Here is a 72,089-nt window from a genome sequence, read left to right as displayed (position 1 = left end):
AGGGGATGTGTGAATGTTTTATTAGGTGATGTCAGTCCTGCCTCAGGCGTGTGGGCTGTGGTGTCTTCAGAAGTGGTGTCTGGGTAGAATACAATCTTCACCCTTTAAATGTGGAACTAATGTGTCCTATATAGATGGCAGTATATCTGTCCGCACTCTTCCAGGTGACACAGAAAAAGAACAGATGTGTTTTTTCCAGACCTAACAAGTAATGCACACAGAAAAAAGAGAGCGAGAGAGAGAGAGCATCTGAAAAGCAATCTCTTCAATGACAAGAGGTCAGACGAGGAGATGCAAAGGGAAACAGAGCCTGCAGATAAACTAGGTTGTCTGCAAAGAGTTGACCTATAAACCGGAATGAAGTCAGATTGTCAAGAGAGTAATTCAGGACAAAAAACTTAAAAATAAATGAGTGTGCAACCAAACACCTGATCGTGCATGGAAAGGAATCTCCTCCTGTGCTTAAAGTGAGAGTGAGCCAAACAAAGATTCTGAGCAGTAGACGAGATGTTAACTCTTTTTCACTCACAGTCCACCAGGGGTCACACTACACTAGGTGGAAGGCTTTTATTTGTAGTTCATCAGGTTCAGATTTTAGAATCAGAAAAAATAAAAATAAACGTACTGGGTCAACCAAAGGTTAAAAAAAAACATATAGAAAGATGCATCTTTGTGATAAACCACCAATTAATGTGAATTATAACTTGAGCTGAGTTATGAATATATTGATTTCCAGTGTCTCCTCTGTCTGGTCGTCTGGGGACTCGACCTCCTGAAGTTTCACTACAGATCCAGGTGTAATAATGATCTGCTGCAGAGTCAATTCACTTGATAAAAGTTCAGGGTTGCTGCTGCTGTTCTCCTCTTAGAAAGAATAAATAACCACAGTGATAAATGACCGTCCTCGCTTTGTTTGAATACTGACCGGAGAGAAGAAGCAGCAGACTTTTTATTTCAACATTAATGCTGAGAAGTCACTCACTCTATGCATTCATATATTTACATATTTATACATTCTTTATCTCATTAATGCTATGACAATATTCCGTTCATCTCAGGTAACAGAACTTATATTACATATAGCTGTAGGCTAGAAACAATGCTCACTTGCACATCTTAATTCATCGAGACAAACAAAAACCAAACTTGAAAGTTGTCTAATGATACTTATTATATATTTGAATAAAACTTCAACTTAGTTTATCTTTCGGTATGAAAAAGAAAAAAGTGATTTCAGTCAGCAGAGTCTCTGGATTGTGATACACAAGACAACACCAGGTCAAATTTTATATTATCTTTATGTTTTTATATTTTCTGTTATTTCTGCTATGATCATGTTATTCCCCCAAAGGAATGAAACATTTTTTATTTGATATTACAAGTCAACTATGTGTGGATGTCCTGTTTGTGTCAGGCATTCCTTAAATGGCTTTACTTCTCCTTTAGGGGCCAAAAATTAATTCAAAAATCAAAAAAACAAAACCTTATTCAAGTTTTGCTGAAAATGCTGGACTTTAACCTTATTGCACCTTTACATTTATCAAATTCTAACGAGAAAAATGACTACAACGAACAACAAATGAATTTCTGCTGAACTTTTCTTTGCAAAATGAAACCTGTTGATTTTTTTTTCATAATTCTAGAGAGACCATTGTGGCTTACTTGAGATTAGTTTCTCTCATGACACTATAAAGTGTCTCTGATTCATGTTTTTCCATAATTGCACGATTATAGTGTGAATTTGTTTCAGTTCAAAAGTCTCGTCTGACTTTGGACAAACAGGCAAGTTGTTGATTTTACCCTCTATAAATAAAAGTCTCACAGCAGGGTTGTGACCCATTTTTGTTGCTGTGATGTCACACACTCAAAAGTGGATCAGTGAGAAAAAGGGCTCCTTTATAAAGTTTGTCTGGTATAAATATAGATATTGAGAGATTCACCTGAGAGCAGTGTCATTATGGAGATGATAAATAAGCTTCAGCAGAAGAAGAATACAGAAACAGGAGGGGTGATCCATCATACAGCCCCTTTAAGCCCTTCACTCTGTGTGCATTATTTAGGGGATTCAGAGAGACCCTGGGGGAAATGTGGTGGTAGAAACAGTGGCGGCAAGAAAAAAAGAAAAGAAGAAAGGAAAGAATAGGGTAAAGAATAATGCAGGAGTTAGACGTGTAATGCTGTACTTATGGAGCTGCGATGGGGTAATTAGACGCTGGTTAAAAAGGAGCTCCATCTCCTCGTCTTACCTGCTCAATGCTCTGCTGCTGATCACATGATTGTCTGTCCTGACGACATGTGTACCTCCATTGAATAAACCATCACGCTTGTTTTGACTTTACAATGCAGTCAAAACACACACGATAAAAATACTACCACTGTAACACTACTACTACTGCTGTACTGGAACGTCAGCTGTAATCAAAGAAAGTCTCCTCACATTGTGACATTAACATGTAACCTTAAGGCCTTTTTAAATTCAATTAATTAACTTTCATTCCATTACATTCAACCACAGATAATTACTTTTAACAAGGGTACCACCATCATATTCACAGCTCAGCTCTTCAGCTTCTTATTCTTTCTAAGATTTTTTTGTTTTCAGGCTTTTGCCTTTATTTGGATCGAGTATGGAATAGAGAGAGAGAGTTGGGGAATGAGATGTGAGAAATGAACTGAAGCTCAGATTTGAACCTGGTGTCAAGGATTGAGAACGAACTGGAACCAAGTACAGATGCTTAACAAAAACGATGTATTTGAACAAAAAGGCTTGAGGCAAAATGCAAAACAAAAACTTACAAAAATGGAAAACAAGGAAACACTGGAAACACTAGAAACTCTGACATTGATGGACAACTACTCTGAACTTACAACAATGATCTGACAACACAAGGGAAGGAACACAGAGACTAAATAGACACAGGGGTAATCAGACACAGGTGAGACAATGAGGGCAATCAACAGGCAGGAATACAATACAAGAAACACTGAGGACAACTACAAACTAAATCATGAAACACTAAAAACACACAGAACTCAAGAATGTAACAAAACACACTAGAACATAAAGAGACACAAGGATATGAAATTACAAAATAACACAGGAAACACTGAAGACTAAACTATGAAACACACAAGGGAAAAATCAGCAACACTAGGGAAGAATGAGAGCTAAAAGAAAAATACATCTAAACTGTGAAAAACAAAACTAAACAGACCAACTCATGACACCCGGGCCAGCCGCTTGGTGGACGATGGTATCTGTACCTTACCGCTAAGCACATGTGAAAAGTAGAACAAGCAGCTCTATATTGAACATTTCATTTAAATAATTGTTCAGTCTTGAAAAGATTGCTGCCCCACTGGTTCAATTATGAACAATCACCGTCATCAGAGTCATGGTATGTAATCATTTCAAAGGCAATGATCAAGCGGTTAAGACTTGAATGTATATCACAGCGTGCTTTTTCAGTGATTACATAATTGCTATTATATCTTAATTCATTGGCATAACTCTTCATGGGTGAAACATGGATCCTAAATGCTTATTTAAGGTTTAGTGAAATATATCTAAACACCATGTATGTAGCATGTTTTAGCCTCTACACAAAACAAAATAAAAACTTTAATTCAAACTCTTTATCCACTGCTGTTGTCCATCTCTGGTCAAAAGGAAACACTTTAATTAGAGCTTACTGAAATACGAGTATGTGGGATTTTTTAGATCAAAATTTATTTTAGAGGATAAAACAATCACAAACTACTGATATGGTGTCTGATACAAAGAATTTTTGATCTGCACTGAAAATACATAATCTCTACTTTGATTGTGAGCTGATGGTGCATTGGTTTGAAACGCATATTCAACATTACTAGTACTGAAAGTAATTAAAAGCAGTGAGGGCAAACTGCTGGAAAAACAATATAGTGTCACCATTTCTGAATAAGTCCAAGCATTGTTTTATGATCTGCTCATATCAGGAAGAATGAACACCAATACCGATGTGTAAATATGGAAAGGGCCAATATCAGCCCAATAATATTAGCCAACAAACATCAATCAGACAGAAAAAAATTATTTCATAAAAACAGTTGAAGTTGAAACAAAAAAATCTGTTGATGATTTTATATATTTTGTTTCAAGAGTTGAATTTAGAGTGTTACAAATTATGCAACAAAAGAATGAGGTGTTCCTCGATGACTCAGCGCTTTATTGCCTTTTCTCATCGCCGCAGACAGTTGTCTCATCTCCAGCTCTCTTCCTCACTCCGGTCCCACTCACCATTTGCAGTTCTCTTTGCTTTTGTTTGGACTATAGCTTTCACATTGTCTCAGCTCGGAGAGGAGCTACTCTGAGATCATGTGTGTGTGTGTGTGTGTGTGTGGGTTGAGTATAGGTTGGAGAGTATTGCTGGATGCCAGCAGTGTGGAGAGCATAGAGGAGTGCTGATTCATGCTTGGTTAAACTCTGTCCACTGGGACGCTACATGGAAAATGTGTGAAGTGTATGCAAGTGTGGTGCAGCCAAACGGAGGTCAGGGGTGATGGGTTGATGATTAGGTTATAAGGAAAAGAGAGTAATTAACGTTATTCTACATTTTACATATTTTTCCATAGAAACTTTCCATCCTTTCATCCATCACTTTATTTTTGTTTTGCAGCAGAACGTCTATAACTGAATGATTTGATGCAGCACAGTGAGGACCACTAGTTGCTGAGAGTCGGACACAAAGCGAGCACAGAGCCTGAGAGTGCTTTAGTTTGTTTGCCATGCAGAATCATGATGTGAGCCAACACTCTCGAGAGGTGTTTAACAATGACTGGATCTGCTGAGGTCTAACTCTAGTGTTGGGTCACAGGGTGACTGTTCCTGGGTAACTCGAAGAAGCCATCAAATATTTAGCTGGCCTTCTTTTCATGATCATGGTATGTAAACAAACATTATCTGTGTGATTGACACGCGATCCGTCGGGCTGGCACGGCAGTGAAAGCTTAGACGGCTCTTTGGTGTAAAAGGCAAAAGAGGCTCACATGTTAGATTAATTATCATATGAATTTATGCCAGATTTGATTAAAACATCGGGGAAGTTCATTTTACAACAGGCAAAATATAAAAGACATAATTTAGACTTTATAAAGTTAGAAACTTGAATACGGTTAGTGTCAGAAGATATGAGAGGATTTTGAAGACAGATCATTGTAAGGCAGCACCTGGTATTCTTATTTTAATCCTTTCTGCTTGGAATTAACTCTTAGTTTCTAGTTCAGATTCATTATTTAGATCCTCCTCACTCATTCATAGTGATAATTTGATAAAATAAAATAAAAGATATAAAGATATCAAACACAATTTTTCAATGAGATGTATGTAGTTGGATGGAAAACTCATTAAAGAGTGCAGATGAATAATGGAGGAGGTTGTGTTGGTGTTGAGCTAGCTTAGTTTACATCTTCGCTGGATGGGAGCTTCTTTGGGGAGGGCGAGGTGGGTTCTGGACAGGTGGGGCGGTTAGAGACAAAGCAAGACTACAGGAGGAGGAGGAGGGGAGGGGGAGGGTTAGCAGGGCAGAGAGCCAGTGTGTCTCAGCACTGGGCAGTGAAAGTGAGGAGATGGCTTCACTGAAAGAGCCGGCCAGCACCAGGCTCATCAGGTAAAAATGGAAAAAAGAGGTTAGCCAGTGGCAGCCATGACAGGAAACACAAGATAACTCATTGTAGTTGGTGGAAAAAAGAACTGTGGGTGCAAATTGCTTCTTGCAATGTGATAGGCTGCGTGATATGTCCGTGTAATGCACATTTTGATTGATAAATGTTTCCTGCTTACAGAGTTACAAAGTATTTTTCAAGTGCATATTACAAGCTGCATTTTCCCCTTTATACATAAAAACGATTGTGACCACCTGTGAAACAATTCAGTTTCTGTTATGCAGCAGTTATTGATGAGTCATCATCTGGCCCAGGAAGGTAAACCGTGCATTATACCTTTAGACAAAAGATGTTTAGTAGCGTGTACCATGGATCTATGTGCACAGCCGTGAAGTGAAAGTAACAAATGAGAATGACTGGTTGTAGGTGGCTGCAGGCGCAGGGTTTCAGGTGACCATTGTAGCATGGTCAGTGTGGTAACCAGAGCTGGAATCTCATTTAGAGAGAGAAAAAAAAAGAATCCATGCTTCATAAGAAACGGTCTGATATGTCCTGCATCTTATTCTGTATAAAAATATGGACCAAATAAAATCTTACAAAAAGTGAAGCCAAAATATACTGAGCCCCCCTGTTGAATGCTACTGGGTATAGCACCCTGATTGACAGCTCTGTTGACAAACGAGGCTCCTGTGGTGCTTTGTGTTCTGAATTAGCAGAGTAAAAGTTATCAGAGCATTCCTGCAAAATAAAGCAGAATTCTTAACACTTTTTTCCACAGGCTGTCAGGATCATTAATTAACAAACTGCGCCCCCCTCCCTTGTCACTAATCAGTATAAGATGTGCTACACTCACACTTTAGACACCACATTGAATGGCTGTGGTGCTGTCTGTTTTATTTCTTATCTGCTCTTTTTTATTTTATCTGAGATATTTTTATTGTATTTGGGTACCATACTTTTAGAAATGATTGTATTCCTAAATAGATTTTCAGGTATATTTATGTATCTATATGTTACATGTTTTCTCTCTGTCACACTGCTTGGAGCTGGGAGAACAGCATTTTGTCTTTTTTATTTATGCAGAGGAACAGCGAGATGAAACTTAACAAACACCGACTCGAGTCATTGAACTTGCCATAACCATGAGTGCATGCTTCAAGCCAACATGAATATCTGTTCTCCTAGGGTCCTGACGGCCAAGCGGTTAGGTTGTGCCCCATTTAAGAAGGCTATAGTCCTCCAAGCGAGGGGTACAGGTTCATATCCAACCTGCGGCTCCTTTCCAGTATGTCAAATAAAGGCAAAAAGCCCAAAAATAGTTCTAATATATATATATATACATGTTATATATATATAGATATATATATATATATATATACATGTTTTTTTATATATATTATATCTTTTATAAATATATATCTATTCTGCTGTGGACTGTGAACCTCAGGTCTCTTTGCCTTTTTATCAGTAAGTTAAATGTGTGTCTTGGTAAGTGGAAGGGGCGAGATGTCAACATGTAACAGTCTCTACTGCGCAACTCTGGCTCCATATGACATCACCAGAGCAACATGTCAGCCCCCATCACTTGGATGTTTTGAAATTCATTTTGTACAATGGGAGGAGAGAGATGTGTTCCCCAATCTTAAGATGCAGTCAATGTCCAGGATGCAGAATGGGAAATGAAAGGCAAAAAAACCTGCACGAATGCAGATGCAAAAAATGAATGTCAGCTGTTCTCTGTGCCCAGCTTCATCCTAACCGTTCATACTTCCCCCTCCAAGGTGTTAGCGAGCGTCTGGAAGTGAAAATGAATAATCACAGGTCTCAAAGTGTGATCTTCTGCACATCCTTTGCAGATGTCTTGTTACGAGGGATGAGGCAATGATGTGCTCTGCTAATTATAGAAAGTATCCAAATAGCGATTGGTAAATCCTTTGTCACATTAACATTTCAACACACCGGAATCAGGGGGAACGTTTGAGCATGTTCTGTGGATGGTACATGCTAAAGAGAATAAATGAACTCATTTTAGGGGATAGTGGAGAATACTTTTAACTGTGTGGAGGAAGCTTTGCATATTCATTAGTCATTCTCCTCAACACGAGTATACTCAAATCCATTGCTTTTTTCTCTATTGTGATGTTATACACAAAAAAAGCCTTTCAGTCTGTCATTGCCATGTTTCTGTGTGTTATCTGAAAGACACTGGAGTCTCATTTGTGGCTCTTTCCTTCTGTGTAGCGATCCATTTTGAAAGCGAGAGAAGAGCAGTGGGTGCACACTCAGAATGACGGAGGTCCAGTCCCAGAGTTTAGGATTGTACAGAACCGGTGCCAGTGCACTATCAGCTAACCTGGTGAGAATCAGAGCACTCGGAGCGGCAGATGATTCATTTTATGAGTGTGATTGCATCGCACTGAGAGCAGACAAAGAGAGCGTGGTTGAGAAAACACTTACCATGAGTAGGAAGACCAACGATTCACAGCTCCACATTTCAAACACAATCAGATTCATTATGATTTGTTACTATGTCTGTATTGTACAGGTTAACTGACCAGCCAAATAATGTATGTTTTACAAGCAGAGTCATGTTATGTATCCATATTATACACAGATTCTATTATATAATGTACAGGTTAAACAATGAATCAAATATCTTAAAGGATTAGGGAAGGTGGAGAGAAGAGAAAATATGGAAATATGGATCATGTAAATCACTTGATTGGCATTTTTTTCATGCTTTTGATTTTTGAGGATTCTTTGTTGTTATTGAAAATAAGTAAACAAAGAGTAGATTGTTTTTCTGAAATTGATGCAATAAAGTTGTCACTTTTGAGTTTTGGGTTATAGGAGAAAGTGATAAGCTATTTTTTCAACAACAAAAAATATATAGAGAAAACTTCAATGAATCGCCAGAGAAAACCGTCTCACCTGAACATTAACTACTTGTTTTGCAAATGAACATTAAAAAGTCTGCTGTATTTATTGTTGTAAAGATTAAGGTTTGGTGGTTTACAGTGGTCTTTTTTCTTTTCATGTGACACTTAGAGACTGATTTCTCGCTGGAGAGTTTCATGAACTGGCTGAGTTTTATGAACTCAGACGGCAGGTCAGCGATTCCTGTCGCCTCACATCTTTCTTCAGACCGCCTTTTAGATGTCAGTGAGGCCGTGTCCTCTGGAAGGTCACTGCTTTGTTTAAAAGGCTGAAAATGGTGCATATGACAAATAAAATGTGTTTTTTTATATACTTGAGCATTTCTTTTTTTTTATTATTGTAATTTGGGTTTTCCTCCATTCTAAATTGTATTTCTCTGTTGTGTTATTTCTGATCAAACCTCCTCACACACACCCACACACACCCACACACACATAAACAGACGGATCAGCTGTCAATCATTGTGGTCACATGTGCACCAGACAATTATAATATAATAAATAATGAATCACTAATATAGACGTATTAATTGTAACAAAGGCTTTCATATCAAAATAACAGATTATTTATTAGATTAAGAGTGTAAACACACACACACACACACACACACACAAAAACACTCAGGCCAGTCCACACAGGTCAGGGCTGACCTAGAAACTAAAAATAAAAGCGTCTGCAGTTAATTAGTGAAGTAATACGATTAGATAGCCAGACTGGAAAGAAATGTAGAGGAGCATGAGGAGAGGAAGACTAATCCTCTTCAGCAGCTGGGAGCCTTATCACAGATCCATAAACAGTATTAATGGAGTTTTGACTTGTTCAGGAGGAAAAAACTGTTTACACTGTGACATACAGGTTATTTTTTTTATTAGTATTGCAATATTAATAATTTTGGTAAAAATCAAAATACCAACAACTTTAGCTCAGTTTTCCCTCAGCACTTTGAGATCTGATTTCTTTAGCTAGAATTCAACCAAAGCACTGATCATATACCTGTCTGACATTTAACACATCATCAGTGTTAATGATAGTACCCAGAATAACATGAGTTTGGACGAGGTCTTTTCCAAAAGGCATTTAGCTGAGGGAACAAGTATCCATAAAAAGACAACAGGCGTCAAAAAAAGCAGATGGCAAACGTGGGCAATCTGCAGGCAACAGAAGAAGAAAGAACTGTGAGTGTTTACTACCTCTGCTTGCTTGGTTTGAGTTTATTGTGTATTCCATTACTGTAGGTGTAGATATAATTGACTTTTTAGCTAAGACTTGTATTCTCTGTTTGGACATAAAAAGGTTCAAATAAATGCTTCCTGGCTGGTTTAAACACTTGAGTCAAATGTGTTGACACTGAAATGGAGCATTCAGTAACTGTTAACGTCTGACCTCACTTTAATTTAACACGGGAGTGGCTGGAGAAGAAGACACAATCTGACCCTGAACACATAGAAAGTCCTGTTGTACTTTGGGACTCTCACTTCTTTGACGGTGCAGTAGTTACTTTGTCTGACAGCAGCGCACTCTGCAGTGCTGAGGTTTGTAAAATCACAGGGCACTTTGTCATTCCTCAGGGATGAGACAAGTACACACACAGAGTGAAGCCCTACTTTATTTATATAAAAAAAGAAGGAAACTGGAGATGCCACATCTGTCTGACACGGGGAAGTGAAACTGGTCGATTTCCCAACAGACACCCGGCTTGATGAAGGTGTTAAACGGATCAAAAAGCTCTGAAAATGATTTGTTCTATGAGTGTCAAAAGTCTGTGACGAGCTGTTTTACCCATTCTCAATGATTTCTACCAAGATTCTGGCAAAGAAACAGAACAATCTGTCAAAACAATGGTTAGACCTCCTTAAACAACAGATATCAATGGAACAACAATCAGCCACACTCAAAAACCAACTCACAGAATTCAACAAAATATACTCCACAATTCTCACCACCATGTTGATGCCGGTGAGTTGATGCCACAGCAGAACCAGGCAGGTAAACGATCATTGTATATAACCTCCAAACTAAACATATACAGGTTATATTAAAGTATATAGCTCAATTATACTCATGTTGGGAATAATAAATGGCCTGCAAACTGCTAGCTTGATATGTTCAGATATAGTGCATTGTGTATTTTGGATGATGCACCACAGAATGCTACAGGAAGTAACTCCTCCCTTTGAGGTTCAGACACGTGGGGCCTTTTTCAAACCGCCTCTTCCACACTTCCACTACGACAGAGAGAGAACGCCGTCTGATGTCACGCCCACTGCTGAATGAAGTTCCCTGGGAAGGGCAGCAAGCTTTGGGATGAACTCCCCTCACTCCCACAGAAACAGGAACTTTATATAACTATGATTTTATGTCACTCAATGAATAGGTTGTCTAAATAAATACCGTTATGTAGACCCTTTAAAATCACTCTACAATATGAGATAAAAACCCAACATAATTGGTGCACCCCCCCCATTTTTTTTTTTTTTTTTAATCTTACCGTTCAATCTGATGTTAAAGTCTGGCTCACACTGTGCGATTTTTCCCCAATTGTATAAAAGTCGGGGTGGCATGTCAGCTCACACTGTACGAGCGAAATCGGCACAGAGCGTTGACAGTTGTTAATAAAGTTTCATTTGAAAAAAACAACGGACGGCGATTGGTGAAAGAGAAGGAAGTGGAAGTTGTTGTAGGATAGAGGAAAGTTGATACAATCATAGATATATGGATACAAGTTTCAGAGTGCTGCACTGATGATCTGTACAGAAAAGTTAAAAAAAAACTAAAAACGGTTGCGTCCTGCCGCTGGTCGTCATGACTACAGTCCTCCCTTGTCTCTCCTGATTATATTGTAGTCACACACAACTTCTGCCGGACCCTTTCATGACGTAATCGTCAAGATTTTAAATTCTAAATATCAAACATGTTTGAAATAAATCGGGGCATCCCCCGACGATCGCCGGGCAGATCGGGGACGTTAAGATTGGATCTTTGTACCGCCACACTACAAGATAATCTGAGCAGATAATCAGGTCTGAGCAGCCTTGAGTCGGGAGCGACCCTGCGATTGTCGGGAAGGAAGAACCAGAGCTCAAATCGGCCCGATTATCCTGCAGTGTGATAAATACACATACTGTTTTCAAGACACTAAAAAATGATGAATTAATGTGGGACCAAATTTCACTCAGAATTGTTTCACTATTGTATATCTGGTTCTGATAAACCAAATCTCCGGGACGAATCTAGACATAAAAGGTAAAATATGTGATTTTCAGAATAGAATTCCAATAGATGTCAGCACCAGTCTCTCAAACCAAAACACTGCTGTCCCTTCACCCCTCCCCCAACCCTCCTTAAGTGTGTGGACTAAGTGTCTCTTTTCAGATATGCAGCCCAAAGTTGATTCATTTCTTCTTTCTTTGCAGAATGTTAGACCAAAAAAAAGGTCTTATCTTCAGTTTGTAAAGTATGTTGGCTCTCCTTGAATTGCACTCCTGCGACAAACTCTGCCATTATGCCTCTGCTTATAGCGTCCTTGGGTGGCGTGGGTGGCGTGGGTGTCTCTCGTCACCCACGTGGTGGCAGGGCTAAAGGTTGGACATGGTGGGGTTCAATTGAATGAAACTTGTTTGAGCCTCTGAGCAAAGAAAGCTGAAGTAACCCCTGTCCTGTCCAATGTGAACACAGAGCGGAAACAACAAGCCCAAAGGGAGCTTGAATTCACTCATTCAGGCATTACTCATGGATATATTTATATTTGATATCAGCTATATTAATGTTTAAAATGTTTCATATTCCTTTAAGAGAAATCTTCTTACTCAGAGTTAAGTCTGATATAACAGAATCAACTCAGATAACCTTTATAGTCAAAAGAAAAGACCACAAAGTCGTGATCATTATGCATTCTCTTAAAGGTTAGAAGGGGAAAAGTGAGAAAAATGTACAGCGTCTTATTAGAGCTCCAAATTCCCTGTGGACACTCTACATTTCATTGTAACCAAAGGTACAAATGTTGAAGTAGTAATTGCTCCTGCAGTAGAGCTATAGTTCATAATGTGTTTGTGTGACTGTGTATTTCTGTGTGTGTGTGTGCGTGTCAAGCCGAAGTCCCTCTCTTGCAGATCATCTTAACACAGATCCAATTACACTGGAGTTGATTAGATGTTCCCTGCACAAAAGACCAGGAGGGGTATAGAGGATCCGGATGATAAAAAACAAAACATAAAAAATGGCCTCTTTCTGTTATGATAGCAAATTGTGTTACTGAATCAAAAAACATTTTGAACCCTGAAATAAACCCGGATAGATATTATCAGAGATAATGTTGGTGCTCAATCCAAATTTTATGGCAATCCATCCAATAGTTAAGCAGATATTCCAACCTCATATTTAATCATCAAGGGGACCAAGCTTTGCCAAATGTGCAACATATACTCATTACCGTTGGCATTTTGCCAACAAACTTGTCCAATTTAGATAGTGCTCTCTCTCCATGCTGGCAGCAGCTTTTGCTAAAAATATGACCGAAGATTTTTAGTTTTTTTTTTTTTTTTTTTAAGTTTTAACACAGATGGTTTTGAAAAATGTCAAAGTATAAAACATTTTGAATAACTGAACTGCAGATTCTACAGGATCTGTGTGCACTAGATTCTGTCTCCTCCAAGGAGAGGAATTTATCATATATCAAATATATAATTTATAATGTTTGATTTTAATGATTTGTTAGTATGTTATTTATTTTATTTTATTTTTTTACAGATTTATTTTTGGGCTCGTTGGGCCTTTATTGGAGGGGCAGGACAGTGGATAGAGTCATAAATCAGGGAGAGAGAGAGTAGGGAAAGACATGTGGAAAAGGAGCCGCAGTTTGGACTCGAACCCAGGCCGCCCGCCAGAAGCACTACAGCCTCCATACACGGTTGATCCACGCAACAACCACTGCGCCACCAACCCACAGTATGTTTCAGTTCATTCATCTTGGTAACTTTTGTGAATGTAGGATTTTGAATCTGTGTACCATCTTAGGGTCATCCTTTCTTTAAGGTGTAGCTGTGATATTTGTAAGAGACCTCATAGTAGTGTATGTTGTGAGCTGAAAAGGAAATATGATTTGCTGAGGCTGAAGAATTTTTTTTTTTTCTGACAGTTTCATGTGAAGGTAATGTCTTCTTTCTAGCCTATTTGGAAATGAATGTGTAGGCTGTACCTGCTAACAGAGTACAAGCAAGACTGTTAACATGTAAACTGTGTCAGTCATTCAATATGTGCCGTCTGACCTCGACCGAATAAATCCTAAAATAATCCACTCTCTGTCTCACGATTTCATCATTGAACATTTACAGGAGAAACACCCCCACCTAACATGATTCCAGATCGGGGAGGCTCTGACGCCATTGGGAGCAGTAAAATAATCATATTGACATCACACACTTTAGGATTATTTGGACAAATAATTGGTTGCGACAAGCCACGAATCAGTCCACATCTCCCCGATCGCTGAGGGGGGGAAAATCAGGCCCAAAATCAGGCCTAAAATTGTCTAGTGTGTAGCTTTATATGACATGGAAAGACACACATCATCCAAAACTAAGAACCCCACTGACATGAAGTATGTTTGTATATTTTAATTATAAAACTCAAGTGTTTAAAGGCTTTATATATGATTTTTTGATCCAGTAGATGTCGCCCTTGAGCACCAGCATGAAACCAAAACAACTCGCGGTGCATTGTTGTGTTAGCATGCTAATGCTAGCGATCTTTATTATGCTCGTATCTTCACACTGCATGTAAATTTACCTGAAATGAGCGTGATCTAGAAACACAGTTAAGCAGTGAGTACAGTATGTTATTCTTCTTTTCTCTAGTCCCTCAATTAAACAACTTTTATACTCGAGGGGAGGAGTCAGCCGGCCGTCCAGGCGATGTAAACAAACTGAAGATAGGACTCTGAAAACTCTGAAAACATCACAGACAGTGGGACTCGGGTGTTACACCCATTGTAAACAGTCATGACTCACAGAGTTATTTTCAGAGAATATACTTGATTTCTATTACATTTAGAAATTGCATATAAAGCCTTTAAGTAAATGCTTTGGTGATTTTAGGAAAGACCAAAGTCATTATAATTCGTCTTCTGGTCAGCTTGAATATTTCTACCCAATTTCATGACCATCCACCCAATAGTTGTTAAGATATTGCACTCATGTACAAAAATGTAAGCCCCATGATGCCAAAGAGGAAATTTAGGAAATCCCCAAAGTCAGTGGGATATATCCTCAGGGAGACAAGATTATCTCATCAAAAATTGTATGACAATCTTGCGGTTATCAATCATGAATACTTTATTGAGAGAATATGAACAGACATCGACCATAAAGGTCAGCCTCTTAGAATGAATGAGCAAGAGCTGCTTTATAGACCAGCAGTTCTTGGGGATCCATCTCAGAGGTGTTAAAGCTCTCTAAAAAAAAATCTGTTGGCCGAGGTCTCAAGACGCCATGATGCAATGCAGCCACAGACACTTCTTGTTTGGCTTTGGAGGGGGCTACTCTCAGCTTTTCTCAGCTGAAAGATTTCTCGCTGAACATACAATGGCTCTCTGCACCGGCTGTACACATGTTGCACTGTGTCGGCTGAGTGCAGAAAGTTCACACCCAGTCTCTGGAGGTCTGAGAGACACACTGGGAAACGTAGGAGAACAATAATCGAAGATGAACAAGATAAGGTTGAGATATTGTGGGATTATCGATGATAAAAATGAAAGGTTAAACATAATTGAATGCCAATGTCATTAATGAATCTTTGTATTTTGGTGATAATAACACAAGCAGGGGTTAATACAAGGCAATTACACTTGACTGCTAGGTTAAAAGTTAGAAAATGCTTGTAAAGATGTGTTTGAAGATGTTGATGACTCCTTCTGAGACTGCTGGAGAGAGCGGTCCGGGGTGACTGTTCAGAAAAGGTCACATGTCCTGAGAGTGTCACCTCTCTGCTGGAGCCTGGCAGACACACTTTGAAGTCACCTCACCATGGTCAGTACAGACCCTGACACAGAGTCAGGCTGACAGCACCATCAACAGCTGGCTCTCCTTGGCACTCCCAGTTACTCCCAATATACTGCCATATTGAAAAATAAATAATAATGTTAAAATATTAGCGTCTGGCCTGAGACTCCTAGGGAATACAGCTGGACCTTTTTCTCATATTGATTTTGTGATTGATTCATGGGCTACATATTGGTATGTTTCCCAAATCCCATTACACCAAGACAAAATCAATCACCATTAAGATTAACCTAACTTCATATAATTGAGGAGCTCTGACTAATTAACTAACATTGGAGTTGCTCCATACAGTACTCTTTAATATATTATCACTCTGTGTCATTTCTACCCAGACGCTTCATGGTCTGAAGCTTGATATGAAACTGCAGCTTCTTCTACTTAAACCCTGTGGGGTGGTCAGAGGGGATATACACGAGGAGCAAGCAGTTGGAAAGCGATCCAGAAGAATAGAGTAATCGGAGGTGATAAAGCAGCCGAGGACAGTCAGAGGCTGATGATCAGGGTGCCACGGGGGCTTCTCCATGCCACCACAACCGCGTCCTCACGAGCCAATTTCAGTAATTAGGATCATCTCGAGTTGCTGAAAGATAAAACGCTCGGTTTCCTGGCCGTTTAGATAGCTATTAATGGTGATGTTTATGTATGAGCATGGAAAACACACGTTTTAAGACACAGGGCACTCTTTCACTGATATCTTCTGATTTGTATTTCATGAATATGTTCTTGTCTAGGTCAATTTCATGACCCTGTTCTTAACTTGATGCCCAAATTAAAAATTAAAATCTATTGTGCAGTGCTGGAGGAAGTCAAACACAAAATGTTCCAATTTATATCTATAGTCACTAGATACGCTAATATTGGCCATCATTATTAGCTGGACAGTTAATCAGAATCAGAATCAGAATCAGAATCAGAATCAGGGTTTATTGCCAAGTACATTTACACATACAAGGAATTTGACTTGGTGTATTGGTGCTAAACAATTAACAAGGAAATAAAGCAGAACTAACAACAACTTAAATAATACAGTATAAGAAGATATTACAATATATAAAATAGAATAAAAAAATGTAAAATATAAAATATAAAAAAAACAAAAAAAACCCACAAAATGTACTAAAGGTGCAATGTAGGAGCTGTGTAGTGGACTATGAGAAAAAAAATCTTAGTGTGTGTAACTACTCACAGATCGTTCGGGCTCTACTTTAAATGGGGGTAATCTTACCAGTAAATTTTTAAACAGAGATATAATGATGACTCCAGGACTAATTGAGGCCAAGTAGTGCATCAAACCAGTAAAAAATCCCATCGATTTGTATCTAATCAGGTGATCGCGTTTAAAATGGGTGAGATGGAGTTTCAGGTGAGACAAAACCTCAGGGGGAGTTCTCGCTTCCTGGTCTTAATGACGTGTATTGTCAGGTTAATAAGAGCCTCTCTCCATCAGTGAAATAGAGAACGGTGGTGACTGTCAGTTTGCACCTCTTCTTTCATGAAGCTGGCGGGTCTGAACCTGATGGTGACATGAGGACTCACCCGGGAGGTTCAGGGATGTAATGACAGCACCCCATCCCAGTGTCTCCCGAGCTGGATAATGTTATGTGCACACAGCTTCTGTCTTCAGTGCCGGAGGATTAGGTGGACTAAAGCTTAATGTTACATAAGTTTGGGTCTTCCATCTCTGAGGTGTAATGAGACTATTACTGAGCACAAGAACATTGAATATTTTGAACATTTGAAAAGCTGCTACAGCTGCCAATCAAATTGAAGTTAATATTTTATTCTAATAAATAAAGAAATAGTTATTTAAATTTAAGACCTACAGAAAGTCGATGGCTGTCTAAAATATTTATCATAAAGCTGTTTTTACTAAGACATCCTTACATTTGCTTTTCTATCCTTTGTTTTCTTTAAAATGTTATTGGCATTAAAAATATGTCTCGAATTCACATGTATTTATTTATTGTATTTGTAATGAAAAAACTACAACCAGGTTATAAATAATCAGAGTGTCTATTAGAGAGTTAGGGTTAGGATAGAAGTAACCTGTTGCTACAAAAGTAATACTTTGACTTAGCATTAAGCGATTATAAGTGCATTAGTTCAGAAAAATGAACTGATAAGAATCTATGTACCTTGTGATTTATTTTTTCTCCATCACTATTTTATTCCATAACTACAATGACGGCTGACTTTTAATATTTTCACACAGCCTCTAGTCTATTTCTCACTTCTCATCCACACGCCCACAGTGAGAGCTGTTAAAGAGGGACGGCAACACAAAAAAAGCTTCATCTCACACAGAGCCCAACTGAACCCCGCTGGGTTACCTTTGGTCAGTGACACCCAAACACATACATGTAGGCACATGGCAAAATATCACTGACGGTTGATAAAATGTGGCGATGGACTTCACCATGGTACTGGAGCAAAAAAAAAAAAAAAAAAGTAAAAAAAGATTTTTTTTGCTGAACATCATTCTCTTCACTGGCCATCCCTTTAAATCCGGCCTCTTTCAACAATGGGAGAAATGTGTGGCCTTTAGAGCCAGTGAGCGAGGCCATTGAGCGCCTTGCTGCGGGATCGGATGAAGTGAATTAGTGTAAAGCCTCAGCACAGAATTAAGCTGACACAACTGCACTGCTTTGACCTTGCTATCAGCTCCTGCCACGCAAAACTAGGCCCAATCTGGAACAACTGATACTACCACAACCAGGCTGAAGGGGAACGCAGATATGGGTGTTGGTGCAATGAAGTACACTCCAAGGGATAAGGAACGTGAAAGGCAATCAGGATCTACAAGTTGTGTCAGAACTTTTACAAAGTTTTAATTGATAATCAAAAACTCCTGCAAACAATTTGGTTGCATGTGCTATCTTAGTGCAAGGCTGTTGTGGATTAGAATCAAGAGTCTAGAAGACCCCAAGTCAACTTGCAGGTTGTCCATAAAAAGCTCTGCAGAATTGTCTTGGAGCATGGCTCATTTACACAGAGGAATGCTTTGCAGGACAATTTTACAAACCAAATCTTAACCTCAAATCCAAGGTTTTTACCAAGCCGAATTATCCACAGAGGGCCACTTGTTTCCCAAACAAATGTAAATGTTGATAATAACAACACTGAATAAAGCATGTTCAAATAATCAATGTTAGTTCAATGATCTTTGGAGTAGCATGGTATACTGAGGGGCTGTGAGCTGAGCTGCTATTAGCTTGTTTGTAGAAGCTCAGCTTGTTTCTCATGAAGGAATCCTTCCAAGCTGAAATATACATAGAGGTCTTGTCCACTCCACAACAATACTGAATAAACTAGTTTCATGTTAATAATGAGTGCATTTCCATCACTCTTTGTTGGGTACTGCAAAGTTAAGTTTGGCTCAGTCTATTTTTCTACATTTCAAAACTCAGATGACAAAAAAACATTTTTCTAGTGAAGTAAATCAAGTTTATGAGATAAAGATCCTAAGAGAAGTCTACCTGAAATGAATTGACATCAGACAGACAAATTTGATGACACATATTTATTTTGAGGCAGATATTGAGCTTAACTTAAAAAAAACTCCAACATCGAAGATCTTTGACCACTTTGCTTCGAAATGTATTAAATTTTCTAGCAACCACATAAAACTACAACAAAAATATATCTTCAAACAATTCTGATGGATTCAATAATGAGGACAGAGTATTCAGGTTATGAAGTAGCATTATTCATTCACATGAGTGGTAACCTATATTGTACACTTAAAGCTTTATTGCAAAAAAGAAACAATGCATTTTTAATTGATTTCTATTTTAATACAGTATCTGGTCCTGTAGCTCTCATGCGTAAAGCAGAGCATCTCAGCCCCATCTTATGAATGACATGTTGTTGCTCTCTCCAAAAAGGCTCCAAGCTAAAGGGGCAAGTGGCATCCCACCATATGCCTGCACAAAATCACCATATGCCCTACTGGTTAATTCATTTTTCCAAGGCCACAGGCTGATTTTTTTCTGCATCTCTACATACCAGTGATACCACAACACACTTTTGAACCTTGGTTAAACCTCCACTGCTGCATGACATTTAATTCGTGTGATGACATCTCTGACTTTCAACATCTCATTTACATCTAGCATAAATCTGCTGCTTGTGTCTTGTTTCTATTTTTGGTGACGTTACAGACAAGTGTGTAGGTGTTACAGTGACTGTGCCTGAGTGTGTGAAAGATCACACAGAGATGACGGAAAGGTCTTTGTGTGTTTCGTATGTCGGCGAGAGAGAGAGAGAAAAAAGAGAGAAAGGGTCGAGACTAAATCAGGCAGCATGAGTGAGAAAGCAAAGAGAAAGTGATGTTTCAGAATAATGGGGTCCATGATACCACTGAGTAAAAGGGGTCAGCTGCTGGTAAATTTTGGGCAATTTCAGGGCTCGCAGGGCACGGCTGTGTGGAGCCGACAGATGGAGGATGAGTTCCCAGGGAGCCAGACCTGCTACAAATAGCTCCGCGTGCACACACACTCTCCTGTGCGCATGTACATGAGAACATGAAAGAAGCTCCGAACAAGAAGATGAGTTCTACAAAGGACACAGAAGGAACACATCCTACTACAAAAACATGCAGTAATCTAACTTGATGCTTTCAGTCACACATGTAAGCTTTAATTTAGCCTCCACTCCTTGGTTGTGGGATTAAGACATGAAGACCTGATTATAACAACTTTCCAGTCACACTGCAGTGCAGCTCTCGAGGTAAGAGGAGCAGAGAAACAGGGGGAACACTTAACAGTAGCCCTGATTAAGTCACAATGTGCCTGCTGACCCTAAACTGCTCTCTCTGTCCTCGTTCTGCCATTCAAAGTGAAGTTATTTACAAAAAGTGCAGAGGATTTAATAACTGCAAAGTCCTGTTCGTTTGCCCAGTCACCTGTTTTCTTTGCTCCAAAGACTGACAAGGTTTTTTATTTATGATGATAACACCCTCAACTAGTCTTGTTCTACATGGGTGACAAGCAGTCCGTGGTAAACAAATTAGCATTTTATTCTTCTGTGTGAAACCAGCTCTAAAGAATATCTGCTACAGACACAGAGAGCTAGTTCGACAACACATTAAGAAATCATTTGCTCTGCGGAGAGGTTTAATTTGTGTTACTGGTGTCAACAGCTGTTATAATGAACTTGCCAAGATGCAGTGTCACACAGGCACAACCGGAGCATCAGGTGAGAGTCTGTGCCTCCGCTCAAACAAGAACTCATTTAGTGGTAACAGAGTGTCAGAGCCAAGTGTAACTTAAACAAAAGCTTTCAACCTAATCTTCCCAGACAATATGTTCTTGTGATTAAATGAAGTGTGCATTAATAGTCCCAAACCTAAAATAATTTGATGAGTAAAGATTAGTAACTACAGTCCTCAGCATCATGAGTCACATTTGTTTGCCCAATAACAAATATTTGACAATCTGAATTAATCAACACACATCAGGGAACTCTATGAGTAATAGTGTCTTTGATAAATAAAAAACAACAAGGGATCCCTGTATGACTGTGTTTCATAACACAAGCAATGTTGCCAAAGTATTCCATATTGCAAGTGTTGATGTAAGGTATTTAATTATTAGACTTGGTCATAGACTGTATAACACATGGACCTAGTCTCAGTGATGTCACCTATTGGTTTCTTAAGAGGCATTATGAAGCCCATTGATGGTGGTGGCCACATTGGAAATGGCCACATTGGACTCCAACTAACTTCCTGCTTATCTAGAAGCTGGCATGGAGGTAAAGTTGAGTCGGGCCGAAAATTTTTTTTTGGTTGCTGAGACACACTTGTCTTGTTAATAGATCAGCTAAAGTGAAGCCTTCTACAGCTACAACATGCCTGTCTGTCAGACAAATCAGTCAAGCTACTTGTTTTGACACATTAATGCATAACTCTTTAAAAGTTCTAAAATCAAAACAGATGAATCGTTAAAATCCCTCCCTCACTGTCTTAGAAACTATTTTTTTTAAGATTTATTTTTGGGCTTTTTTGTGTGCCTTTAAAGAGCCCATATTACGCCCTATTTGGATTTTGTATATTTAATCCATGTATCTACTTTTGTACGTTCACAATAGTTAAAGTCTGAAAAAAGTGTCTGTTTTCATGTACTGCTCCTCCTTGCTCCCTCTCCGCTCTGAGTCCGTCAGCTACACTCTGCTGAGCCCCCACTGTTAGACCCCACGTGGGCCAAGTCTGCTCTGATTGGTCTGCCGATCCGCTCTGTCGTTATTGGTCAGTTGCTCAGCACGCGTCTCGGAAATTTCAACATGAGCTGCTGGGCTTGCCACAACGAGCCAATGGGCTTAGATCAGTGACATCACACTGACAATGACACCGGACTGACAAATTTTTATCGAGGGGGGCTAGAACCGAGCGTTACATGCAGCTAATGCTACAGCTAACAGGAGGACGTAGGAGAAGCCGCGTTTCCGAGGACTTTGAATTTTTGCACAAAGATGTGCCTAAACATGCACAGGACACTTGGAAAACACACTAAAGAGCATATAAAACCAGAAAAAGCAGAATATGGGACCTTTAATGGAGAGATAGGACAGTGGATAGAGTCGGAAATCAGGGAGAGAGAGAGTGGGGAATGACATGCGGGAAAGGAGCCACAGGTGGGATTCTAACCTGGGCCTCCTGCCCGGAGGACTACAGCCTCCATACATGGGGTGCTCGCACTAACCACTGAGCCACCAGCGCCCCCCTCCCACACTGTTTTTTATCAATAAAGAAAGGAGCTATAAAGACTAGGCTATGTTCATTTCTACTTAAATATGAGCATTTTAATTTGGGCTCTGATGATGCTTCTTGGACTGTCTTTGGCACTTTCACATTGGCTTCATTTTTCAACTCCAGAGGTTGCCACTTTGTGTTAATACAATTTGTATTACTATTACTCATGCATTATCGTGCATTTTCTATGACAACCTTGATTTTCAGAGTCACAAGTATTTGATATAATAAAAGCATCATCTGATTTGCATCCAACATATAAAAACATCTACTGCAAAGGAAACCTCCGGTAAAGTACATGAGCCTGTATGCAGAAGGGGGTCGAGAGTGTTTGCCCACCAGAGGATCGGCCTGCTGTTTGGGCTGAGGCAGAGGTCAGGGTCAGCAGAAGGAGAAGTGGCTGTGAGGACACTGGATCCTGAGCCGATTAATTTTCTCGCCCCCAGGGTTTCGGTGGAGAGGCAGACAGGAGCTTTTCTCACTGTGCTGGCTAGGTGACGACATGGTGAACCAAAGATACCCCAAATGACACCCCCAGCAACGCACCACACAGCACATTAGGTAATGAAAGTCTAGTGAAAAGTAAGAATAGCAGCTCAGGGGAGGTGGAAAGTATAAAAGGGTTTCTAGACTGTATGGAAACCTTTTTGAAAACATGAATGTTTCCACCTTCAGAAAGGAAAGTCAAGGTTTTACACAAACCTTAAAACACTAACCCATTACCAGCTGCAGTCTATGAGAGGGAAGGTTCCATTCTTGGCAGAGTGGTGCTGAATGATAACTAAAGTGCAAAATTGCAATGTAAGTTGTCATTCCAGGCATATATAAATACAATCTTGAAAGCTGTTATCAGCTGCATTATCGTGGACACCTAATATTGAGCTTTTTAATGTCAAATAATAAAGTGAACAGCAAACTGGAGAAGAAATTGAAATAAGTACTGCTTTGTAAAAAGTAGGAGATGTTTTGTGAATCGGGAATTGGTTTGAATCAAACATCAATTTTGAGTCGAATCGTGATCCAAAGATTCAAAATTGAATCAATATTGTGAGATATGGAAAGATTCACACCCCAACTGTTCTCTGACTGAGTGAGTTATGCAGGTGTTTTCAGAGGACATAGCCCAAGTGTGTAGTCCCTGTACAGTCATTTCCAATCTCCCAGGATAATCTATGACTTTAATTTGCTTTCTAAATGAATATTTTCCTCCATTAAGAAAATACTTACTTCATTAGCTGAGAAGGGATCACACATTACTATTAACGATTACACATTTCAAAAGTATTTCCCTTTGTGTTTGAAAACACACAGATGATATTTTTGATCATGATGGAGAGAGATTGAGCTGTCAGCGGCGATAAGTCGATGATGCCTCTGTAAGATTCTGTCTTATTGTAAAAGATGAAATGTCACAATCGCTATCTCCAGGAAAACGATGACGTTTATTCTTAGAACCTATTTGATTCATGCAAATTACACCTTACTGCACACGACTGGCAGGAGCAGAGAGATCTCACTATCTCAGACTACCATCTTCTCTGCTAAGCGGCTGTTCTAATACCCAAGTGTGCCAATTCTTTCTTCTGTTTTCACATTAAGTCTGTAATTCAGATTGTTCACGTTTGTTTTTGTGATTACATTTAGTGACACTGTAAAGGGTTCTGTGATTGTCTCTGTGATGTTTACAAAAATCTAAAATGTTTGTGTGCTGTGTTCTTTCTTTTTGTTCGCTCTCAGGCACTGTACATGCATACTGCATGCTGTGAAATTAATAGATTAAAATCTTGTTCAATAAGTGAGTGAAGCCCAGCTGCATTGAAAGAAGAAAATGTATGAATAAAAATAATTTAAAGTTTTACAAGCAAGGGAGATAACATTTAGATTTTAAGATATAAGATTTATTTTACATATTCACTTTTTTCCTGCTTTTAATTTCCATTTTTTTCCGAGATAACTTTTTAGGAGGAGTCATGTTTAATAATAGCTTCAGCACAGATAAAGCCTTAAGTCCAAAAGCCCCTCCCCCCTTCATTCCCTTCTCTCATCCCTCCTTTCAGCCAAACCTCATTGGGCTGAAGATGAAGAAAATGTGTTATACCTGTAGCCATGGAAGCTGCAGTGGATCCAACTTAGCCATCTCCCTGGGGGGCAAACCCTCTCATTTAGACATACATGCAGAAGATATGTGAGCTGCCACCTGTGATTATGGTGCAGTTACATAACAAGGTTTGCAGTCTGGATGTGTGAACCTTGTGATCTACTGTTCTACAAGCTTGCAGAGAGCAATGCCGCTGAAGCCTTACATTATGCAGGGACCTGTGCAGTACCTGTTGCAGACACAGACGGAGAGACGCTTTAAAAGGAAGCTTTGAGCTCCTTTAGTCAACCTCCTCAGCCATACACAATAGCCTGGTAATGATCACACACGGGCTATTGCAAATCACCCTCAGAAGTCTGAAATCAGAGGCTGGGAGTGAATAGGACCACAGAAAATGAGAGAGAGAGTGAGGGGGGGGGGGGGGGGGGGGGGGGGGGGAGAGTGAGGGAGAGAGAGATGGAGAGAGAGGGAGAGAGAGAGAGTGAGGGAGAGAAAGATAAAGAGAGAAGAGAGACAGAGAGAGAGAAAGAGAGAGAGAAAGAGAGAGGAGAGAGAAAGAGAGAGATAGAGAGAGAGGGAGAGAGAAAGAGAGAGAGAGAGAGAGAGAGAGGGAGACACAGAGAGAGAGAGAGAGAGAGAGAGAGAGAGGGAGACAGGAGAGAGAGAGAGGGTTCCTGCACCGATGAATCATTAGTGATAAAGCTGGGGCTCTGTCAGTGTAGCTGGATTTAGAAACTTCTCACTCTTTCAACCCCCTCCCTTACTAATTGTCATCTCTTTTAGCATTTGACTGATGACTGGCTTTCTCTAAAAAGACATGAGTAAAGGAGAGCAGGCGCTCAGGATAATATCACACTTTGTAGCTGTCAAAGGTGAAGATTGCGTACTCAACAGTAGTAGCTAAGGAGAAAAAAAGCCACAAAAAAACAGGGTATAGTTTATAGATATACTGTAGGCTCAGCAACACCTCAAGACAATAGCCTGGCAGACAAACTGAAAGACACTTTTGGGAGATGTTTTCAGAGAAGACTCTATGTCAAACAGTGTAACCAATTTCCATAAAATAAGGCCAATGACTAACAGAGTGATTGGCAGACTTCAGTTTTAATTCCTCTGATATGGGACACACTTGCAAACAAGCACACACACGCATCCTCGGGTCAAATGTAGTTGATAGGTGTGAAAGGCATCACTCTGCACAGAGACACTGCATTCTGATATACTGATACACCAAGTCTTTCACTATGTCAACCTAATATCACAGGCCAGGGAGATACATGAATGTTTTTATCTTGGCATTTAAATGAGAATAGTTTTACCTGATGCTAGGATGAGGTGATTTTCCTTTTTGAGTCTCAACCAATAACCTCCAATAAATCAGCCTTTTTTTCCAATAGGGAAAAACAGGACTTAAATCCCAGTGAGAGCAGAGCAGATGGACGCAAAAAAAAAACAAGCAGAAAACTCAGGGCTGTTCGTTTTATGTGGGAAGCCTTTGTGAAAGCCTTTTTATCTTCATGATGTTGCTTCCATTTACTTTTGATTAACATCTGATCAAATACAATGGCGGATTGTCTGCTGGAGTTTTCTGAATGATACGCCTGTGCATCAAGTTGCTGTCAACTGGTAGTGCCAGGGATGGAAGGAGGGAGACAAAAAGAGAGAGAGAGAGAGAGAGAGAGAGGAGGGGAGGAGAAAATAGAGAGAGGGAGGGTGGCTGCAAATGGCAGTTTCTGTGACACCAGGAGAGGGAGGGAGAGATGGAGAGGAGAGAGCAAAGAAATAGTCAGAGGGAGAGAGAGTGTGAGAGTGAGAAAGAGAGAGAGAGAGCAAGACCTGCAGTCCAGCTAGATCAGATTGCAAAAGATTGATAAAGCTAGTTCAGTTATTAGCAGTGAGGGAGTATTGTCCAGTTTTATGTGAGGGAGTATTGTACTGTTTTATAACATTTGGAGGATGTACTTCAGGCTGGTAGAAATGAAGAATGAGCAAAAGACCAGCTGAAGAAATTGCCTCAGAACATGGAGATACAAACACCTGAAATTTCCCTGGGATAATTAAGCGTTCGCATCGTACCAGGTTTGCACGTCCAGTTCTAATTTGACTTACTTGGTGCAAGGTTCTGGTGGGATTTAGCCTGGACAGAAGTGCATTTTTTTTTTTATCTCTGCCTGTATCAGCACTTGAAAAAAAGGGGGAGCAAGAGATCCAGCAAGGATGAAGAAATTCAAAGGGGGTCTGTGTCCTTTGCTGAAGCTGATGGAGTGGTTTTCTCCAGTGTTAGAGTAACACAAAGAAGGAGCAGCTGTGGTGGCTGATGCCGAGAATGCCTCAGTTTGGCTAACAAGGACACGGGAAAACAACATAACACCTTTTTACTTCTGCAGCCTGGAGGAAGACACACAGAAATTAAGGTAAGCGAAGACAAGGAAACTTTGTCTAGAACTTACAGTCTTGATGTCACATCTATATTTGTCAGATATCACTGGTCTAAAGAGGAAGAGAGCAGGAGCTGGATAGGAATATTTACTGTTGAGCATTCTCCCTAAGAGCATTGACACAGCCATCCTTAAACATCGTTTTAAATTAGACTCAAGTTCTCCCTGATAGCAAAGCATTCAAAGATAAATTCAAATATTAAGACAGTATCTATTTGTCCTAGCATTCCCCAAAAAACGTAGTCTCAAAATAGCTAAATGTTCTCAACATTTCCTCTGATACGAATGTAAACACGACATATAAACACCGGAGAGTCAATACTCAGAGCTATGTTCAAAACACATTTCGAGATTGTGCGAGGCCAAAATAGCAAAGGATTTGTAACTTATTTATTTATAGTTTTCCTACAGCTTTTCTGTAGAATGGGGTGAAATACATTGTTTCTAATAATTATGATTTAGCCATCCAAATGCTCTCGTGCAAGGCTGCTTATTTAGGTTTTAGCATGTTTTTTTCAATTGCAAAGAAGGCATTGTCTTTTTGTGTCAAAGTGTTAAAAAAAGACTTCAAGTAACATTTTAAATCAAAAATGAATTCCTGTAAAAGGTTAATTAGGTCTACGGGGCTATCCCTCTCTACATTGTCTCCATCAATATCACAGCTTTTATCTCGAAGACAGATAGGAGAAGCATGGCAACTCAATATAAATTGTTTTGTGTTCAAATAGCTTTACCAAGTTGTTTAACAAAATCACATGTCCAGTCAACATAAATGGAATCTGTGTAAATCAATCGATTGAGTTCAAATAAAAACCTTAACACGCTGCTGTTCTCAAGTGTTTCTTGTTAAAAAATATATATTTTGGGTCACCGCCTTCAGATCTATGATGGGATTTTTTGACAGTAATCGATTATGCAAATGACAAAAACAATCATGCCAATAGTGTTAACAGGAGAATAACAACTTGAGTCAATGTAAACAAACATTTCCACTCCACCCTCCCAATATAACCTCACTAAACACCTTGATACTAATCCACTGGCTACTATTTCCTGGAAGTATTATAACCAAGTGTAGCATCTAATTTAGCATGCTAATACTGGAGGACAGATATGAGCAGGTGTGAATTGATGATTTTTTTTGCTTTGTGTACAGCACTTTTCTATTAATGTTAAAGAAATCACTGATGTTAGGGTACAAAAGAGACATAGATGAGGAGAATAAAGAGTATGCAGCCCTGCCTGGTAGTACAATGACATCATGCTGCTTTTGATCTCAGTTTAGTCTACTTTGATTCAATTTTATTATTTGAAATGGATATGAGGTATGCAGAGAGTCAAACAGAAAATGCAAAATACAAAACATCACCAAAGGTACAATATCAAAAATAAAAAGAGTACAGCTTCTACGGCGTTTGTTTAACATTAAATAGAAATGTATTAAAAGTAATATAAAGAAACTTTTGTTCTCTAAGCAGCAGATGTCACATAAAACTGTAAATTACAGAGTTCATATTAATGTGTGCGATTCAGCCTTTGTGAAGTGATGGAACTAATTTAAAAACTGCACAAATAAAGATCAAAAAAGGCGCAGGAGGGACTGGTTGATCAATGGGAAGCAGGTGTTTGAACAGAGGAAAAGGTACAGGTGCAGCCTACACAACAACTACACATTTTGTTGTACCAGCTGTTATAACAATAAGAGAAATCCAATCAGTTCTTTTTGCACATTTCTCTCTACCCCTTTGCTTAACTATCACCTGAGATGGCGTCTCTCAACACATGGGAAGGCCTACTGATCAAGTCTAAGAGCCTGCAGGTTTACAGACTCTTAACTTGTAGTGTCTGTGTGTCTTTGTCTATAGCATTTACTTATCATTGCATTACACAAAAACAGCTGTGATCCAGTACGTGAAACATACTGTCCATCAGACAGCATCTCTGCATGGTGAAGGGGTGTTTCTTTCTATAGGAAAATACCAGCAGGTCACTTGAGACGAGATGAGTTCCACATGGTGAGCTATAGGAAAATACAATGTCACCTGAGCCTCAGCTCTTCCTTCACAATAGTCTTGGGAGGTAGGCCCGGATAGTAGTGGTGGAGCTCAGTTTCCTGCACACTTGCCTTGAGATGAAGTACTCTCTCCAGGTCCGGCTCCATGTTCCTTCCAATCCCTTCCATTATTTGGCACATCCAATTATTCATTCTATTCATCTTAATCAGCTACAAGCTTATCACCTTCCCTAGTTACTCCTCTCAAATCCCTGAGAACGCACACAGCAGACAAGGTCACAAAAGGTTATTCATGAAATTATTGGCTGTAGTGCAAATCACTCCCCGTGTCCTGCCTATGAATCAAAGATGAATGTTCTTCGGTTACTGATGCACTCTCAAGTTAGAGTGTTTGAACTGCAAAACAAGGTAACAATACAGATACAACACTGATCCATCTAAGATGTCTTTTCACACCGATTTGAGTGTTAGCGCTTCATTAACATGCAGTCTTAGAGGTAGGATCTGGGATTTAACTGTGAACAAACAGTTGACCATACTGCAGAATTCAATACAGAATTGAGACAAATCATCACTTTCATATTGATTGGAAAGTTTTTTAAATCACAAGGACAGACCGACACAAGACAACAATTTTATTGTCACATCAATAAGCTTAAAGTAGTTATCTTTAGTCATTCCTGCCCCTAGAAATTACCTTTTATTGTTAAAGAAAACAGACAGGCTTTACAGTTCTATTTAAATTGGTGACAAAAGAACTATTAAGCAATCTAATATTTTGCAGGATTAGGGTTGTTATTAAATGCTATAGACAAAGACTCACAATGTTGATTATCTACACAGCCAGCATTTTGAGTACATGTAATACAATGTAACCGTCATTAAAATGGCTACATGAACTACGAAATGCTCTTAACTTTCAGTTGAAAGAAATGAAGGTTAACTAGAGTTCTTACAAGTCATTGTGACTAGTTGTTGCTTAATCTAAAGCCAAACTTGAAGGTATGGTAAATTTCAGAGCTATCTACACACAAAACTAACACCACAACGTCTCGAAAGAACAATATGATTTCAAGAGCTTCCCATGTACCCACAGCAAAGGCTTCCTTGAATCATTGGCACTTATCTAATGACTCCATGGATACAGAGGGTTTTACTTTCATTAGACCAATTCACTGGACACCTGACACTTCAAACCACTGTATGACATGGAGACTGCGCACCATATAGGGTCTGCTCTGGTCATGTGAGTGGTGTAGGGATCAAGATGTATAATGGGAAATGTGGATACCATGTTCAGGCTCAATTATGTAACACAGTCATTTAGTTAGCCTAAGACTTAGTCTAATATAGCCAAGCCAACTGGCCGCTACATGGATGAGCCACACAGCTCAAACAGGCTTCTTATAAAACTGCATTATCATCAAGTGTAAAATGTGCAACAACAGAGGGAAACTTAGTTTGGTTAACACATTTACTGATAAACATATATGGAAGGAGTGATGAAAAAAGCAAGACTTGCAGGGATATAAACTGTTTAGCTGGTATAAATATGTCACCAGCAACCAGCTTGTAAAGTGCCATGTGGCTGGTTTAAGAATGTAAGGCACTGTCATTATGTTTCACAACAATGTGATGTTTTGAAGATGACCTGCCGAGGGACTGCAGATGTAAACTAGCTCTAAGCTAACTCTGGTACAATGCATCAAATGGCAACATTTATGTTTAATATTGAACATGGCACCTTTAGAAAAACAATACAATCAAATAAATTGAATGAATCTACAGCCAATTAACTGGTAGCAGTCAGCTAAGCAAGTCAGTTATAAACTCACAGCCTGTCAAAAATATTGCAGTGTTGTAATCAAACTCATTGATATGTTTTCATAAATTATTTAAGTTTCATTGATAACCATTTGATGATTTCTGGTGACAGGATTAGCTTGTGTTGTACACTATACAATTATATTATAAAAGAGAAAGTACAATGTGGGATAACATAAAATGTAATCAAGCAAACTTTGAAAAGGATTTGAGGACATATGGCTCCAGTTTGGGAGAACTTACGCCATAAGTGTGTGTGTGTGTGTGTGTGTGTGTGTGTGTGTGTGTGTGTGTGTGTGTGTGTGTGTGTGTGTGTGTGTGAGGACAAAATCGGTGCGTCTGTGATTTTGCAGACAGCAGGGAACACAGGATCTAAGAGCGCCCATGAGGGAACTGTCAAATCCTCAGGGTCCAATTCAGACAGGCAGAATCAGACTGGATGTGTCCAGGCGATAAAAGCTTTTTGCACCCAGAGGGGCCTCAGTCCAGTTCCCATGGGTAAAGCACCCTGAACCTAAGGTTCATCATCCAGAGCAGTGCCCAGGTTATCTACTGCCTGACCCCAAAAAAATTATTGGACAGCTATTCTGACAAATTCATTTCTCTTTAAACCTACATGTAGACACATATGGTAAAAGTTTTTTTTGCTATAATTTTACTGCATCCTCACAACAGAATGGGGTCAAATAAACAGAGTCTTTCTCTCTCTATCCATGTTCACCGCATCTGGAGTAAGTGGAACACATACAAATCCCCTGTGACTATTTTTTAATACACACACCTCATTCCCTCTCAAAAAGTAGTGAAGTGGAAGGACAATAGCAAACATAGAACAGATAGAAGTGCACAGCTTGTCTGTTGTAAGTGTGATGTCTGCATGGCACGTTGTGGATAAACTATGAGTACAACCAAGACATGTTGAAAGCTTACATGTGTTAGCCTTCCTTATCACACAAAAGACTAAAATATGACAGCCCTCCTTACTAAATGAACACCTACCGAGACAAGAGTTGTGACTCAAATGATCACATAATAATAAAAATGAATGTAGGTGGTGACTTGCTTCATCTCCACAGTCAAAGTCATGCTTCTCTTTTTATTTGAAAGAGAAGCACACAGGACGTGCCATGTGAAAGAAGTGGCTCTGCTGCGAAGCCAGCTCTTCAGTTAACCAGCTGACATCAAAAGACATGAGGACCCTTCAGTTAGGGCCAATTGGATTTAGAGTCGTGATGTTTAAAAAAGATGGCGAGGAGCAGGAGTGTGAGGTTAACTGCAAAAAAATGTGTTATTGTATGAATTACTATTACTGATACTAGCATGGGAAATATATAAGTATAATGCTCATACTGGGTAATGAGACAGGGAAACTAACATTTTCATAAACATTAACAATATTGGACAAACTCTCACACATTTAAAATAATCTCTACTGTATCCTGTTAAAATCATTATCAGAGACAGACCTACCGCTGACACATTTACAGTAGATTCTAGATACTGACTGAACCTCATTAGATTATCAGATTTAAGTGACAAATGACCAAATGGCTTTTTTTTTCAAATGTAAGGACTGAAACTAAACTTCAACCATTTATCAAAACTTAATTCAAATCTAAAATTCAAATCTAGTTAATCCACTGCATACATCTTATATAACTTGCATAAAAGCATTTTTCACTCAAACAAGAACAGGTAAATAAAACTATAAGTGATGGTGGTGAATTGGTCATTTGTGTTCTAACACAGACAGCTCATCCAGTGCTTTGTCTATTAATAACATCGGCCTTCTTTTAGGGCCAATAGCAAAACTACTATTTGAGTGTTACTTATGCAACAGTTTTTTGCCAAAGCTTTTATGGTTTTTTATCTGGCGATGTTTCATACACAGGTATGTTATTATTTAACCGTTATGTCACTGAAAGAGGCTCACGTTGTTCTCTCCATCTCTCTCTACAGGGATTGGATGAAATCAAAAGGCTCCCACCCAGCTCCCTGTCAATGACTCACTAAAATGGAGCTTAGTGAGTGATCAAGCTGTGAGGGGCCTCGATCACACACTGGCCTGCCCTTCTGCTCTGGCCCTGCAGCTGGAGGCGCCGCCGGGAGCATGAGTGTGGGAAGGATCAATAGCTACAGCATCGTGTCATCTGAGGAAGAGGGCCTGCGCCTCACTAACATGCATGGCATGAATGGCTTTGGCAATGGAAAGATTCACACCCGCCGCAAGTGCCGCAACCGCTTTGTCAAAAAGAACGGCCAGTGCAATGTGCAGTTTGCCAACATGGAAGAGAAGTCACAACGTTACATGGCTGACATCTTCACTACATGTGTCGACATTCGCTGGAGATGGATGCTGGTAGTCTTCACTCTTGTGTTTGTTGTCTCCTGGCTCGTCTTCGGTTTAGCCTTTTGGGTAATTGCCTTGCTGCACGGCGATCTTGATAACCCAGCAGGAGATGATAACTTCACTCCATGTGTTCTTCAGGTCAATGGATTTGTGGCTGCCTTTCTATTCTCCATTGAAACACAATCTACCATTGGTTATGGCTACCGCTGTGTGACCGAGGAGTGCCCAGTGGCTGTCTTCATGGTGGTTTTTCAGTCCATAGTGGGCTGCATCATTGACTGCTTCATGATTGGAGCCATTATGGCCAAGATGGCGAGGCCTAAGAAGCGAGCACAAACATTGTTGTTTAGTCACAATGCAGTCATTGCCATGCGAGATGGAAAGCTGTGCCTCATGTGGAGAGTAGGGAACCTACGCAAGAGCCACATTGTAGAGGCCCACGTCCGAGCGCAGCTCATCAAACCTCGGATCACTGACGAAGGGGAATATATTCCTCTAGACCAGATAGATATTAATGTGGGCTTTGATAAAGGCTTGGACAGGATTTTCTTAGTTTCCCCCATCACTATTCTCCATGAGATAGACGAGGATAGTCCCCTGTTTGGGATCGGCAAACAGGACTTGGAGACAGCAGACTTTGAGATTGTCGTCATCTTGGAGGGGATGGTTGAAGCGACCGCCATGACTACGCAGGCTCGCAGCTCCTACTTGGCCTCTGAGGTCCTTTGGGGACACCGATTTGAGCCAGTCTTGTTTGAGGAAAAGAACTTGTACAAGGTGGATTACTCTCACTTTCACAAAACCTATGAGGTTCCGTCCACCCCCCGCTGCAGTGCCAAGGACATGGTGGAAAACAAGTTCCTAGTCCCGAGCTCTAACTCCTTCTGCTATGAAAATGAGCTTGCCTTCTTAAACCGTGAGGACGAGGAGGGGGATGTAGGTGGTGGAGGAAGGGCACTGTCAAACCTAAGTCCAGATCGAAACAGCAGACATGAGTTTGAGCGCCTTCAGGCCACAAGGTCGTTGGATCAAAGATCCTATCGTAGAGAGTCGGAAATATGACCTTTATGGATTGACCAAGGGTCAAATTCAATAACTTCATCCAAGGGTAAAAATGCAGAACAATGCAAAGTGCCATAGGAAAAGCTGACTACTGTGAAAGGATGGAAAAGAAGGGATGTACACAGCTTAGAGAAATGTGATAAAGAATGTCTACAATCAAGGAAAAGGCGAAAGAAAGACCTTCCTTAACAGAAACTTGAATCTTTTTCACATGGTCATTTTAAGTTAAGTGTTGAATGAAAGCAAACGGGCAGACAAAACAACAATGACAAACTTTTAGTCAAATCTTAGATGTAAATATATTGCTTAGGTAAGTTATGTTTTGTGTGCAGTATCACTTTATCAAAACATCTCTGAAAGTAGAAATTGTTTTTTCAACTTGTTCTTGAGCACAAATAATAGTGTTACAAGGCTACTCTTAAGCTCTCCTCGCATTGCTGTAATTTGCTGGACAGGCGTTCAGTGACACAGTGAAAATTTGTGCACCACAGCATTCAGATGCAATGAGCCATGATAAAACATCTGACTATGAGCCACTGAGAACAAAGTAATTTAACCCTTCTTTTATGTATGGGTTTAAACACCCAGCGATTAATATATAGAGAGCAGGCAAAATGTATTGCACTATAAGATCATTACGGATATTGTTGAAGATTAATGAATTAGACACATTCTATTTATTATCTCTTAATGCCTCTTTTTTTATAAACTTATTCTTCAAAAACATCTTAAAGGCCACCAACATAATTATTTGCCTTCACTTGTCTACACATATAATTTTGTGAACAAATATGATATAATAATATTTTATTTTATAATAATTAGGGCTGTCATTATTAACTAGTTAATTTGAATAATTAAGGTCTGAAATGAATACACTTATTTTTTCAATTGCAATTGACTAATGCTATTTTGTCCAAACATTTCAGTTTTTTACTGCCTCTTTAGCTGTTTTTCATTTAGTTTTTGATCCATAACAAGTTTTTTTTCCCATGGCTGGGTTAATGTCGTAACCTTTAATCTATCAGAGGGTCCTTATTTTATTTCAAAATAAAAGCAGGGTTGAATTCAAACAGCATGTAAAGTACTCTCAGCTTAAGACATTACAAATATTTAAAATAAAGCCTTACAATTATCTAATGACTCCATGTTTGTTTGACATTGCGAACAAGTGCGAAATATTGAAATTTCAAACTTGTGATTAAGATGCAATTAATTGCGATTAACTAATGAATGAAATTTAGCGATTAATCTTGGTTTTAAAAAATGGAATCGTTTGACAGCCCTAATAATAATATATCATATATAATAAATACAATAAGTGTTCAGGTATAAAGAAACTTAAGCACAAGTAGTGGATAGCCAGCTTATTTGAATATATGTAGATAAAAAAAAAATATTTTTGCAAGACAGTCATAGCAATAAGCTTCATTCCACTTTGTATTGAAATTAGAATTGTAACAGACTAGTATAAAATGATCACACAAATGTCTTTTGGTCCTCTTTAAAACTAATCTATGCATACTGTGAACAATAATTTCCCTTCTGGGGATTAATAAAGTATTATAACAGGGGACAGAAACTCTATACAGTTCAGTTTGAGATTTAAAAAAATATGTTGAATAGCTTATATCTATACCCCACACTTACAAAAACAGCCCTCCTTGCCCCCCACCTAACTATGGTTAATTCAAAACACTTTGTGTTATGGCAATTATTTTGGAATGATCAAAATGTTGTAGCCTACTTTCAGTAGCCTGCCCTATCCCCACTGATTTAACATCATTAGAAGGGAAAACTTAACGTCTATTAATATTGGTACGGACAGAGTCCATCTCTATTTCAAACTTATCCTTGCTTTACCTGAATCTTATGCGTATAACAGTACAAAATATTATCCAATAAAGACATGATAATAGAGCCCTTAAACAAGTAAAATGAATGTGTACAAGACTAAGTATAGCTTGAACATGTTATTGCTGTAATTTGATGGGACAGATTAGAAACACTTAAAGTAAATAGTTTCTTCCCCTTCCTTTACTCCTTATTTTGATTCCTCTAGCTTTTACAAAAATCACTTAGCACAGAAAGATCCATTTATTGAAGCAATATGCATAAAACCACTTCAAAGTAGATAACAACAGACTGGGAGTAATACAAATTCAAGTACACTTTAATCAATTATTTGTAGTAAGCATGTTCATACTAATTCTCTTGTTATATGCTGAACATGCATATGTATAATTCTGGATTCACAGATTACACATGAAAGGTTTAGCATGAGGTAAATTACATTTATTGTTTGTTTGTTTTTTACTTGAATGCATATGATTACTGAGATATTATACCAAAGTTATGGTGTGTAGCTCTGAAGTGTGAAGGGATTGTTATGATGGTAATGATCCAAAAACAGTGTACGCGGATTCTGAAAAAGTGATACAGATTCCAAAAAGGTACTTGAGTCTCCTGTATAAAACACATAAATCCTATTTAATGCTATTGATAAACGCAAAGTCTGAACTTATCATTCACACTTCAACATGTTTTTTTATTCTAACTCTAACTTTTGGAAATTTTTCAGAAATTGAAGATTTGTGTAGAAGAAACATTAAGGATGTGAAAAAAGGGTTAGAAAAACAAGAAAACAAAGAGGAAAACCAGAAGATGGTTGTTATTTTGGTCACAATGACTAATAATCTCCTAACAGTCATTTGAATCTAATGGTATGCTTGACTCTTTCTCTCGGTTAAATGTGGCATTTTTTGACTAAAAAGAGGAATGCAGTAATATAGGGAACCTTTTCAATTAAAGAGCCCGTAACCCAACCCTAAATATTTATTATGCTCATTGCCTTCTGGGAAGGTTTTATAAAGTGTGTGACGCCTCTGCACCAACTCACTTAATTTCAGTAGTAAAAAAAGTGATCTATGCTGCATCACAAAAACACATAATGTCATTTCTACAGAAGTCTTTTTCAGAGATTATTTTAGCTTTGATGTTGCCCACCTGAGCCCTTCAAGAAGAAACCTCTTCACGTGTTTTAGAAAAAGGTTTATAGTGTAAAAAGCATAGAAATGTTAATTATATATATATATACACATAATAGTGAGCAGCCCAGCTGAAGAGGAACCTGCTTATTTTTATACAAAGCTCTTTTTGATAGATTACAGCTATTGATATTTTTCTGTTTTTATTAGAGTATCACAATGAAAGAACTATTGAGAGGCTAAATACGATTCTTCTCTCAATGATTTAATTTCTGTTGTTTGATTTCAAGGTATTTCTCTTAAAGGGATGATTGGAAAAACCTTTGACCTCTGTAGAAGTCTTCCTATGTCCAGCATAATGTCTACTGGGCTTTTGATTGAATTCAAAGTCATTGAATTATTTAAATTAAAAACTAACTGTGAAATATGACTGTTTTTTTCTCTTCTGTTGAACGGGGTCAACCGGTTTGAGCTGTATTGATACGTTAAATCCAATTTAAACCCTGAACATCCTCAAGCTCAATTAATGAATGAGTGAAGGGATAGCTGAGGCGTTGTATCACCACGAGGGGATGCTTAAGATGAGGGATCAAGATTGATGTAACTAAAGTCAGATGACTTTCTGGTCTTGGACCAATTACACAAGAAGGCTCATCAATTAATCACTGTGACACACAAACAACTAGCAGGGCCAGGGGCCTTCTGGCCTCAGAGAGCTGGGCAAGACCCCCACAGCTGACTTTGTCAGATCAATGGTGTAGAAACACGAAGTCTGCTGCCTGACAACTGAGGAAAACTAGGTAAATGTTTTCAACTGAAACTCACTATGGACCTTTTTTATAAAGACATTTTATAGGAAAAACACATTAAATAATCATAAAGCTAATGATGGCTTAGTTCTATTTCACTGTTTCGGTTGCAGGGTCCTGGTATTATGCATGCTGGCTCAACCTAAACCGTCATGGTTTACAAGAATAGGACTGAGCCATCATCATATCACCTCTGTTTACAATTTTAAGAATTCAAAACACAGTTAACACTGTCCAATAAAGTGTTATCAATGTTTGATATATTAAGTCAATAATATATAATATATATAATATATAAAAGTACCCTATGACAATTTCCTCGTCAGCACAACTATATTTTGACTGGTTGCAAAGAAAACTTCTGAACTCTTTTCACAGGATCAATTACACAAGCCATAGCTAAAATAAAATAATTCAGGTTGGGGGGATTATGCCTCCCACAGTGAGTGTCAGTTGTAGGATTAACATGCTTGCCACTGGTTGTGCTGAGCTCAGGCGTTGGGTCCCAGCACTAACTGACTAGAATAATGGAGAATAATGCTGGAAGCGTGCGCCTGGTTTGATTATGTAACAACATCGGGACACTGTATGTTGGGCTTTGTGTGGCTTGGTGTCATACAAAGAATAGAAGTAATGTTTTAATTATTAGTGGTGGACAGTATTAATGAGCACCTAATACATCAAGACAATATATATTTTTCATCAGTGTAACATAAAGTATATAAAAAAATGGGGTGAGGAACTCTGAATTTAAATTTACAGTTTTTCTCAGTCGCTTTGGTACATTTCTCAGATCAGAATTGAAATTCTCAAAACTACTTGTTCAATCTTCACATCATTGTGTCACTTGTGCACATCAAAAAAGCAGTTTCTCATTTCTTTGAACAAGTTGCAAATGCTTTGGTACATCCATGCAAATGATTATGTACAATTCTCTGCTGTTTCCTACATTATCAATTGCTTATGTCATGTTGATCAAAATGTATTATAATGGGTCTCTGTTGAATAGTCTCACCCCCCACAACATTTAGGCATTAGTTCATCGCATAAGTCTTTACATGCAAAATGGTTGAACAAGTTGTCATAATATGTCAAGCATATTTCTATACATTTCCATTAGACTTTTTTTCTAAATCTGTCCTGAACTGGTAAATTGCTCCCAGGTGAATCTTGACTTTCTCTAATGAAGGGAAATGTGTGAAGCATTAGATCAACCAATGATCAACCAGTTTTCTGAAATAGCTCAAAGGTGCATCTCATGAACCATCAACTGGCAGGTATATATATAGCAGGAGCACAACACAATGTTACAATGTCTGACAATGAAAGGACAAGGAATTGGATGGGGTCAACAGCCAGAGAGAAGAAGAAGAGGAAGAGGAAGAGGAGTGCGGCTGCGTGGCGGAGGAGCTGGGAGGCAAAACAGAGGAAGAGGCAGAAGAGGCCGAGGACATAAGAGCGATGAGATGAGATAAGAGCCACATAAGACCACGTTCTCAATCATGGGCTTACAATGGCCGAGGCTGGTCGAAGGGTGCAGCCAAATGTTGGGAGAACAACTGTGTCCTCAATAGGGGTGTGAACGGTTACAAAAAATTATAAACGGTTACACGACGTCATTTTTTTCGTGTACACGGTTAACCGTTTTTTTTTGTTTTTTTTTTATTAATAAAAAAGAAAAGAAAAGTGAACGGCAATCACACTATACAACCAATGGAGGGTGCGGCTGCTTTTCAGAAAGATTCCTCCGCATCACTGCCACCACTCAAAGTTGTCAGACAGATACAACTGTGCTTTATAAAGTAGGCTATATAAGTAACAAAGAAAACTTGCCATAGAAGTTATACGAGCAGGGTATGTCTGTCTGTGAATGGCTCAGTGCGCATGTGTGTGGGTGGGGGGAACGAGTGAGGAGAGAGAGAGAAGTAGGCGAGTGTGTGTGTTTGGCAGGTGTGTGCGAGACGCACGTTATGATGCTGGGGACCGGAGCAGAATAAGCAGGAGAAATTAGAGTCATGATGTTAAGTGTATGTACAGTTCAAGCTCTGCGAGCGTAATAAACGGCCCGGTACCTCAAAATAACAAGCCGGACTCTCCGTGTCTGTTTAGGCCTTGCTGCACCCCAGTGAAGTGACGGGGGTTAGCCCCGAAGTTGGGGACTACAACTTCGGCCCTGGAGAAGATAAATAAGTCTCCCCTGTGCGCCCTGACCACGGTTGGTATGCGAAGCAGGAAGGTTAACACTCCGCTTAGTAATATGCTTAAATACAGCGGGTTGTCTCGTCTGATCTGAGGTCGTAGTCGAATGGGCCTGACCCTCGGGACTGCGCAATCCCCCCTACCCGGACGAAGCGGAATAGGGCGGACAGGCAGTAAGGGAAAGGAGTGTGGCTCAATACCCCCCTCCGAAGAGGGGGGTGAGAGAGGCTCACGGACTTACGTTCAACCGGTTACCGCCGCTGCGAAAGGGCGACATGGAAAGCCAGAACCCGCACAGGCACGTCCAAACAATCGCCCGGAACCAGAGTCAATCCCCAGGAGTGCGGCTCCTCCACGCTGCACTTTGCAAGTCAAAAGTGAAACTTAATTGTTACGTGACGTAATGCCCAGTGGTCAGTTATCCAACACTTATCACAAGCATTTGTGAGTGCAGTAACGTTGTCAAAGTGGAACATTTGTAGCTTTATTCATCTCTAAATAAATAGTATGTGTTACTTTTGATCAGAGATGATTGAATGCGTGTCTCTAAAACATTTTAAAATAATTTTAAAAAACGTGCACACCCCTAGTCCTCAATCATTCAGACTTTTCGTCGACAGAACAGGTATGTAATCTAACAATAGGCACTGTACTGTAATACTGTATACTTTCTATAATGCTTCATATTTAATATTCAATATTACAGTATTCCACTTGCATTTTACAATATACAGTAAGTATACTTTATACTGTGACATTTAATTTTACTCAATTTTGTGTTTTGCATCACTATATTTTTTCCACATAGGACTGCAAGACAATTTCACAGGGGTGACAGAGGGCCCCTTTTCACACCTGAACAGGAGGAGGCTATTTGCACCATGGTTGTAGAAAACAATGCCATAAGACTAAGGGAGATAAAGAGTGCCATTATAGAGGACAACAACATCTTCGAAAACATCCAAACAGTCAGCATCTCAACCATTGACAGGGTGCTGAAAAGACACCAAATGAATATGAAGCAGCTGTACACTGTTCCATTTGAAAGAAATGGTGAAAGGGTGAAAGAGTGAAGGAGCTGCGCTACCAGTATGTACAGGTAAAACATGTATGAGCATGCAGTAACTGTACTTCACAGTAAACAGTACATCGTATAGTGATATGCAGTAAAGTAAGTGTGACCTTTACACATTTGCTATGGCTGTAGAGAAGAAGATGCAATATGTGCTGTATACATTTGATGTAATTGTATATTGTCCAAAATGAAAATGCATGTAATTCATAAAACTAATTTTGTGTCTTCTGGATATAGTGTATAATGGAACTGGAAGCAAGTGAACCACCGCACAACTTCATCTACATAGATGAGGCTGGCTTCAACCTAACGAAACGCAGAAGGCGTGGTTGAAATATCATCGGCCACAGAGCTACATTTGATGTGCCAGGCCAACGGGGCGGGAACATAACCATGGGTGCTGCCATCTCTGAGAATGGTGTGCTAATGCATATTCCCATTATTGGGCCATACAATACAGAGAGGGGCCGGATTGGAGATGACTTGCCAAAGTACGTGATAGTTTGGGACAATGTCAATTTCCATCTCTCCAACATCATCAGGCAATGGTTTGCGACCCACAACAGGATGCTGATGGAGTTCCTCTCCCCCTACTCCCCATTCCTCAACCCCATTGAGGAATTTTTCTCAGCATGGAGATGGAAAGTACATGATGGCCAGCCACATACACAGATGACCCTTCTGGCTGCCATGGATGCAGCGTGTGATGACATCACAGCAGATGCCTGCAGAGGCTGGATAAGACACTCTAAAAGATTCTTTCCACGCTGCATCGCAGGAGAAGATATTCGTTGTGATGTGGATGAGAATTTGTGGCCCAACAGATAGGAATGTCAGGAGGTGTAGGAAGACTGCACTGTAATTCCTACAGGCTAGCACTGCATGTACAGTTTTCCCTAAGGAGATTGTCCTATGTTCACATTTCTACTTTTGTTTTTTTCTTTGTGCTATGCAGTGCTGTCTTTTCCTTTCTGTATCTCAATGACATGGTCTGTGAACAAATTACAGTACAAAACGGTAAAAGCATAAATGTGAATCTTGTCCAGTCTCTTGCAATCAATCTCCCACATACACTAAGGTGTAACTTACAATTTACAATAACTGTCGTCAGAACTTTAGCCATAGTTTATATCAGAACACCCCTCCAGAGTACACTGTTATATTGACAACATGACTAAGCAATTTGACTGTCTTATCCGTACACAATGACACAAGGACTTGTCATTCTGATGGCACTGACATGTTCATTGATACAGATATTTACTTTTGAGAGATGAACTAAGGATTTTGAGCAAGATACTGGCTTTTGCAGGTAATCCATGGTGTTTTGCTATTTGTACGAATTGTTTTGAGAAATGCACTTACTGTTTTGCAAATGTCGAGGACGATTCGAGAAATGTACCAAAGCGACTGAGAAAAACTGTAATCTCAGAAATAGGGAAGTATCAAGTAAATATCAGTATAGCCAATACTCAGTTCTAAACAGACATCTGTCAATTGGCATATAATGTGGCATGGACCGATATCAGTAGCCGATGTTTGCTTATTTTTACCCATCAATTTAATAATTCTGGCAAGCTTGTCCGCTAATACAGAGCGACATGGTAATAACAGGCCGGTGTTCAGGTGACATTTCAAGAGGAGGGACTACTGTCAACATTACTACTGTCAAGAATTACAAAGCTGTAATAAAAAGAAAACATCAGAATAGTCTATTTGCTACATTGTTATTTCAAACATCAGTGTCTGCCATGATTTTCACATGAGATTAGACAAAAAGAGGTTCTTTAATTAAGAGCATGTCTGGATAAACTCGGCCCTGTATGGAAGATGGTTGTATGTTATTCCAAACACTTGAATACAGATGAAATTGGTGTTGTGCTGGGATGGGTGAACTAGAACTTAAGTTACTTAAATCATCCTCAGCTGGTATAATCATTCGATAATGTACTGTGAGGCATCAATGTATCCATCCATGCATTGCATACATAAGGTGCAGAGCTACAATGTAGAGCTGGAGCAAAAATTGATTCTCAAAAGATTCAGGATATTTTTATTACACTGTTTTTGATAATAGTGATGTCAGTGTTTCCCCTACCATTGTAATTTTTTTATTTTTTTATTTTTTTTAAGATTTATTTTTGGGCTTTTTGTGCCTTTATCGTAGGGATAGGATAGTTGATAGAGTCGGAAATCAGGGAAAGAAGTCATTTAAGGACACCTTTCCGATAGAAAAGGACAGCTGTCATTAAAAGTAACACATGAACATGAACAGCAGTCAAAATGGTAAAGGAGCGGAAAATGCATACCTTGTTTTCTCTTAAGCCTGGAGTCTTTCAGGTTATCAATAAAGCTACAACTCCATCAGTCTCTCTGACTGAACCAGTCTATAAATAAAGAACGTTTTAATAATGGAAACATTTTCTCTCTGATGTTCCATCCTGACTGAAGAAGACAACCAGTGGAGAGTTGGTGTCATGTCTGTATGTATTCATTCTCATACAACCGCCTCATCTCATTTTTTAAGGAGGAACTTCAAAACATCAGCCACCCTCCACAAAAAGTGGATTGCGGTATTTGGATCCAGTGAACGGCGGGTATTGGTTTTAGGCTGGTAAATATGTAGCAGAGCGCTATTAAGGTTGTCATTTATTAATGAAAACATGCTTCTGTTAGCCGCAATAAGCTTGACCGCTACATCAGTCCGTTTATCTTTTGCAGATGTTTCAGATGAAGAGAAAGCGAAACCAGCAGAGTGTGGGTATTTTTAATGACAAACTGCAGGATCCGGCGTCTTTTTCAGAGCGTTTGTTAAATGTTCATTAAGCACCCCTGGGCGCTACTACTAAAATAGCCTGTGCTGTTCAGAAAGGTGCTGATGTCCGTGATGTTGATTGATTTGGAAAATATTACTCTTGATATTCTACTTTCTCTCCTAGTGAATGATTCCACTTTCATTTTTGCTTTAAATGGAAAAGAAAATCACAATAATCGATAGTATTGAAACACAATACTTCACAATACTTCAGAAAAGAAATTTAAATCTAATTGGCACAGAAGCTTATCATCCCAGCCCTACTACAAAGGGTGCTTTCTATTGTTTGACATTGCCAACAAGCAAATAATGACAATAGATAGATGATGGATGGATGGATAGATGGATGGATAGATGATGGATAGATGGATGGATGGATAGATAGATAGATAGATAGATAGATAGACAGATAGATATGATGTTTTTCTTTTGTCATCATTGCATTTTGTCCAAATTACACAACATCAATGCGACACCGACGGCCCCTTGGGAACGACCCTTCTGTGACTCTATGGGAACAGTCACTCGAGCCAGCTGGGGTCTGGACTAACACAGTTGTATAAATAATATAAAACAAAGAGGCTTTAAAATACTTCTGACTGGAGCAAATAAGGATGTGAAAGGATTCAAGAATCTGGTTTGGCTGGGCTCTCTGCCAGGCAGCCTATAGACCATTTATAATTACTGCTGGTACAAACTATAGCTTGGACCGTGGATGAGAGTACATGGAGAGGAAAACGTGTTGAAGGAGCTATATAAAGCTCCTCAGTGTCAAGCCACGTGTGCCTCTGTGTCTAACACTTTTCTTCTCTCTAAAAGTACTCTGTTAGTTCCTGACCTGTGATAGTATCATCCAATCAAAGATACTTACTGGAGGTCTTTTATGCCTGCTGGCACAAATACACACATGTGCCTACATGTATATAGGTCATTCTACACAACACACCTGTAACAGTCAAAGTCAAATATCTTTTATAGGTCACAAGATGTAGATAAAGTAGTCTAATGATAAACTACAGTGACATATAATGTATATTACTAAAGCAGATTCATGAAAGACAGTCAAGATTTAAAAAAAAAAAAATCTAAATAAATAAAAAAAGGAGATAGTATTAATATAAAGCATTGATGAATTGGAGAGCTGCTGAGACAACAGAAAGCCTCATAGATAGAGGTCGGGAGTGATTGAGACATGTTTTGTAGTCTGTTGCATGAATTGAACAGTCCTGTCTTTGTACCTTTATTTGTCTTGTCATGTAATGGTCCAAGAGCCCGTTGGTGATGTCAGCAGCAACTCGAGTACAACTCAAAAGACTACAAATGAATGCAGCAGCCTTGGTTGATGACACCATAATATCACTTATTTAATTAAATAAAAAAATATTCAAGTACTGTGCAAGCTGGTTCAATGGGCCACTTGAAAATAGCAGCATCATAATGTTCATGTTATTGGTATAACCTGTGCTGTTTCTGCTATGACAAGCCAAAATGTGGGCTGGTAAAAAGACCCCCACAACAAGTATTATCTTAAAATTATAATAGTACAAACGACCATGCTATTGCGGACTGGCCACTCTTTTTAGAGACACTATGTAGAGTTAAAGTTTGTCTAGAACTAGGTACCAAGCTAGGCTATCTATTTAAAAAAACCAAACTGATTCTAACTGTTCAAGGCCAGCACACTCACACAGGTGTTCCCACTTAGCTAATTAGACCTCTGATGTATGGATTGATTCAGGTTCAGATATAACAAATCAGATTGATAAAACTCAGTTTATGTACTTGAACAATTAGAATAGTGCTCGGTGTGTTGCTTTAAGGCTTTAGACAAGTTTTTTTATCAACTAGATGACGATGGTTTTTGTTTGATAAGGACGACTTATAAGATGGTTTCTATACTGATTAGAGCTCTCAAGAACTGCCCTCAATGTTGTGCTTTGCCTCTGGTCACTTCCTGTCAGCACCTGTGTGTCCAATCAGACTCAAAGCTGATCGTTTGCTCTTACTGACATTGTTCCATTTTTTCTAGATCCTTGCTTGTGTTGTTCTTACTCTCTGATGTACGTCGCTTTGGATAAAAGCGTCTGCTAAGTGAATTGTAGAACTAGATGTTTTTCATTCTAAAAATCATTTTCTCAGTCTAATACTAGTGACTTTGTGTCCCATGACAAGACTTTTACTGGGAGCTCAACATGAGAAAGGGGGCAGTGGGCAGTCTTAAATATGGTGTGACATTATGTGCCTTATCTTTTCCTGGTTACAGTAGTTGCCTTTGGTCTATCCTGATTCATGAAGCAACATGAAAAGACAACCTGAGGGGACGTGAGGGGGCCACTCTCATTTCCTGGCTCCCAACCCTTGGTAATTACCAATGTGTGCCCAAAGGCCCTCGATGTGTTTAAGAGGAAGAGAGAAAAAAGGAAAGACAGGGAGGTTATGTATTGGAGAATGGGTAACAGATTTTTAGATACTCAGAGGAAAAAGCCAAGAAATATTAGTTACATTAACAGCATAAAAAAAATCATCTTTTGACTGTTTAATAGGTAAGCTACCGATGGGTTTGATTAATAGAATTCATTACTTAAAGAAAAACCCGGCAACAGCAAACAAAACAATAAACACCCTCCACATAGTTTCAGTGTTATTTGCTAAGGGTTTGAAGATAGCTGTTTTGCTGGCTGCACTTGAGCTCAGAGGTATTTTGTGGTGCAACATTTGAGAGAATGATAAACATCTCTATCAAATACTTATAATACCATGGTTGGAAAAGTGTCTTCCTTCTTCAAGTCCTGAATTTAAAATTTCACTTCAAGGTCATATTGGGAGGGCTTTGACAATGACAGGGAGCTCAGTTTTAATGGGATAAGCAACACTCAAGAGCTTCAAAACTCATCAAATCACAAGGTAACTGAAAAGAATAATAAGTGTCAGCAAAACTGGGACTGTCCCAGCAGTGAAGTCATGAGAACAGACGCAGAGCAGTCTCTCTCGTCTCCCCAGAGTAGACTCAAATCTGTCAGCACCCTTCACTAATGCGGTTTGCAGTGGAAATCAACAGGAGTGGGATACATCTCCCAGAGTATCTCCACGCACACATGCACCTATCAACCACTTCGCTCCTCTGTCTGTGGCCTACCTTGACCATTCCGAGATTGCGCGGATCATCTCAAGGCTGGCATCACTCTGTCCCTAGGTACAGACCCAGCTCTAAGCCAGGACAACATCTCCAGTGTTTGGCAGAATGATGTCTTTGTAACCACAGATTCAATGCAGGTCCTTCACTCTCAAAGGTAGACAGGTTGATTTGATATAGAGCACAGCATCCTTTGTTGCAAACCTGGAAAGACAAAAAACTAATCTGCAGACCATGTTGGACTATATTTTGTGCATTAAAACAGTAACTGCTGTTTAAAGCTAACTGTGGATTAGTAATTTTGTTTTCCAACCTCACAATAAAAGTTTAAACCCCAACTCTGCATTAGTCCTGACTTAAATTATGTTTTCTTATCTATTTCAACTATATTGATTGTGTCCAAGCAAATTCTCATTATTGTTGCTTTTTTCTTTCTCTAATGTGTGACATAACAGACAAAAGCCCTGTTGAAAAGGACTGAACTGACACACAAAGATAACTGAAACAGTAGTGAGGCAGTGAATCACACAGTGAATGGGATGGTTACATAATACAACAAAGCCTTCACTGTATGCTATCGTGGAACAGATAATATCAAAATGAAATTGAAGCTATTTCAAACTTTAAACAACTGAGGCAATTTACCTGAAAATATTAATAAATATAAATGTTTTTTTTATGTTTTAGCTAGCTTACGATAAGATAAAATAAGATAATCCTTTATTCATCCCACAACGGGGAAATTTACAGTGTTACAGCAGCAAAGAGCAAAGATTGCAAACAAAAAGTGAACACAGTACAATTTAAATAAAAAAAGAAAAATTAAGAATGTATAAAAAATAGATACTAAACATAGATTTAAAAAAATGAAAAATAAAAAAAACATTAGCTCGTTTGCTGTTACGACGTTTTTTTTTCTTAGCAAAATTATTTTTTAAATTAACACGAACTAAATGTTTTTAACGTTCAAGCTTACGAGAGAAAGCTGCCTGCATGGACTTTAAGTAACTGTTCGGTGAGTTGTAAGCATTTCTCCAACATTTTAGTTTGTGTTTTGTCTGTAAGTTTTAGATGTTGCTCACCTCTCTGACATTAAAATGCTTAGCTGCTCCTCTTAGCCTCTAAACTCAAAGCTAAAGTGCGACATCTTCTGACGCTACTTCGTTATTACGCTAATGTTCAGTGTTGAGCCGTTGGTCCCCTCTCCAACCAATCAGCGGAGAGCATACTACGGCGTGTTGAGAGTGACCAATGAACAATCAGGTTATTTACAGAAAAATGGCGTTCTTTGTGTTGTGAGCGTAGAGGAGCTTCAAAAAGATATATTTTTTGTTTTTAAAAACTGTTAAAGCCAGGTAAGCTTCAGAATGAAATGTAATACCAAATTAATGAGTTTTATCATGTTGGCTGTTGCTTTTGTAGGGTTTTATTACCCAGCAATTAATCTAAATAATTACTTATTGAATGACATCGCTGGCAATCGGCTAACGTCAGCCAGCTAAATAATATGACTAACGTACTTAAATAAAGCTGAAATACATCCTATTCAATAAAAAAAAATGTTAATGATTATGCCTTAAAAAAATAAATAGCTTTGAAAGTGTTTCTCGTTTCTTCAGGATGAAGGTGGTCAATCTGAAGCAAGCCATACTGCAGGCATGGAAGGAGCGCTGGAGTGACTACCAATGGGCAATCAACATCAAGAAAAACTTTCCAAAGGGAGCAACATGGGACTACCTCAACCTTGCAGGTCAGAGGAAGGACAGGGTGTTCCCCAACCATCATGCAAACTAACACCAGGTGTCTTGCTGTCCCCTCTGTCATGGCTCTGAATTCTGTTTTCTTTATTCCAGAGGCCCTGATGGAACAGGCAATGATTGGTCCCTCTCCAAACCCTCTTATTTTGTCATACCTTAAATATGCTATAAGTTCTCAGGTAAGAGAGAGAAAGCAAGATTTGGTCAAATAGTCGTGCAGCAGTGTTTTGATTATTATTGGGGGTTTTTATTGTGAGAAGTAAACAATACCTTCTGTCTACTTAGATGGTGTCTTATTCCAGTGTCCTTATGGCCATCAGCAAGGTGAGTTATGTTTGGTGGAAAATTATGGCATTATGCATTTTGTTATTAGATGAAGGGTATTTATGAATGTGTCTCTTTTTTGATAGTTTGACGATTTTTCTCGGGAGCTGTGTGTTAAATCGCTGTTGGAAATAATGGACATGTTTTGCCATCGTCTCAGGTATGTGAAATTATTCCCTACAGTTTTTTCCTTCTCTGTATGGTAAGACATGTTAAACCCTTTTGTTTCTGAATAATTGAATGATGCAATCCTGGATATTCTTTACTAAAATCAGAAATGTTGGATGGAAATTGACGAGATCATTTTTTTTATCATCCTATTACTCCTTTCTCGGATATCATGCATTATAACCAGAATGATGCTCTTAATGAGCTGCTCAGTAACAGAAGAAGTGATCATTTATTAGTAAAAATAAGGCTTGTTTCACATGTTAATCTTTAGTTTAAAATCACACCGTACTTGTGCCTTTGAATAACAGCTATCGGTCATAGCTGCATAACTCTAACTCTCTAATGAGCAGTTATCTTTGAGCATGTGATATTTGGTTGTACACCTCAGGCAAAATCTGAGTGCTGTTTTTAAAAGCCAAAAATCTTCTCCCTCACCTGAACTACCTCTGACTCCAAAGCTGTCACGGGAAAGCAGAGGAATGCATTGGGCTGTGTCGGGCTCTGCTGGGAGTGGTTGTTTGGCTGCTGCAGGGCTGTGCCTGGTACTGTGAGAAGCTGAGAGAACTGGGTCCATCAACCAGCACAGAGGCCAGTCTGAGGGCCTGCCAGGAGAGGCTTCATATTCTGATGAGCAGCAACAAGAACAGAGCCCTGGTCCACATCTCCAGGCTGGAGGAACAAGGTGTGTGTGTTTGTCCAAATCTATATGAAAATCTTCTCCCTTGCTGGGTGAACTCCTTGTATTTGTAAGAGAGTCTAAAAAAATTAAAGTATTACCATTGACAGTTGTGGCTCAGTTGGTAGTCGGTCGTCTTCTAACCGTAAGGTCGAGGGTTCGATTCCCAGCTCCTGCAGCCACATGTCAGATGTGTCTTTGAGCAAGACACTTAACCACAATTTCCTTCCTGACAGTGCATGAATGTGTATGAATGGAATTATTTATGGTCACTTTACATAGAAACCTCAGCCATCAGTGTGCAAATGTGTAGATGTGACATGTGGTGTAATAGCCTTCGAGTAGTCAGAAGACTAGATAAGAGCTATACAAGCTCAAGTTTATTTACCATTTACCATCTACATTGAATGTAAATCTTCTATTTTAAAATGAATACTTTACTGTAAAATCCGATAAAGAAGGATTTTTTGCCGGATTTCTTTTCAGTGTTTCTGCTTGCTGCTTTTCCCCCCACAGGCTCCTGGAGCAATGTAGAGCAGTCAATGCTTAAAGTGACAGACAGCCTCAGCAGTGTACCGAACCAGACATTGAGAACCAAACTAGAGGAGAGCTTGTCACTAGTTCAAGGGTAAAGATTCCCACCATCCCATTCTTACATTTTTAATACACAAGATATTCAATAAAAGCAGGATGCTGCTCAGCCTATACTTAACAATTTACTAAAACAAAAACCATCAAAATGAATCTTCCTCGTGCTAACTCTTATTTTTTTAATTTTATTTTATCCAACAGCATTCCCTCAATGCTATCTGTGCAGTGTGACCCTCCGTTTCATGCCTCTTTCCCATCTGTCCATGCCTTCATCATGCTGGAAGGGACCATGAATCTGACAGGCGAGACACAGCCACTCGTGGAACAGCTGATGATGATTAAGAGAATGCAGGTGAACATTTAGCTGCAGAGTGATGTCATGCTTAATCTACCTTGAAAATCCAGAAGACTCAGACTAAAACTAAAAGGGGAAGTTAAGTATGATGGAGGGAACTGTACACCGACGGGCCCAGTGAATTGTGCAGCTTTTGAGGCAGCTATACCCGTGCCATAAAGTCAAACATATGCCTTCTTATTTATAAAGTACATTCAAAGGGTTACATGTACCCGCAGCTGCACAAAACTGCAAAGAGCATGACAACTTTTGGGCGTGTTTGAATATCATGAGTGCGACAAGTGTTAAGAATAGGACTGTGAAACTGGGCAGATAACGTTTGTAAATGATGCATGATTCATAGTTGAATCAGCGCAACCGGTGTTGTGTGTCTTGGTAATAATGGCAAGACACACAACATTGTTATTTAGCTCAGCTTAATATGAAGTTGTGAATCTATTATTATTAAGAGTCTTTTTTTTTAAGCAGCTTCACAAACTGTCTGTCCTCTGCAGCAAATTCCTGCTCCTCTTTTTGTCCTGGAGATCTGGAAGGCCTGCTTCACCGGCCTCATCGAGTCACCAGAGGGCACAGAGGAGCTCAAATGGACCGCCTTCACATTCCTCAAGGTAAGATCCATTTAAAAATAAATAGGCTGCACCCTCTGGATGCCTCTCATTATTCTGGTTTGTCTTTCTTTTTTGCTGAGGCCTACTCTTAATAATAATGATAATAATACATTTTATTTAAGTCACAGATAAACTCTTGATTGTCCTTATTACATTCGATGAAGTAAAGTGTTGATATTGAGCAAAGTTCTAAGTTCATTATTTGTTTATTTTCTCTTATAAGTTTGTGTTGTGTAAGAAAGTAAAATTTCCACTTAATGGTGTTTCCCATTCCTCTATAGCAGCACACAGTTACTAATGTTATTATTATTATTATTAATGTTGTTATTAAATATGATGAAATTACAAAAATATTTAATAATCAAATGTTATTCCATCCAGGAGCTTTAGATACCAATAACAGAATTACAAAAGCACACATGTAACTTGACCACACTTTGTTTTGTATTTCTTGTTTCTTTCTGCCAGATTCCACAAGTTCTTCTGCGACTTAAGAAGTATCCTCAGGGTGACAAAGGACAGGTGAAACATCTCCCCCCCCTCACTGATCACTGAACCTGCACATCCAACATCACCAGTATTTGGTATCTCTATGTAGTCATGGTCTAAAAAGAAAAGTTATTTAAAGACAGTGTGTTTTTTTTCCCCACCAGGACTTCATGGAGGATGTGAACATTGCATTTCAATACTTACTCAAGCTAACACCACTTCTGGACAAAGCTGATCAGAGATGCAAGTAAGTGCTCTGTTTTATTCTAACAGCCATCTCAACTGTTATCTCAATGCAAGAAAGGGTAAGAACATCCCTGGTGAGCCAGTACCATCACACTTGTCATGTTCCTTTGTTTTTATTATTCTTTTTTTTGTTGTTTTTTTCACAAAGCTGCGACTGCCTCGGCATGCTCCTGCAGGAGTGTAACAAGCTTGGTCTGCTGTCAGACTCGAACACAGCCTGCCTCACTTCAAAACGGTACGGGTTTCCATTTCACAACAAACACACTGACAAAGAGAACCTGAGGAAAAGAAAAGTTACAAACACACAGACCAACAAAAATAATGAAAAACTAATTTGTTGCTATTTAAATGATCACTGATTTTGTTCCCCATATTGACACAATACACCGTATCCCTTGCCCCATTCTCTCTCCCTTTTTGTCTTTCTCTCTCCTCCTCTCCCTTTCTACCCCCCCCCCCCCCCCCCCCCCCCCCCCCCCCCCTGCACTTTTGATTCAGCACTGGGGACAGGGAGTATGCCCCAAAGCAAAAGACGGCCGAAAATGCAAACATCCAGCCCAACCCAGGCCTCATCCTGAGAGCTGAGCCCACTGTAACCAATATCCTCAAGGTAGAACACCTGATCTCACTGTCATGGTGTATTTATGGTCTGGTTTTTACAGTGTTTATCCTAAGTGGCTCTACAAAATGGGACAGGTTTGCAGAATATGTTTATAAAATATGTACAGAACTGTTTGAAAGTCTCTGGTATGGTAACAACAAGAAGATAATGAAAGTGGAAAATGTTATAAATGCTTCCTAAGAGGAATGCATTGTTTAAAAAAACAAAACATCTTTATTCTCTTGTTTCACAGACGGTAGATGCAGACCACTCTAAGTCCCCTGAGGGCCTCTTGGGGGTCTTGGGACACATGTTGTCCGGAAAGAGCCTGGATCTGCTCTTGGCAGCGGCAGCGGCTACTGGGAAACTCAAATCCTTTGCTCGGAAATTTATTAAGTGAGTTCATCACAAGAATCATTACTCATCAAATGCCTTGTATACCATTTAATTCCCCGGTTGAAAACTCTGGTTGATGTAGCAAATGGATCTTTAACCAGATGTGTGTTTTCCCCCCTGCTTCTTCTAGGCTCAACGAGTTTCCCAAGCACATCAGCGGCGAAGGATGTGAGTTCAGATACAAGAGTGACAAGTTCCCATGTGGGAATGTCTTTGGTTCTTGACATATTGTTTATTGAATGAGATACTAACATTCTGGGTTTTCCCCCCTCCTCTCTCTGTAAGCCAAATCTGCATCAGTGCGGGCCCTGCTGTTCGACATCTCCTTCCTCATGCTCTGCCATGTGGTGCAGACTTATGGATCTGAGGTTAGTGGAGCTTCAAACTTGTGAGAAAATAAAGAGCATCATGATGTTTCAGGTTACACGAGCCTGCTCTTTCTGTGTCCGGCCACAAGATGTCCAGAGAGAGCTGTGCAGTAGTGACATGACTTTTTCTGCAGCATCTCTGCCTGCTGATATTGGAGCATTAATAATGTCCCCACCCCCTACCACCAGGTGATCCTGTCAGACCCCAGCCCTTCAGGAGAGACGCCCTTCTTTGAAACATGGCTGCAGACATGTATGCCTGAAGAGGGCAAGACTCTGAACCCGGATCACCCCTGCTTCAGACCAGAGCCCGGCAAAGTGGAGAGCCTGGTCACCCTGCTGAACAACTCCTCTGAGATGAAACTAGTGTAAGTTGCATGCTTAAATGTTACCAATATCTGAAAAAAACATATCTGATACCGATATATTGTCCAATACCTTTCTCAGATCTTTAAAGATAGATAGACATAATCAGAATGAGAATCAGATTTATTGTTCAGGTATGCTTACACACACAAGGAATTTAACTTAGGTGAACTGTGCTCTCTTATGTACAGGTACAACATTAACTATCAACAATAAACATAAAAAGAAAGGACTAATATTTACATGACTAAATATGAAACAGTGCAGTGGTGAATAGTGCAAAAGATGCTGAAGTAACATAAGTAAAATGCAGTTACGTGACAGATGGATTAATTATTAGTATTGAGTATTTACATAAATAAGTGTGCGTATATTGAGCATTTAAATTAAATAATATTTACGTATATGTACATTCACAGTGACCGTTTGAATCAAGGGTTATTCCACAAGTCAGACAGGTCTGACACTCTGTGACTGCTTAGCGTTCATCAGAGTGACAGCTCTGATATAGATATACAAACACATTTATTGTGTTGATCTCTCAAATGCAGATATCAAACGATTTATAATGAAGACAAGCTTTTTTTTTTATAGTTGAACAAAAGCCTTTATTAGCCAGTATAACAAAAGTGCACTGAAACACAAATTTACTTAAAAATTAACAATTATAAAAAGAAACTTTTTTAAAATAAATAAACTGTAATTGAATAAACCGAGTTATACCAGAACATATCGGAGATAAAATGAGTCAATACTGATGGTCAGGTGATAAACTAATATTGGCCGGCTGATTCATCTGTCAGGCTCTACTGTGGAGTTTACTTTATGACTTTAAATATTATATATTTTGTGTCATGAATATTCCCACTGATACCCAGGATTTCTCTAAATATGGTGTTTTCCTTTTGACGGGTTTCTGATGGGACAGTCAGGTGAAATGGCATGAAATCTGCCTCAGCACTCCGGCAGCCATCTTGGAAGTTCTGAATGCGTGGGAGAACGGGGTTCTTTCTGTGGAAGCTGTACAGGTCTGTCTAAACTGCTTTCAGAGTTTTATGTCTTTGACCTTTTGTGACTGGAATCACCAAACATCCTGGCATGACTGAACATGTCTAAGAGATATACAGTTTTTTTTAGTTTTTTTTGTGGTTTGACGACATTACCCATGGTTTGAGCATGACGTATAGGATATTGACGTACAACAATGTGTGAATAACTTGCAACATCAATGACGCGCCAAACTCCACTCCCCTTTTCCATGCAAGTTTTTCTATCACGGAAAGTGGAAGGATGCAGTTTAGTCATCATCCTCTCTCCTTTGACCATTCTACATAATCTAACCACATCCTTCCTTCCTCTTTATTTTCTCACTGCTGCCATCTCTCTCTCTCTCTTTCTCTCTCTCTCTCTCCCTCTGTGGGTGTAGAAAATCACAGACAACATCAAGGGGAAGGTGTGTAGTATGGCTATCTGTGCGGTGGCGTGGCTGGTGGCCCACGTCAGAATGCTGGGAAGAGATGAGCGAGAGAAGCCTCAGACTATGATCCGGCAGCTCGTTACCCCGCTGTATGGGGAGAACACTCTGCAGTTTTACAATGAACGGTACCAACACACACACACACACACTTCACTGTACTCCGCTTACACTGAGTGTAACTGTGGCCTAGGGCATTCTAGTGTCTAACCCTGAGCGCTCAGTTGATTTACCCTCAGGTGGAAACTCTGATTTTTCTGGTTCCAGGACAGCTGATTTGAGTTCAATCAATCAACTCTGATTAGGTTCAGACAAGACAACATTAATGAAGCCCTTATACTACGATTCCCCATGGCAACAGGTGACAAAAAGAGGCCCTCTTACTTTAACCCTCTAAACTAGAAATCCTCATGCGGACACTCGACGAGTATGATCATGTTTTTTTTCCCACACTGATGAAGCGGCAAAACAGAGAGAAGCGGTGTGAGAGAAAATCGCTGCTCCAGTCGGCTTGTAAGTTTGATTGTAGTTTATTTAGTATTTATAATATTACCAGTGAAGGAAGGAGGAAATGAAACCGGAGGAGATGGAGAGAAACACCAGGTTCATAGAAAAAAATCTGCTGAGTGACTTCCCTCTCTGAAACGGAAAAGCCAGAGTTTCCCTCATTTCAGGGTCAAAAGACAGTTAGCACTGAACCTGCTGTGAAACGTTCAATAGAAGGTTTCATAGAACAATAAGATAAGATAATACTTTATTGACACCAGAGGAGAAATTCGGGCGTTGCAGCAGCAAGGCTCAATAAATAAAATAAGATGTATTCAAGAAGCAAATAAGTAGTGAAGTGAATAAGACTAATATATTTACAATACATCTAGAACAATACCAAGACTATTAACAAGTGTTCAAATTGTTAATACATTTTTGTAGAGAATATTTAATCAAGGATAATGCACTGAGTGCTTTTTATAATCAATCTTTATTTGTATTCTCATTTGAAAAGAGTGTGTGTGTGGTTCTAAAAGCAAACTTAGCAACAAGTGAATGGTTTAAGTGTTTACCTTTTTAATACACGTTTGTCCATTCGTTTCTTCATTTCAAAAGGCTTGATTGTTTTCTGTTAAATGTCTGGATAATGTGTGGTCAAAGTATTTTAACTAGTTTTTTTTTGTGATTAGACATTTAAAAAAAAGAAGAAGCCAAACAACAAGGCCAGACACAGTCCGACTTCCAAAGATATAAAGGTTCAAATGACATTTAAAACAAGAGAACTCAAGAAGTACAAAGTTCAGCACAGAGGAAGAAAAAAAAGGGTAAGAGCAATAAAAGACAGTAGAAATATAGATATATAATATAACATAACGTGGAAATACAACACTGGAAGAAATAAAAGATATCAATGAAATTCATCAAAGTATTTAAAAAGTTATAATAGCAATACAAATAAATAGAGGGAATGAGGCAAATAAAATCAGAAGAACAAATTAAAATCAATGAAGATTTTCAGAAGTTTTAATGATAAACAACAGGGCATAAAACAAATCATGACATAATGTCACTTAATGTATTAATGAGGCTTTAGATATCGTCTTACTTTGATCCCTGGACCCTCAATTTAATCTGAACAGTTTGTAGGGGGGCAGAGTTTGGATTAAATCAAATGTCTTACTTTGTCCAAAGAATTGCTCAAATATGGTTTTGTGATGAAACTTGTGACCTTCCCCTCTACAAGTATTAACTTTCAAGATTCTCTTTGTAAACCATTCCTCTACTAACTTCCTCTGCAGAGTCATCATTATGAGTTCCATCATGGAGCAGATGTGCGCCGACGTCTTCCAACAAACAGCCGCGACCATGCGGCCCCCGATGGAGGGCCAGGAGCCCATCCCATACCGCAACCTGCTGCCGGCTAAAGACCCCATCCACGTGGCCCTCAGCAAGCAGTTCCAGACGGTGCTGCGGAAAGGCTGGGTGGACAGCCGGGCCCTGCATCTGTTTGAGAGTCTCCTCAACATGGGAGGGGTCTTCTGGTTCACCAAAAATCTGGTCAAGGTAGGAGGAACAGGAACAGATGCTGATGGGGGGGGGGGGGGGTGCAGGTGGAGTGGTGGTTGGTGCCCCCCCACCACCTGGGTCAGACCTGTGGCTCCTTTCCTGCATGTTGGTCCTCACCCACCCTGATTTCTGACTCTTTCCACTGTTTTATCTGTAAAAAAAAAAAATAAAGGTGTAAAGGGCCTGAAAATAAACCTTAAAGAAAAAAATAAACAGATGCTGATTATTTCAGGATCAAAATCAACAGTCGACTAAGCTAAGGGAAGACATTCAGTGTAACATAGTGTAAGAAAGAAAAGCAGTAACCACACTTTCTATCCAGGCTTTCTATGTGATTTTTTGATCCAGCAGATGTCGCCCTTGAGCACCAGCATGAAACCAAAACAACTCTTGCTGCATTGTTGTGTTAGCATGCTAATGCTAGTGATCTTTATTCTGCTCGTATCTTCACACTGCATGTAAATTTACCTGAAATGAGCGTGATCTAGAAACACAGTTAAGCAGTGAGTACAGTATGTTATTCTTCTTTTCTCTAGTCCCTCAATTAAACAACTTTTATACACGAGGGGAGGAGTCAGCCGGCCGTCCGGGCGTTGTAAACAAACTGAAGATAGGACTCTGAAAACATCACAGACAGTGGGACTCGGGTGTTACACCCATTGTAGACAGTCATGACTCACAGAGTTATTTTCAGAGGATATACTTGATTTCTATTACATTTAAGTGTGAAAAATACATATTAAGCCTTTAAGGAAGCTGTAACACTTACAGCTACTACAAGTATAACTTCAGGGATTCACACTTCTATCATACTCGACTAACCTAAAATTGAAGAGTGTTAATAGTCAAACATTTATGGCCAAAATGAGTTTCCGTGTCGACACTTGTAAACACAATGTACACTAGATAAGATTATGCTTCCTGTTTGGTAACATATTTTATAATCCAACGGTTCAAACTCATTCTAAAGCTGTCACTACAGGTTTTGCCATCAATATATGTGATCTCTAAATGTATCTTTACCTTTACTTTCAGTCCCAGTAAGAGAGGGCAGATGTGAGTCCTTTTATGCACTTTTTCCTTTTTTGGATTTGTGAGCGAAACACCATCAACAAATGTTCTCTTGACTGGTTTATTGTAGGGATGTGTTTTCATTTTCAACAATGCAGTTATTCCTAACACCACTACAAAGCAGTCTGGGTGGCCCTTTGATGAATACATTTATGTAATGTAGGGCTGGGCATGTTAACGCGTTATTTTTGCATTAACTCAATAATTAATTATCGCCGACAATTATTTTATCTCACATTGACGCAGTTTTTATTATTTATTTTCTTATTGTAAAAGTCTGTTGCTCACTGGCTTTTATTTTGTAAAATTCCATCGTGAGCGAGCCTCGTATGTTGCTTACTGCTGCACATGTCTGCTGCGGCGCTCACAGGAAAGAGGAGAAACAGTGTTGCCAACTTGGCGACTTTCTCGCTAAATCTGGCGACTTTCCAAACCCCCTTGGCGACTTTTTTTGTCAACAGCTACTAGCGACAAATCTAGCGACTTTTTCTGGTGTTATTGGAGACTTTTTTGGTGTTAGAAACTGATGTGAAAGCACGTATTGCTCTGCAGTTACTGTCCTCAACGAGCAGCGGGTGCTGCCGTGAGCCCCTCCCCCTTCCAAAAGCACTCAGGGTGTCAGTGTAGCCTCGCGCAGCAGACCCAGCTGCAGTCAGAGAGGAGACCCACACCACTCTGCGTCCAGACTGCAACGAATGCAATAAGCTTTAGTTTTGTATTTATTTGCTTTGATTACATTGTTTAAGTTGAGAAGTACATTTACAATAAAAGTGCACTATACACTACTTTTTAATTCATTATTGGATTTTGCGTATAACAATGCGATTAATCGCGATTAATCACAGGAACTCATGCGATTAACGCGATTAATCGCGATTAATCACAGGAACTCATGCGATTAACGCGATTAAAACTTTTAATCGTTTCCAAGCCCTAATGTAATGCATTCATTTTTTTTTAGGAAATATAAAGAAAACACATTGTTTTTATTTTTACACTATCCAACCTGAGTGTTTTGAATCCATATCTGCTGTCATCCCTGCAGCACTCTTTAGCATCAGCATCCATGCATGATTGTGCTCGTGCTTGATGATTCTAAAACAAGCCGCTCTTCTTCCAGAAGTCTCTACATCACTTATCTCGTCTCATTCAGGAGCTGCTGAAGGAGACTCGACAGGAGTGGGCCAATCGGGTGGTGGAGTTACTCTACAGCATCTTCTGCCTGGACACTCAGCAGATCACCCTCACCCTGCTCGGGACCATCCTGCCTGACCTGCTCACTGACTCCGCCCACTGGCAGAGCCTGGCAGACCCCCCTGGGAAGGCGCTGGCCAAGTAAGACAGGCGTGTAAAATACAACAGCCATTTGAGAGCTTTTGGTTGTTTAGGGATGGATAACTTTTTAATCTCCTTGTGACTCGTCAGGTTGTCTGTGTGGTGTGCGCTCAGCTCTTACTCCTCTCACCACAAAGGCTCGTTCTCGGCACGCCAGCGCAAGAGGCAGCGAGAAGACATTGAGGTAAGACAGACTCACGAGGCCATGTTTGTGTCATTAAGGCTGGGTAGTACATTACTCCTGAAAACACTATTATTAGCATGAGGAACTAGTGACTCTGTAAACTTCTGTGATCTAATTCCTGTTAATGGATGCTGACACTAAAATTAGACAGATAGATAGATAGATAGGTAGATAGATACTTTATTGATCCCGAGGGAAATTCAAAGCATCCAGTAGCAGGTTACAAAGACGTACATGAGATGAAACATTTGTTACAAATTAACCACAAAACCGACGCCCTCCCTCACATACATATATATTAACCTGAAAAAAAGATTTAAAGAATCCCCTTAGATGAATCAAAAAAGTGTAGCAATGTTTAAAAAAACAGACATTAAATAACAGTCAGTGCAAACATTAAAGGTGCGATTTAAATTTAAATAATTGAGGCTGTGCAGATGGGAAATGGAAAAAGGAGTAATCACCATAACAATAAATGTTGTTTTGTTTTTCGGCCACAGGACTACAACAGCCTGTTTCCCCTGGACGACACTCAGCCGTCTAAACTCATGCGTCTGCTCAGCTCCAATGAGGACGAGCCAGTAGCCCTCTCCAGTCCAGGTCAGTCTATTGATGTCTGGGTTTTTTTTAATGCAAGGTTTTAATTATGAACCCAGAGGCCTTTCAGTCAGTCTGAGCTGGGGATTATGCAAATACCACATGGTTTTAAAAAGCAAATACTCTGTTAGCAACGAGATGGTTAAGCTCATTCAGAGACAAATAAACCAGTTTGGTCCCTCTCAACATCTGACAACATCGTCTGCTGGCTCAGTTGAGCACTAAAGTCTTCCTGGGAAATAATGTTGTGTATTCAGATGATTAGAGTCATAAAGGTGTTATATTGTGTGGTAAGCCTCGATGATGTAATTTAGCAGTTGGCATTGAGAAAACTGCCTTTTGTTGATTTCACATAAACAACTTCACAAAGTATTCCCGTCACATGGTGCCAGTGATCTAAGTGTTGCATGACTCAGAGGGAAAAAAAAAGCATCATCTTCTTTTCATCAGACTGAAACTAACACTGGTTCTTTTTCACTGACAGATAACAGCTCTTAAAAATTCCAGTGAAAAGGAAAGTAACTCAATAAATGCACATCCTAGTGAGGAAATCAGCCGGACACTTTGTAGCTTTGATTCAAATAAACTGTTAGGAGGGTTAAATGTGGATTTGTGGGTTACTAAATGAGTTACAGCTGATAAAATAAAGTGAGTCATTTGTAGATGAGAAAGCCTTCATGTCAGGACGGCGTTTAGAATATCTGACCAAAAACAAATCCAGCCTTTCATCTTTAAGATAACTTCCTTTCTAAGAAGTTATTTTTGGATGAGAAGGAAATGATTATGTAAGAAGGCAGCGGGAGGATCACTCAAAGACTCTCACCACCTTTAAACACCAGGACTCTTAACGGAGCATTTCAACTTCCTTGTTAAGTTGTTTTACCTGCTGTGTCTCTCATATAATAATAATAGACTTTATTTGGCATGGACATCACAGACACATTGGACGAAGCAGATGCATTGTTTAAGTGTTTTAGCAAGCATGCTAGTTCTCAACACCTGTCCACAGGAGGCTTGAAAGGAAAACAATTAAGATAGAGAGAAAAGTGATAAAACAGAAAACAATAAGGAGAGAATAAATAAATAGACATAAACTGTAGAGCAAAGGCAGCATGATCAAACAATAAACCAGTCTATTCATGTGAGTACTGTTGTTTTGATTTTAGCCATTGTTTGAGTCCTCTGTTAAAAGCATTACTGTTGCTCTGATATGGAAAAAAATAATAACAAAAAGACTTCACTTGTTATGTCACAGGAGACCGATCTATGAGCAGTTCCCTCTCTGCTTCCCAGCTCCACACTGTCAACATGAGGGACCCCCTCAACAGAGTCCTGGGTAAGAACTCATGTCAGTCCACTCTGCCAGCATCAGGCACAAAGAAATGAAATACATGTGTCGACTCTGTCGGTGAACAAGTGAAAAACTCTTTTTACTTTGATGCTTTCATACAAGGCATCAAGGGTGAAGTTATGAATGAGTTAAATGAGCATGAATCACAGGATCTTATTCTGTTCAAGTCCTGTTCATCATCCACAATAATATGTATTGAAATAGTTGTCATGGAATTATAGGCTAAGTTCAAGGCAAGGCAAGTTTATTTATATAGCACATTTCAACAACAAGGCAATTCAAAGTGCTTCACACAAGACATCAAAAAGCATCATGACAGAGGAAAGAAAAGAAACATTAAAATAGAACATTTAAAAATCACTGAAATTATTAAATCTGAAAATATGTTCAAACAAAAATAATTCAAATTAAATTAATTGAAATAAATAAAATAAAAAATATAGAGTTAAAAGTTAAAATCTTATTAAAATTGTTTAATTAAAGGTAGCTGTAAACAGGTTCAGACTTTTTTTTATTAAGATGCAAACTTTTTCACAACTTCTATTACACAATTATCATCTATTTGACTTTCAGTGAGGTAAATGGTAAATGGACTTGAGCTTATATAGCGCTTTTCTAGTCTTCCAACTACTCAAAGCGCTTTTACACCACATGTCACACCCACCCTTTCACACACTGATGATCACTGTGTAGTATCATCCATCAGAATTGACTAATCCCATTCATACACCACCACCAAAGCAGCGGGAGCAATTTGGGGTTAAGTGTCTTGCCCAAGGACACATCGGACATTTGGCCAGCTGGGGATTGAACCCTCGACCTTCCGGTTGAGAAGCGACGACTCTACCAATTGAGCCACATCCACCCCTTGGTGATATTTAATAACTGCCAATCTCCTCAGCAGAATGTCATGACATTTGGGGTGACATCAATCTTTTTTTTTTTTTTTTTTACAATTCACACCACCTGTCCTCTTCTCTTCAAGCCAACCTCTTCCTCCTCATTTCCTCCATCGTGGGCTCCAAGATGGCGGGGCCTCATACCCAGTTTGTTCAGAGCTTTATGGAGGAGTGTGTGGATTGCTTGGAGCAGGGGAGCCGCGGCAGCATCCTGCAGTTCATGCCCTTTACAATGGTGAGAAACGAGCGGAGAGAGGAGAACAGACACGTGGAGATAAGGAGGGAGAGGAGTGTGGGTGTTTCGTCAGACGCTGCTGGGAAGCGTTAGTTCTGCTGAACTGTAAGGAGTGATACATTTACAGAAGAGAGAGAGAGAGACTGTCCAAGGGTCAAGGGTGTCTCACTTTGCAATGAGATATAACTCATATAATTGAGGATACACCGTTAACATTTGACTTTGCATTGCAAAGAAATTAAGTCATCTCTAAATCTAGTGTTTTTTTTGTTTGGTTTTTGATGAAATAAGACAAACACATTTTTAAGTACAAGAAAAGGTTAAACTACTGAACAAACTGAAAACAGAGAACAGGAACTGGTTGAAGTGTAACATCCACTCACCGTAAAGTTCAGTAGGAAAGATTGAGTTAAATACTTGTCCGGGCAAAGAACAAACATGCCCTCCTAACAATCATTTCCAGAGAAGTCTGTGCCTTGAGTAACATGATACTGTTGAACTTTTTATTTTATCCATTAAGTGAAAAAACAAATGCATATATATGTTTTTGTCTTTTTGATGCATCCAGGTTTCAGAGCTGGTGAAGCTGCCCGCTCTGGCCAAACCTAAAGTGGTCCTGGCCATCACAGACCTGACTCTGCCGCTGGGGAGGAGAGTCGCTGCTAAAGCCATCTCCGCTTTGTAAACGTTGTGGGTTAAAGTTGACATCCTGTTTCAACAGAGTAGATGGTAAAGGAAAAAAAACTCTGAAAGTGTCTGGATTATCCAATTAAAGGTGTTGTCTTTATTTGAAATGATATCTATAACCATGTTTCTGTAAACCTAGTTTTGTGTTTTTTTATGTTCTTTTTCACTCTTTAAGAAATGTGTAAATACTTTTTTAAAAATAAAAAAAAAGAAAGCAGATTTTTTTTTTATGTTTGTTTTTCTTTATTGGGTGTTAATGATTATTTTCTGATTGCGTCACATGTTGAGTTTAAAATAGCACAAGACCTGACCACTGCAATCACAATCTATGACTCAGTAGAAAAATCACATGCTAGCAACTACCACATGACAAAACGTACAAGGGACTGTGGACTGTCCCCCGACTGACCAAAGCTCGTTGTCATCCTCTTTGCAACAGAAAATCTGTGGTAGAGCGGCCGGGGGAAAAAAAGTCACAAATGCCTCTCTTTCACTTTTTGTTGCACTTTTTTTTTTTTTTTTTAGAATGAACTTGTTGGAATTTTGAAATGATTGAATCATTGATAGCATGTACCTGATGTGACATTATGTTCAGTCATTGACAAAAAGGGACAATTACTTCATCTATCAGTAGAGATTTTTTTATTGCATGATTTAGAAAAAACGAAGAAACAGGTACAGTGATATTTAAATACAATTCAAACAAAAAGAACAAGTTACATTCAACGGATAAATAATTAGTCAATGTGCCTCCAATGACCTAAAATAAACCTTAAAAATACATTATTTCCCTCCCTTTTAACGGTTAAAGAAGTCTAAAAGTCCTTTATTTAAGCTGCCTCTAAATCTTTTCTGCTTCTATATTATAATTCAATAAATGAAGCAATGCCATGTAAAACAATAAAAGTCAAGTGTTAGGGCCACAACCTAATTATACTAAGACCTATATAAAAACAAGTTGCCTCAGCTGTCAACAAAAAGAGGACTTGCAGGTTTATAAAAGCAGTGTAGTCAAAAATACATTACCTAAATAAATAATTCAATAAATAAATATAAATATAAAAAATAAATACTAATTTAAGATAGATAGATAAATAAATGCCATAATGAATAATGGCAGGTGAAGTTCTATTTTTGACATGAGTCAGATTGTGGCCCCTAATGGGGTCAGCTCTCCATCTCCTCGTCGCTGCTCGGGTCCAGAGTTCTGAGGAGGCGCACCATGTCCTGCCCGAAGGACTGGAGCTGCTCCAGAGTCAGGTGTGCTGCCACCTGAACATCATACTTCCCTGATAGACGCAGGGCCACAGGGGTCGGTGAGGGCAACACCACAGCCTTCAACATCTGGAAGGCACATCAAACAACATTAGAACTGTTCCCTTAAAGGAATCAATCGTCAAGAAAACAGAGATTTGGACGTTTTCTACCTTGTTGATCTGAATTGCCAGGTCCCTGATGTCATCCAGGAGCTGCATCACTTTGTCTTTGTTTTCCAGGTGAGGAGAGACTGAGCTCAACATGGCACGGTGTAGCTGAAGACCCTGAAGCATGTGCTTCAAACCAGTCTCCTAATGAATTTAAAGAATGTCAGATTTCAGATCGTGTCTGCTTCTCAACCTTCCCTTGGTTAACAGAATAATTCCTTGAAATGCTCACCAAAGTGAAGTTTTCCGACAGAGATTTGAGGACAGGAGCAGAGAGGATGCCAATCTTCGTTGCCATTCTCCCAAGCTTTGCATTTTCTGAGGAATTAAGCTTCAGTGTCTGTGAAAGAGAGAATACAGAGATGTTATAGGAAGATAACAGCCTGGCATGCAGCAGGAAGACAATATTTTTTGTCCTTATGGGACTTTTTTGGAAAATACATCTTTCTTGAAAAAAAAAACAAAAAAAAACAGTAGTGGCATAAGAAGTACTCTGAATCATTTTAAAGGAATTATTCTCATTTACAAGTTGCATTGAAGTATTATTATCCAACTTGAAGATACAAAAGTTAAAGAAGTAGGCTTCTTACTATGTAGCTTGTAAATTTAATATTATTAAATTGTAATTAAGATTAATGAACTTGTAAGTGGCAATGTTTTTATAGTTGTTGAGCTAGTTTGACTTAATTTACTTGAAGTAACTTTTAAATGTGAAAATAATGTAATGTAGTATTTTTCATTTTGTTTCATTTTTAAAGGGACATTGTAACCTACAATAATAAACCTACAAAGCTAATTGTTGCCCTTTGATGTTTTGCACTATTAGCTTAATGCTAGTTTCGATTAGCAGACTATTTCATGTTTCTCTAAAGTAACAGAAAATAAAAATATTGAAGTACAGATACTTCATTTGAGAAAGAGGACGATTCGTCTTGAAAAGCCTGGTTAATTCAAGGTTCAAAGCCTGGTTAATTCAAGGTTCAAAGACTGGTTAATTCAAGGTTCAAAGACTGGTTAATTCAAGGTTCGAAGCCTGGTTCAGTTCTATTGCTCTATTAGGCTACAGCTTAAACATTTGTCCTTTAAAAGTCGGTTATAATCACTATAAATAGGCTTTATACTTAGGCTACGTGTATTGTATAGAACTTCTCATGTTGAATGCGCAGTGGTGGTTGCATTGCTAAAATATTACTCCAGGGAAACCTTAAACAGCCTCTCAGTAACATGCTCACATTTGACTACCAGACTCAGTCACGCAGAGCCCTTTTATGGGCTCATAAACGGACCTGCACACATGAATCCTCCGCAGCTCTCTGCTCTGAAACAATGCGCCAAAACGCGACCCACCAGGAATGTGCCTCACCTCTATGTGAATGCATGACTCGTACACCTCGGGAATGAAGAGCAGGATCTTCTGTATCAAGCTGCGGCTCCTCTGCACGACCTCCAGATTCGCAACAAGTGTGCTCTCCTCCGGGAGAGGTGCGCTGCGGGCCAGCGAGGCCATGTAGACGGGAAGGGCGAAAACTGCAGGCAGAGAAAAACCACTGCGTCACCGTCTTTGCATCAAAACAATCCTCTTTATACATCCAGCACCACGAACTCTGGGTGTGTGTGTGTGTGTGTGTGTGTGTGTGTGTGTGTGTGTGTGTGTGTGTGTGTGTGTGTGTGTTTGTGTGAGTGTGTGTCAGGCAGAACAAAGCCCTGCTCTCTCCTCAGCAGCTCCTCAGTGCTGCAGCACTGGGCATGCACCCCCCCACCCCTCAGGGCTAAGAAGCTGCATGAGTTCAGAATAGTCACAGTAATCTGAAACTCAGTCAAAAGTAACTAAAAATAGCAAATAAGACAGTTTTATCAGATGTGAACTAAGAATAAACATAATGTGGATTCTTAAAAAAATGTCCAAATGCTTAAAAATGTAGTTTGCTATAGACATACCAGTTAGTTAACCCAGATAAGAACCAAATCCTGAATGTGTCTCCAGTCTCCTTCAGAGTCTCAGAACAGAAATGAAAGCAGAACTCAAGCATTACCTCAACACTACTCACCAATCAGGATGTGCATGGCCTCTGATGGAATGTCTTTCAAGTATTGACCTAAAGTGAGAACTCGCCATGATTTATAGTACACTTAAAGGCATCTTTATATATAGTGGGCTCTTGTTGTGGGTTTCCCCGTCATTGGTTCATCTGACTGAAGTCTCATTTTTACTGACACCATCATTTCCATGAAATTCACACTTTTTACATCAAAGCGTCACTTTTTTAAAAAGGTATCAGATCTGCGGAATAAACCTGTTTGCGATAATATCTTGTCAAGTTAATCATTACCGTAAATCATGTTGTGATTTTTCCTGTTCATTCTTTTTTTTTTTTTGTTACAAAATGATGACATTACATTTTTTTTGTATAATTTCCCCCAACTAAATCTTCCACATATGACCAAACGTTACATAAAATCGAACAAAGGGGTTAAACAAATAGGGAATATTGAAACAGTAAAATATATAACAGAGTGAATCACATTGAAAGAAAAATATACCCCAAAATAAAACAAAATTCAAAGGGTAAGAGTAAAAATATAACCATTTTCACAAAGGCAATTGTATTTCAGCGTAACATAATTCATGAGTTTCATTTTGGAAACTGAAATTCCTTCATTAGTGACTTTCTAGTTTGACGTAACAACACTTAGTTTGAGTGTGAGCATGGCCTGTTACACAAAAAAGGATTATTTTCCTATATAAAGATCTATGGGGAACCCAGAGCAGGATGAGGAAAGTGGAAATTGAAAGTGATTAATGAGTGTAGTCTCTATGTTTTCTGAAATCTAGGAATTTTGGTCGAAAGTTTTCATTCATTAACTGTAGTAATCCTGCCTATTTTAGGACATGTGTTTCTGTGGACAATCTCTTGTGGCTTTTGCTGCGTCATTAATTGACTGGGAAACTCATCTCAAGACATCTCTCGCCTATGTGAATGACACAGAAATATTTGTAATAAAATGATTGAAATGGTAGTGAAAATGAACAAATGCCTGACTGTATTACCCTGGCTATAAAGCAACATGTTTAAACATGTTCAGATTATTGGGCGTCTTATTGGTCTGGTCTTCAGATGCATGAGTGCCATCTGGTGGAATAAAGTGTGTCATAAAGTATGTCCACTCATTAATCCATCAAATTGCTACAACCTTTATACCATTCATTAATATAGACTAGCTAACTATATCGCTATAGGAGGTAGTTAGCATCAAAAGTGCTAGCCTGACTCCATCTTAAGATCAAAAAGTTAGCTTAAGGCTCAGCAATAACATGTTATATTATATTTGTCTTACAGAAACAAATAACTGTTGACTGGGACTCTTACTGTCACTGCACCCAGTTTAGAAAGAAACCCTTACATTACCCCCCATCAAACTAAAGCATATTTTATGTATGGATGGAACAAACCAGATGAACCACCTCATGCCTGTACACTTAACTACAGCCAGAACATTAGCTTAGCATAAAGATTGGAGTAGAAAAATGCCTTGACTCTCTGTCTTATAAGGTCAAACAGGAAGCCTTAAGCTAAGTGATTGGCAAAGTATTTTGTTTCTTTATTCAAACTTAAACTAATGTTGTAGTTTTAAGGTATTCAGGCAAATAACAGAGATCCAGGAAGTCAGCAAGATGTTAAATAATGAGCTTTAGTTGTGTTGCTAGGCATACATTTTTTTTGATTAAAGCAGAGCCAGGCTATTTATTTCCCCTTTGTTTCCAGACCTTATGCTAAGCTAAGCTAACAGGCATAAGACCATAGTTAAATATTTACACTAACTTTTATTTTTTACAATCACCTAAAAAAGTTGCATATTTCACAGTGTGTCAACCCACCTGAAGATGTCTATTAAGTCCTCCTTTAAAAAAAACCCTGTAACTTCCAGACATGTACTTTTGCTGTAGGAATTATGTAATCACCTCCTGTGCCTCCATTGTGGCAGATCGCTTTGCTTCATGCTCTGACACGAGGGCCCCTTGATCAGCCGGTGTAGCTGTGTTACATCTGGCCATGCTTGATAGGCTGTGAAGTGAAGCCGTCAAATCTGATCCCTGAAATCCACACTGGTCTGATCTCCAATCAATCCTGCACATGAAAGAGGGGCATTATTCACTGCTGAGGCCCCGCTCTCTCTATGACCCAGTTGGAAACACTATTTGATTGTAGGGGTGGAACAATGTGCTGGCTGGCCTTTGCCTGGGCAGAGACAGGTTGCACAAGCATGGCCTGCTTTTTAAAACCTTGAACATGACTTGTGCACTTTGATATTTACTTTCATCCACAGCAGTGTCATCCTCGTGTCTGCTTGTCAAAAAGCACTATTGCAACAAGCTGACAGTTCTCTGGGTGAATGATTTCCATTACATTTAATATGTTTGTAGACTGTCAAGACTTGCAGTTATATATTCACAGGCATTTCAAATAATTTTCTGCAGAGATAATCAATGTGATCAAAGGGTTCAAATTAAAAAAATCAGGCCTCACATGATTTTCTTATAAGACCTGGGTGTAAGGAGCACAAACATGATTAAAATGGATCAGTATGAGCATTTTTTTTCTGCTTTTTAAAGAAAACATGTATTAATCTACAAGGATCTAGCAGGTAAGTCAAGATTCAAGATTAACTTTATTGGTCTCCCAAAGTGAAAAATTTGTCTTGGGCTCTTCACCTGTGCTGCAGCCATAAAAAAGACAAGAATTAACATCATCATTCACATCAAACATAGAACAGTGAATGCCAAGTTTGCCTAAAGGAACTGTTGTGTCCTCATGCTGCTGTAATGATAAACATGTTTCCACTTGACAAACACTGCAGTCTACTTTTTTCTATGTAAATAACAGACACTTCTTGGTAAAAGTTTCACCAGTATTGCAAAAATCTGGAAACTTTTAGATTACATACGTTGATATGACTTGTACCTCAATAGTTTCATTGTTAGATTAATTTTATAGACGTAATTGTCAGTTGTGTTCCTTGGATTTCACAGAGTAAAAGGGGAGTGAGAGTAAGGCTGAGGTGTTCTCTTTCTTTGGAAATGATGGAACAAAAAAATTACAAAATGTGTTTTGGATGGGATGTAAAAGCCCATTCAGGAGGATAACTGTTGAAACTGTAATCAAACCTGAAGAAGAAGGAGGAGGTTTAAACAGGAACATGTGTTGCAGGGATTGCTCAGGGAAGAATTACACACCAAACCAGCTGATGATGATGACACAAGTTGAAATCCACAAAATGCCATTATAGGCTGAGTTTGACAAATCAGTGTTCCTCTCATGTCTAGTCTTTTCAAGCCAATTTACACAGGACATTTATAAAGAACAATTTGTTATGTTTCTCGATTTCTTTTTTTAGATTTCACAAAAGAAAATCTGGGGGTTTTATTTTATTGGCTTTGTCTCGTGATTGCTGTTTACTTTGTAATAAAACCCTGCAGATATTATTAGATTACACTTAAACTAGAACACAATAAAACAACCAATGGTATGTTATTTCTGATTTTCTTGCAGCCCTGTTTTAAAGGCTATGCATCAGTTATACATATTTATATTAATATTTTTTTATTTGCTAACTAACTTACATCAAATCTAAGTTAGGCTGTATTTAATTCTGTTTCTGGTATTGGTTGATGGAACAGGTGTTCCAGGGCCTGAATAGAAATAAAGCAAAATTTGCCCCTGTGGTCCAAAAGGGCTCAATGCAATATGCAATGCAAAAATGCAATGCAATGTAGCAAAACTACAAATGCTGTGCTTATGTGTTTTTGGTGTTTCAGGCTTAAGCACATTTTTTTTATACCTATGTTCATTTGTATTTAAAGTATATTGTTTTGACTGTTGGTAAACTGTTTGGAAAATCAATAAGTTTACAATTGCACACTTTCTACAACAGGGGGAGCAGTGTAACACAAAATGAAGATTGTGGGTTTCTCCTACAAAAGCTCTATCTGTCTTTTCCCCCCAGATCACCCCCTGGAGGACACAACACAGAAGACCAACAAGAACATATTGACACTCGCCCAAAGCATGTACTCGACACTCTACTCGTATGCAGCATCCTTGGTGTCACTTACCAATTTTGGCGAGGAAATCAGGTGCGGACACACACAGACCTTCACTGGGAGAGACCCCATGTGATCCCTGAGCCTGGAAACATTTTCACCTGCAACCCAACCCCAAAAAGGGCTGCGCTCTGTGGGATTGGATGCGTCACCTTATCCCCCACTTTGTGTCCCATTACCCAACAGTTGTAATGCTCACACCAGTGTAACGTGTCCAAGCTAGCAGGGCAAGCTGAGCTGTCCTGAAATTTAAATTAACCTCAGCTACATTTATGTGTGCTCGATGAGAGAGGTGTTACATTACTAGAGGTGGTACCCTCACTCCTGCCATGCACACACATCTGTCATACTTAAAGGTGGACAATAGAATATGAGCACTCAAATACATTAGCTGTAAGAAAAACACACCACAAATGCCTGTTACTAGTTTTTATTTATCTACTCTAGCAGGAAGCTTCTCTTAACAGTGGTTGGTTTCCAAGCCGCTCTGAGAGCCTGTTATCACTGTGTGTGTGTGTGTGTGTGTGTGCGTGTGTGTA

At 39.2% G+C, this 72,089-nt stretch overlaps 3 protein-coding genes across 8 annotated transcripts; 2 read left to right on the top strand and 1 right to left on the bottom strand.

The window, feature by feature from the left end:
- Nucleotides 1–26,270: 26,270 nt before the first annotated feature.
- Nucleotides 26,271–35,309, top strand: kcnj12a (potassium inwardly rectifying channel subfamily J member 12a). Its single transcript, XM_061028925.1, has 2 exons — nucleotides 26,271–26,898; nucleotides 32,720–35,309. Exon 2 carries the CDS (start codon nucleotides 32,871–32,873, stop codon nucleotides 34,170–34,172), a length of 1,302 nt encoding a protein of 433 aa, XP_060884908.1. The 5' UTR covers nucleotides 26,271–26,898; nucleotides 32,720–32,870; the 3' UTR covers nucleotides 34,173–35,309.
- Nucleotides 35,310–48,425: 13,116 nt separating this feature from the next.
- On the top strand, nucleotides 48,426–64,246 carry med24 (mediator complex subunit 24). Of its 3 annotated transcripts, none has more exons than XM_061027598.1 (26): nucleotides 48,426–48,545; nucleotides 48,810–48,940; nucleotides 49,044–49,126; nucleotides 49,233–49,271; nucleotides 49,358–49,431; nucleotides 49,901–50,124; nucleotides 50,635–50,746; nucleotides 50,911–51,061; nucleotides 51,559–51,672; nucleotides 52,141–52,194; nucleotides 52,326–52,408; nucleotides 52,556–52,642; nucleotides 52,918–53,017; nucleotides 53,262–53,404; nucleotides 53,535–53,572; nucleotides 53,690–53,772; nucleotides 53,962–54,140; nucleotides 55,067–55,166; nucleotides 55,565–55,740; nucleotides 57,400–57,664; nucleotides 59,892–60,073; nucleotides 60,164–60,257; nucleotides 60,758–60,857; nucleotides 62,110–62,190; nucleotides 63,191–63,339; nucleotides 63,908–64,246. In XM_061027598.1, the coding sequence occupies exons 2-26, from the start codon at nucleotides 48,811–48,813 to the stop codon at nucleotides 64,022–64,024; spliced, it is 2,958 nt and encodes a 985-aa protein (XP_060883581.1). In that variant the 5' UTR covers nucleotides 48,426–48,545; nucleotide 48,810; the 3' UTR covers nucleotides 64,025–64,246. The 3 variants fall into 3 exon arrangements, with proteins under 3 accessions (XP_060883581.1, XP_060883579.1, XP_060883580.1); XM_061027596.1 differs by having other exon boundaries at nucleotides 52,906–53,017; XM_061027597.1 differs by having other exon boundaries at nucleotides 48,454–48,545; nucleotides 48,792–48,940; nucleotides 52,906–53,017.
- Nucleotides 64,247–64,651: 405 nt separating this feature from the next.
- csf3a (colony stimulating factor 3 (granulocyte) a) lies at nucleotides 64,652–69,697 on the bottom strand. 4 transcript variants are annotated; one of them, XM_061027601.1, is made up of 5 exons: nucleotides 69,328–69,697; nucleotides 66,814–66,977; nucleotides 65,683–65,790; nucleotides 65,454–65,594; nucleotides 64,652–65,370 (listed from the first exon to the last, which is right to left on the bottom strand). In XM_061027601.1, the coding sequence occupies exons 2-5, from the start codon at nucleotides 66,955–66,957 to the stop codon at nucleotides 65,194–65,196; spliced, it is 570 nt and encodes a 189-aa protein (XP_060883584.1). In that variant the 5' UTR covers nucleotides 66,958–66,977; nucleotides 69,328–69,697; the 3' UTR covers nucleotides 64,652–65,193. The 4 variants fall into 4 exon arrangements, with proteins under 4 accessions (XP_060883584.1, XP_060883583.1, XP_060883585.1 ...); XM_061027600.1 differs by having other exon boundaries at nucleotides 69,412–69,696; XM_061027602.1 differs by lacking the exon at nucleotides 69,328–69,697 and adding an exon at nucleotides 67,389–69,100.
- Between the last annotated feature and the right edge of the window lie 2,392 nt (nucleotides 69,698–72,089).

The sequence above is a fragment of the Labrus mixtus genome, chromosome 21 (assembly GCF_963584025.1).
Source record: "Labrus mixtus chromosome 21, fLabMix1.1, whole genome shotgun sequence".
NCBI lineage: Eukaryota > Metazoa > Chordata > Actinopteri > Labriformes > Labridae > Labrus > Labrus mixtus.
This window is presented reverse-complemented; position numbering and strand designations above follow the sequence as displayed.

Excerpts from the sequence above, each read along its gene's own strand:
- kcnj12a (XM_061028925.1), top strand. The coding sequence starts at position 32,871 with ATGAGTGTGGGAAGGATCAATAGCTACAGCATCGTGTCATCTGAGGAA.
- med24 (XM_061027596.1), top strand. The coding sequence starts at position 48,811 with ATGAAGGTGGTCAATCTGAAGCAAGCCATACTGCAGGCATGGAAGGAG. Across the intron at positions 49,272-49,357 it reads TCCTTATGGCCATCAGCAAG|TTTGACGATTTTTCTCGGGA; the intron begins GTGAGTTATGTT and ends CTTTTTTGATAG. Across the intron at positions 52,643-52,905 it reads GCCTGCCTCACTTCAAAACG|CACTGGGGACAGGGAGTATG; the intron begins GTACGGGTTTCC and ends CTTTTGATTCAG.
- csf3a (XM_061027599.1), bottom strand. Across the intron at positions 65,791-66,813 it reads AGTCATGCATTCACATAGAG|ACACTGAAGCTTAATTCCTC; the intron begins GTGAGGCACATT and ends TCTCTTTCACAG. Across the intron at positions 65,371-65,453 it reads TGGCAATTCAGATCAACAAG|ATGTTGAAGGCTGTGGTGTT; the intron begins GTAGAAAACGTC and ends TGTGCCTTCCAG.